We start from the raw sequence: 72089 nt of genomic DNA on the forward strand, positions 1-72089 counted from the left end.
AGAGGTTGTTGGATAAACTCTAGTACACACATTATCTTAATGGATATATGCTCTCCATATTATCAAGAAGTTTTATTTACTTCTAATTTTGTAAAAGATTTTGTTTATATGAGAGAGAGCATGCACAAATGGGGGGCAGGGGGGAGGGAAAAGCAGATTCCCCGCTGAGCAAGGAGCCCGGTGCCGGGCTTCATCCCAGGCCCCTGAGATCATGACCTAAGCTGAAAGCAGACACTTAACTGACTGAGCCACTCAGGTGCCCCTCAAGAAATTTTAAATGCATGATGTTCTACACTTTTTTCCATGCTATATAAGCAAGCATAAATAAAAATTTAAAAGATACATACATACACAGAAAATTTAAATGTTATTTCTTAGATGTGGAACTGAATTTTCAAACTTACATCTGATAGTCAAGAGACTACTGAAAAATAGTCTTCCAAATATTTAAATTATATATATACTATAATATAAAAACATATATACATTTGAAATTGGCTCACATGATTACAGAGACTGATAAGACCCAAGGGTTGCAGTCAGCAAGCTGAGATCCAAGGGAGCTGACAGTGTAGTTCAGGCTGAAAGTTGGCAGGCTCAAGACCTTTGAAGGAGCTGATACTTTGTTTCCATCCTGAAAGAAGAAAAATAACCAATGTCCCAGCTTAAGAGAGTTAGACAAGAAGACATTCCTTTTTGTTTGGGGGAGGATCAGCCTTTTGATCTATCAGACCTTCATTTGATCAGTTGAGGCCCACCCATATTAGGGAAGGAAATCTGTTATATGTAGTCCATTGACTTTAATGTTAGTTATCCAAAAACAAACATAATTGTGTTTGTCCAAATAATCTGCATACAGGCCCTGTCAAGTTGACACATAAAATTAAGCATCACACAGAGATTCCATTTGAAAAGTAAGTAGCTGCATGCATATTGATAGATAAAGATCATTGACATAAAGTTACAGCTGACATACCAAATCACAAGAAACCATAGATTTTTGTCAGTATTTTTCCTGGAAAACAAGGCAAGCTGACCCATGTTCTAAAATTGTGTTTGTGGGCATCGGGGTGGCTCATTCAGTTAAATGTCCGACTCTTGGTTTCAGCTCGGGTCTTGATTTTGCAGTTATGGGATCAAGCCCCACATTGGGCTCTGGGCTAGGTGCAGAGTCTGTTTCAGATTCTGTCTCCCTCTTGCTGCCCCTCCTCCCACTCACAAACACTCCTGCTTCTCTCTAAAGTAAATAAATCAATCTTTTAGGGTGCCTCAGTGGCTCAGTGGGTTAAGCCTCTGCCTTTAGCTCAGGTCATGATCTCAGGGTCCTGGGATCGAGTCCCACATCAGACTCTCTGCTCTGCAGGGAGCCTGCTTCCTCCTCTCTCTCTCTCTTTGCCTGCCTGTCTGCCTACTTGTGATCTCTGTCAAATAAATAAGTAAAATCTTACATAAATAAATAAATAAATTTTTTTAAAAAGTAAAATAAATAGGATTGTGTTTCAATCTATGTATAAGCACTGACCCCTAGTCTTGAGATTCTAGACTCCCTTCAGTGCTCATATTAAGCCTTCTAGGTAAGGTTTACAGAGACATAGTGACTATCCATTCATCCCATTTATTACCAACTTTCTCTGTAGGTTTATCCCTTTTAAGCTACCAGAGCAAACTGTCAAAGACCTGTAAGTGAGCAGAAGAGGTCACTGGGGGGACCCTGTAGGGATGACCTTGTTCCACAGGGGTGTCTGTGTTTGAGGGACTAAGCTGTTTTACAACTACATAAGGATAGAGGAAAACTAATAGTAATGTAAATGCTTCAAGTCCAGAGCAATGTAAATTATTCCTGTTCATAATAATGAGCTAAGTTTTGTTTGATAGAGTATAAATCTCTGTAAATTAAATTCTCATTTGAACCAACTTCAGTATATTTCTGGTTCCCTCATTAATTAACAAATTATATAAAAACTTTGACATCTGTTCATTTTATATTGTATAAAATATTTATATTTGCATTGTGTCTTGAACTTCTTTGTTAAATTCACTGTTCTTGTAATTACTTCCTCAAAAATCTGTTTTAGCCAGTGGATTACAAGCTCAGTGAAGGTAAGGACCACATTTGTCTTGTTTATTGCTGTATCCCCAGGGCTTACTGTCAGGAATTTAGTAGGGCTTAGAAAATATCCTCATGGTTCCCTGAATTAGTAAATGCAAATGAATCAAAGATATTTCTGAGCAATCAAATGAGTCCCGGGGGAGAAAGTTTCAGTAGTATTAAGAAAGCATTGAATGGCCTCATTAAATCAGAACATGCAAAGTGTTTACATGCAAAATTTGTAATGAAAAAGCCACTATTTAAAGAGTTCTTTGAACAGCATTGCTGGGAAACTGCACTGTTTTGGAGAGGAGTCCAGTAGTGTCAATAAGGCACAGACTACACTACCGTTATAACCTGGACCAGAGACATCTTTGAATAATAATGCAGGATCCCCCCTCTTTAACTTCTTGTACATAGGGATTTACCCACACATTTCTTATTTATTTTCCATATTATTTTTTAATTTTCATTTTTAAGCATGATTTTTGTTATTTTTTCATTAAAATTTCTCATTGCTATTGAATATTTTGCAAGGAATTAAGGAAGTCAAACCCATGAGATATTTGAGCTTTTTACACTTCATCCAGTCAGACTTAGATCTTTTGCAAAAGGATGCAATTTGTTCAGTACTACATAGGTGATTTTGTAAAGGTTGGTGGAAACTGAAAATATATCTTTCCTGATAGACTTGGCATTCTTGTTATTATTAGTATCTAAACTCCTAATGCATAACTTTCAATAAACATGTTTTAAAAAGGCTACCATTTCTTTGCTCAATAACACTGGTAATGAAATTTATTATTTTGTGTCTAACTGTAGTGTTTGTATGTTAGAGAGATAGGGAGATGAGATTAAAAAGACTTGCTATGGATGTGTATGCATTTCTTCCATAGTAGACAGCAAAAACAAGAACAATAGGGAAGAAAAGAACTTTGAAAATCAATTTGTAATTCTGATTAGGCATTAGAAAACCAACATTCACAGACCATTAAACTTACATTAAGATGTTAAAATATCCAAAGATCTTTCCAGTATTGTATCTCTTTACAATTCCTGCTTTAAAGCCACAAACATGTTACCTGTTGAGAGGTTGTTTTGCCTTGCACCAGTATATTCAGTAACCATGAGAATCTTAGCTTCTTTTTTTAGCATAATTCCTGAGTACTTCCTTTAATTTTTTTTCCTCCTATCCCCAAACATTTTTGATGAGTTAATTATCATTTCCAAGTAACAAATCTCTCCCTCCAATAAATGATATTGAGTAAATTAAATCTCTATGATTACCATCTAGATTTGTCTAATTAGTAATTAATATGTTTAAAATTCTAATAAGATGGAAATGGTCAAAGAAAGTAGAGATAACCTCATCTGCTGTCATAGTTTCTTTTATCTATTTATAAATTCATAACCTGCAGAGACCTAGAAAAAAGACTGCTTACCTAAGCATACTTTTTAAATGGAAACTCCTAAGGCACTCTGCATCACAATGGGTGTCCTTATGGGTGCATCAAGACATGGGTTTGAATTCTGATCCCACTCCTTAACCAAGGCCATATAATGATTAACTTAAGTGACCTTTTCTATAGAAATAGAATTGGAAGGTTGACTGGGGAAACATGTATAAAGCACATTGCACAGTACCTGACCTCCTTTCAATATTGCAGAATCGAGGAACTTTGTTAATACTATCAATTATTGAAAGAAGTTGCTATTGTGACCAAACCCGAGTTCAGCTGTCTGTTGTTCAGAAGACTAATACTCAAGAGATGAGTGTTGATTGGAAAGTAATATGAGCTTTATTCAGGAGGCTGGCCACCTAAGGAGGGAGCAGACTCTTGTCCAAAGGCCAACTCCAAGGTTAGTTAATCAGTAAAAGGAGTGCGGGGTCTCTAACATTTTTTGATTACGTTTAGACTCAGTGGTGCTAGCTATAGATGTTGTCTTGGGTGCTCAGGGGTTAGGCAAGGTGGTCTGGTTCTTGTTTTGTGTTTTCTTAAATGCTCTGTTCTTTCTAGAAAAGAATGTGTGATCTATAAATACACAAAGGAAGATTAATTAATTGATCACGTGGGCTAAGGACATTTACCAAAGTTAAAGACTACTAGGTTAGCAGCAGAGGCTGAGGTAGGTTTACTATGTCTGTCTTCTCAACTGAAAGAAATCATTACTTCAGCCAAAACTAAATAAAACGTGATGTGGGAAACAAAGGCAGAAGAAAAAGTACTAAATTTCTTTACTACCTATATAGCCCATTGACAAGTCCTTGAAAGAGGCAGAATGACATATAAAACTACCTTTTTGCAACAAAGATGTCTCAAGAATTCTTTCTTGGCTGTCAGCTTTGAACCCTAATGTCTTTCCTCCATCAAAAAGGACATCCATGAAAAAATTCATACAGTATTTGCTTTCTCTGACTGAATTATTTCGTTTGGCTTTATACTCCCTAGATTCATCTATGTTGCTATGTTGCTGAACATGGCAAGACATCATTTGTATTGATGACTGAGTAATGTTTTGTTGTATATAGTCCATATCTTCTGTATCCATTCATCCATCGATGGACACTTGGGCTATTTCCATAATTTGGCTATTGTAAATAATATTTCAATAAATAAACCCAGGGGTGTATCTAAAAAAAAAAATGGATACCCAGAAAGACAACAGAGAGGGAAACAAAGGAAATCAAAACATAAAATGAAAACCTGATGAATAAAATAACAAATTGGGGCAAAAATAAGGTGAGGAAGGAAAAGAGAAAAAAAAAAAACAAGTAATATCTTGTGTGGAACTGAATTGGTATAGTTATTCATTTGCTATTTGATTTGCTGGCACTTATATTGCAATACAACTGGCATTTGAGAGAACTGGGCAGTTCTCATAACAACAGAATTGGTGGCCTGGAAAAGTGAGACAATTTTAATATTTATGGGCTGGTGTCTTCAGACAAGGCACTTGATCACTCTGGGTTACTTTGTTCATTTGAGGGTTTTATAGCAAATGCATACTTAGCTTCTTTCCAGCTTGAACATTTCTATAGTCTATGATTATTTGGTTTAATTTACTGTGTTCAATTTTATCTGAGCCATTGGTCAAGTAGTCCAAATTTTTACTCTTTAAGTGAGTATTTTGTCCCCAATTCTGTAACACTTGTTCCATATCCCCTTTTATCCTGTTGTTAAAAGAAATACTCTTGATTGTTTTGTCAGTGTTGGGAAGGAAGAATTTCCTTTACTCTTCAAGATCCTTCTAGCTGGACTAAGAAATTGACATGAGACAGATAACAGGTTAATCAAATTTAATAATGTACAGATGGGGAATCCATACAGACGTGGAATTCCAAAGACAGGCAAAGTGATGCTTATATGAGCTAAAAAGAAGGATAGGAGTCTGAAGATTCAAAGGGGGAAAAGATAATTATCAGGAAGGTGAGAGAAGGTGTTTGGAAAACAAGGATTGCCCTGTTATGCAGATAAGTTTCTTAAAGAGAAATCTCTGTTAATAGTTCTCTGGTACAAATAGGCAGTCAAGAGGAGGTAAAGAGCCTTTTCTGAACCTTCTGGGTTGGGATTGTTTTTAACTCAAAATAATATTTTTGCCAAAGTGGGCCATCTTAGGGCAGCCTGCTTTTGGCCCTCATGAAGAAGAGACATGTATGCTTATAGAATATCTTCAGAGTAAAATAGTGTTTAGTCATGAAATTCTTCTGTATTAACTTAGATAAACAATGTTGTAATTAGCCATACCTCACAATCAAATGGAGGATAAATATCATAACTAATGCTGAAGTAAGTCCATGAAGTAATTATCTGTGTGAAATCATACCAGCAGCCCCTCCCACTCCCTGCGTTGTTCTTTAGAAAACAAAGTTAGAGTTTTGTATCTGTGAACCTCAGAATTCTAATATGGAAAGAAAAAATTAGCAAACTAGTACATTTTGTGGGTCTATTTACGCTTTTGAGATAGATTAAATAGTAGAAATCACATAAGGTAGCTAGTGCTGCCTTACACCATTATTCCCAAGCTATGATGTGCAGACAGGTCACCTCAGGGACTGTTAAAATCATGCAGATTCTGATTCAGTAGGTCTTGGATAGGGCCTGTGATCCTGAATTTCTTTCTTTCTTTCTTTCTTTTTTTTAAGATTTTATTTATTTATTTGATAGAGATCCTAAGTAGGCAGAGAGGCAGGTGGTAGGGGGTGGGGGGGAGAAGCAGGCTCCCCGCTGAGCAGAGAGCCTGATGCAGGGCTTGATCCCAGGACTGTGAGATCATGACCTGAGCTGAAGGCAGAGGCTTTAACCCACTGAGCCACCCAGCCACCCTGGATCCTGAATTTCTAACAAGCTCTTAGGCAATGCGATTGCTGGGGTCTGAGGACCAGGTATAGAGTGATGGAGGCCTAGATTCTATCATCTCAGCCTTGCCTGAAGTCTCAATACATACATGTTAAGGTGAAATATACCCAACTGCTCCAGTCTTTTGCTTGAGATGTGCCCATGGGATGGTTGTTTGGTCTTACAGTTTCCTTCTTTGAAAGAGGATGAAATTTTACTTGTTTCGGTAAACAGTTAAAATACCCAACGGAAAAGTGATACAAAATAAAATGTTGGTTCCCAACCATCTTAGGAGCTTCCCAGGTAAAATCTGAAAACAGCCCCTGTATGTGAAGGGCAGGAAGAGACCAAAGAAAGAGGTGCATCGGCCACTCTAGCTTGGTAGGTGGCAGTTGTAATAAGCAAAGTGAAATTATATCCTAGGCTTATCTTGGGTGGTAGTGAGACAAATGGGTCCCTATACCACCAAATCTTAAAAGTTTAAGCACCTCGCTGTCTCAGGGCTGTGACCTTGGAGCAGCCTCCAGGAGTGGGAATGGCAAGTGGAACCCACATTCCTAAGACAGGAGAGGATGAGGAACCTCCAAGTGCTTAGGAACAGCTCTTGGGTTAATGAGTGGTCAGTAACCTCCTCCAATATCAAACAGTCTATTAGAAGGAAGCTGCTGGATTCCAGTGATTCCAAGGATGTTTTCTGCTTAAGAATAGAAGAACCTTCTGAGATTGTACACATAAGTAAAGGGAAACATGAGAAGGATAAGTTTAAAAAATTTTTCAAGTTGCTTGAAGGCCTTCAAGAGGTGTAGATTTGGGTTTGCCTAGTCAACATCTATGTAAGAGTGGAGACTCAAGCGATGTCATCAATAATCATCTCAAAAATGTGATCATATGATTAGAATTTCAAATAACCATGTGTGTCTATCTTTCCCATTAAGGAGAGAGAGAAAATCAGTAATCTGGGCTTGGTGTCCTATAGTTCTGGGCTAGAATCCTGTTTCCTTAACTTACCAGTCATATTACATAGCATCTCTGAAATTTGATATTCTCAATCATAGAGTGAGGAGTGGTGGTAATTAATAGCACTGATCTCATAGTGTTATTGTGAGCATTAAATGAAATTGTGCACATAAAAGGTTTTGTACTCTCATCATATAGGAACTGCTTTAAAAGGAAATCTAACTGTAGAATGTGAACATACACTCACGCAAAGAAAATAACAAAAAGTCAACAACAACAACAACAAAACTGAACCTCCTAAAAGCAAAGCTGCTTTCTTTGTTTTCTCCAAGATCTTAGTTTAAGAACAATGTATGTCAAGTATTCATAAGGCAGTTACTATGAGATGCTGCGAATTTTTTTCTTTTCCTTGAAATCTGTTTTATACCTGCTGTATATTGTGCTGGCCACAGGGATGCACTGTGCTTCTTTCAAAATCTCTTTGAAAGCATTATCAGTTTGGCTGATGGAACATTTGAACCAGAGTATGAACTGAGGAAGAACAGCCCAGGAAAACAGTGAATATATAGTAGAAAACACTTGGGACTTAAGAGACAGAGAGACCTGAATGAAAATTCTGGTTCTAGCAAGTATCAAAACCTCAACAGGTTGCATCTGTAAAATGGAGATGATAAACCTCACTTCAAAGTGAAGTTATGAAAATGAAAGGGCTGGTGGACAGAAAAATACAAAGGACATTCCAGATATCTGTCCTGGTAGAAAATTGTTTTGGAAAGCTCCTCATTTTTGCAGTTTTATATGATGAGAATTTCACTTTAGCTTTTCCTGATCCTCATTTCTCAGAGAAATGTAGAATTCTATGACCTAGAAGCTCCAAGAGATTGATGTAGTAACTAAAGGAGTTTTCTGTTCACTGCCAGGAAACCAAAATAGCAGCCATGTTCACAACCACTTGAATTAATTGAGATTTTATAATAGGATCACTTCAAATTTGTGATTCACAAGTAGGTACATCCTTTAATCTTGCTTCTGGGCTGGTGTTGGGCAGTAGCATATAGTGCTTGGCAGCCTATAAAGCGTCCTCCCTAAGGTCTGTGCTTTTCAATATTGGTTTCTCAGCCTGGTAGATTGCACTGGATCAGGCCATAAGACTTTTCAACACAGAAAGGTGAAACCTCAGATTTCAGATATAGTCAAGATTATGTCCTTAGAATGTTCTCTAAGCTTTGGAAAGAAACACATTTTTAGTAGCACAAGATGATAGCATGAGACTAGTCAATATTCAGGGATTCAAAAAAAGACATGCTGATCAAGACATATGATGTGGCACATTTTTCTCCTCAAACCTGGGAAACAGTTTTGACATTTCTCTTTTTGTCATAATATAATGTACTTTCAGTACTGTAGCGGAATCCTCTCAGGGTGAAGTCATTTATCACAAGACTAAATGCATGAACTGTCTTGCTTCACTCTGATCCTCAGACTGGAACTTCTGTTGGACTCTCAAATGTGTAATTAACGTTTGTTTCTAACATTCTAAAGATAACTCCTCTCTCCAGTTCTGACTCCAGGTTGGCAATATAAATTCCATGAATTTCCATCATAAAATAAGGAAAGTTTTGTGAAATAGCTGGTAGCTTTTTGCTGTATTTAAAAAGTACATGTACGTAGTTTAAGATCACCTGGCTCTTAATTTTAAAAGATATGATTTTGTGCCTATTAGCCATAAAAACACTAATAATAGCTATCATTTTTGAGCGATTATGTGTGAGATACTCTAATAAATGTTTCATACATAATTTTATTTAATTTTTGCTAGAATCCTGTCAGGCAAATGCTTTTCACCTTTTTTTTTTAGGTTAGGATACTAAGAAAACTTAAAATCATACTCAAAGCCCAGGAATGTCTGATAAAAATATATATGGCTCTTTAGGAAGTTTTTCTGAGTCTAGTATAATTAGATAAATTAGAAATGCAATTCAGTGCAGAAACATGTAAAATAAAATAAGAGTATTTCCACTTTGGGATATATGAAGTAGATGTCCTTTTTCAAATTTCTCTTTCTAACTAAAACCCCGGATATTATATGTGATACACATAAGACAACTCTGAAAGTTGGAAGGACGAAAGCAGACCATCTAGGCACTTTGGGACCCAAGGAATGACATCATAGTGAGTTCCTTAGATTTTCTTTTACTTCATATTTCCCAAACTTAAAACTGAAAAAGCTGGCAATCTGCGAATGCCAACAGAGAGGGGAAAGGTTCCAACAAAAGCCTATTTTCTCTAACTAAAAGAAAAAGGCAGGCTGGGCTTTACATGAAAAATAAATTCACACTACAATAATTTTATTTTATCCAAAAATCTCAGAAAAAAACTGTTGCCCACTCCTGCCCCTACCATTGCAGGCCAATGGGGGAGCCTAGTAGGGGATACTCCCTACTAGGGGAGCCTAGTAACACTTACCTGGCTTTAGTTAGGCACATGGAGTGGTGTTAGAGAAGGCCAAGTCAGAAGCTACAAATTTCATTCCTAGCATGAATAATGAGACCATCCCTCCTTCCCCTCAGTGAGACCACATGGAAAGCCTGGACTTAATCTCCACTCTGCAGTAATGTGGTACTTTTCCTCCCACTCTCCATATTGGGGTGGTGTCAAGACCTATAAAATAATTAGAAAATTTCACCACTGCCCCATAATAACAAGGGCATGTCCCCACCCTTGGTATGAATGAAAGCTGTACAGGGAAAAATAACAAGGCATACTTACACTACCCAGGTAAAGAGGTATCCTTGGAGGCCTAGTGAGAAAATAGAAAGTCCATTTGCATCAGCTATAAAGAGGAGCTCCTTTCTTCGGTATAAGCAGAGGCCAAGTGGCAAAACTAGATGGCTGTATCCACCTGTTAGTAATGAAGCCCTGTCACTCCTTCCATTTCCAGAGGAATGTCAGAAGAAGCCTCCTGAAAGAGAAATTCAATTATGAGCCAGAGTTATGGCTCATAATTATGAGAGTTATGATAATAACTATATGATAATAACATATTATAATATGAGAGTTATGAGTTTCATAACACAATAACCCCAATTTCCAGGTTCCAATCAAAAATCTCCTGTATTACTAAGAACCAGAAAGATCTCAAACTGAATGGGAAAAAAGACAATTAATAGATACCAACAATAAGATGACAGAATGGTAAAATTATTTGACAAATGCTTTAAAGTAGCTGTAATAAAATGCTTCAGTGAGTAGTGAATACCCTTAAAATAAAAAAAACAGAAAGTCACAGCAAGAAATAAGCATTCTTCTTAAATAGAAGATATAAAGAACCAAGTGGAAATTTACAAAAATAAAAAAAAATTCAATAACTGAGATAAAATATTCAATGAACTGTCCAAGGGGGGGGGGGGGAATCATTCAATTTGACAGAAACTACACAATCTGGACAACAAAAAGAAAATACACACACACACACACAAACACACACATATGATCAGGGCCTCAGAGACCTGTGGGAATATAATAAAAGCTCTAATCATGTCATTGGAGTCCAAGCAGAAGAAGAGGAAGAGAGTGGGGCTGAAAAAGTATTTGAAGAAATAATGGTGAAAAACATCTAAATGTGTCAAAACAAAAACAAAACCATAAACCCATAGATTTAAGAACCTGAGAGAAACCCAGACAGGATAAATCCAAAGAAATCCATCCCAAGACACATATGGTCAAACTTCTGATATATAAAGATAACAAATCTTGAAAGTAGACAAAGAGAAATAATGCCTTATTGATAAGGGGAAAAATAATTCAAATCACATTGATTTATCTCAGGAGAGATTATGTGCCAAGAATAAATGCCACAATACTTTTTCAAATTCTATAAGAAAAGAATTTTCACCCTAAAATCTTATTATCAGGCTGTTTCCTTCAGGAATGAAAGAAAATAAAGACACTCTCAGAGGACGGTAGAAGCCACCTTGTGTGATTTTGACTGTTTAGCCCGCCTCAAAAACATAGATATATCCACAATATGTACTAGTTTGCTTTTTTTTCCTCATCATATTAGAACTCTGAGGTTCACAGATACAAGATTCTAGTTTTGTTTTCTAAAGAACAATACATCAGGAAAATAATTTCTGGTAAGATACCACACAGATAATTATTTCATGGACTTACTTCAGCTTTACTTATGACATTTATCTTCCATGTGATCTTGAGGTATGGCTAAGTACAATATTATTTACCTCATGATATCACACTATTGGATGATAGAACCACTTTCATGTCCTCATTCTAAGAGCAAAGCTCCTCCCACCACATTTTAATTTTTGATATGGCTGAAGAAGAAGGAGCTTTCTTCTATGTTTCCCTCACCTTTATCTTCCCCATCATCTTGAACACATCCCTTACACAGTGTTCAGTAAATGGGAGTTAGAGAGAATGAGATAATTTTCTTCATGTAGGGCACCTCTCTTCCTTACCATGGTCTTACTACCTCATAGTTGAGATTGTAAAACTTGGCAATTTCTATTCACAGCTTTGAATGATTTAGAATTCTGTTTTGCATTTCAGTTTTGTCTGAACCCATATGGCAAAGTCAGAACTCCAAACAAATCTGATAAATTCCATCTTGTGTAGCCATTCCCTGTGGCTTGGTAAAGCACTGCAAGTTTTTCATTACTTAATTCTTCTTTATTCCATGACCATCTGTATCTCCATCTTCAGACTTGGATAGGCCTCACAATTGTCTCTGAAACTCAGTATAAAAGAGCTCCAGTATGTTCGTTTGTTAAGTTTGAGTTTTTAAGAGACCAAGACAAAAAATAAACCAACTTAAAAACAGAGTTTGTTGTACCAGAGTAGAATAGTATTTCAACACAGATACGTTCACCTGTACAAGATGGCTCTCACAGAGTCCACAATTGAATTGATAGATTATCACTGAGTAACTTGCATAAATATTTACTTAATATTTATCAAGTACCAAGGACTTAACATATACTGTTGTGTTAAATTCCCCAGACAATCCTTTGAACCAAACAGTAATGTTATCCCCACTTAATCTTTCAGCTTAGTTTGTCTATAAAAGTGCTGGTCACCCAAAAACAGAGTTATTCTTTTCCACAAAGTGTAGGCTGTACATATGAACACACAGACTAAAATACAGGGGTAGGCTTCAGAGAAGATTTTTATATCTAAGCTGTGTCTTGAAGAATGAGTGGGATTTGAACAGGCAGAGCATGATAGAAAGGATATTTTGGGATGTCAGACCAATCTGTACAGAAGAATCCAGTGGGACTTAGAAGCGAATGATTACTCAGACAGCAACATGGCAAAATCTGTGACTAGAGAGCAATGTGGGAAGGTGTCTGATGATAGGAAAGTCACTTTGCGTTTCTTATGAGTGGCTTGATTAAGTCAACCACCTGGACTCTGTTCTCTAGGTGATAAGGAGCCAAGATGGGGAATGCTCTGACCCTCTGGCAGCAGTGTGAATGATTCATTGAAAAGGAATCAGGGACAGGAACATGAGGTAGGTCTTCTCAGACTAAATGGTTGAGGGCAAACATGAGCTTCGAGCTCATTAATATGCTTTGCTTTCTATTAGACTTTATGTTCTGTGGCTCATTAATTCCCTGTTGATATAGCCTCAGGCTGTGTTTCCTTCTCACTGAGTTCGTGGAGTAAAGATTTTCCTCTCGGCCTTAAAACCGTATCAGCTTCTAGCCTCACTGGGCTGTGCAGCATTTGCTGATTCTTTGGTGTGGGCACCTCTGACCCGTAAGTGAGTTCCATTTCAAACTTTAACTCAAGCACTAGGGGGGAATAAATCAAATGTGATGAGATTTGGCTGAGATAGTCACAACATCTATTTCTTGAAACTTTTTAAACTGAAGTACAGTTTCCTTGTTTGTATCACTGATCTTTCTCCAGAGGGTGGAAAGTGTGGTAGTTTGGGGCATTTATCATTCAGCATGTTTGTTTGATGAGAAGGGATAGGCGAGGCCAAAGCAAAGGCTTAGGTAATTTTTTTCTTTTTTTTAATAAATTGAAAATGCTTATATAATATATATGCCTCTTGCTATACATAAACACATAAAATAAAAATAAATCTAAAACGAATGGATGAAGAAACTGGAACAAATGGAAAATGAGACAGAAATGAGAGGGAAAGGGGCTGATTTGATTAAATGTAGGATTGTTGATTTGGGTTCAGGTCATGATCTCGGGTGATGGGATCAAGCCCCACATCAGGCTCCATGGTCCATGGGGAATCTGCTTCTCTCTTTGTCTCTCTACCCTCCCCTGCTCATTCTCTCTCTCTCCCTCTAAAATAAATAAATCTTTTTTTTTATTTTTTATTTTTTAAGATTTTATTTATTTATTTTACAGAGAGAAATCACAAGTAGATGGAGAGGCAGGCAGAGAGAGAGGAGGAAGCAGGCTCCCTGCTGAGCAGAGAGCCCGATGCGGGGCTCGATCCCAGGACCCTGAGATCATGACCTGAGCCGAAGGCAGCGGCTTAACCCACTGAGCCACCCAGGCGCCCCAATAAATCTTTTGTAAAAAATGAAAGCAACAAGGGTACCCAAAACGTTGATCTTAAAAACCTGGACCGTGTAAGTAGCAGGCCATAAATTGGGTTTTGACTTTTCTTTAACCAAACCAGGAATCGTGAAACTTGCCAGTGTCCATTAAGGGAAGAAGGAAAAAGTAAGCAAACCCCAAAACCTTGTATTCAAGAAGCATGCCATTTGTGCTCTGAGTTCTCTAATATTCAGTGGTATCCAGGGGAGTATTACAGTTTATAGTGAAAACAATTCTTCAAAAATATCCTTATTGTATGGTTGCCACTTCGGAGAATCTTTCTCAATTTTACCCATTAGTATATGATTGAAATACATTTCAGTAACAAATGCTAGGAGGTTGGTGTTGAAGAAAGCATACAGTAAGGCTGTTCAAATATGAAGTTTTCTAATCATCTTACATAATAATAGTTTTTAAAGCAGGTATCTTTCACCTCAGATAATAATGGTCTCTGGAGAATCTTTCTAAGTGTATGGTTGGGGCCAATTCCAGATCCATTAGGACATTTCATCTTGGACCAGCTTCTTTTTGGGGTACCACTAAAGAAAACTGGATACAAAACACACAGCTAAGGAAGTAAATGAACTTATATAATTTGTGATATAGTAATAGTAAATACATCCATTTCGTATTGGGAGACTTTGCCAAAATTATTGACTGAGATTTCACGATAATTAATTATAATTTTTGACTTGTTAACTGGAGGTTTTTGACTTCTCAAGGAAACACTTAATTGATTTATTTCTGAGACGAAACCGAGTACAAAGTATTTCTTGGAATAAAAGACAAGGTGTTGAAAAAATATGGTCCCTGAGAATCTTGAGTGCTTCATATATTGCGAGCTGGGGAGAAATGGAACACTTCAGAGACAGAAGTCTGCTTCGCAACCTTGCAAGTGGCTGTTTCAACTAAGGAAACAGGGAAATTGGATCCCATCCAATGGTAGGCTAAAAAATTAGAGAGAGAGTTGTATTTCTTGCTTTCTCTGCTGAGCATTTTCAGCATCTTTGCTGCACACCCTCACAAAGTTATTTACCACAGGTGTGCTGGTAATTATGATATATTATAAACATTTACGTTGTATAATGGTCCTCAACGTCTTCCACCTGTGACCTGGTCCCTGCATACCAAGCAGTCATGCAAAGCAGGTAGAAAAACAGGCTGCCAACCTAAGATTTGTTTTTCTCTTTTCAAATGTGCCTTTCTCTTAGGGCATGAATGTTTAGCTAGGGATTTTTCCCCCTCGGTTTTCTAAATGGCTACGGTTAAATGCATTTTTTTAAACCTTAAAATATTAACAGTTTTAAATAAAAAGCTCTCCAGATGACATGCAAACTTTGTCGTTGTCTTAAACGAAGTTAAGTTAAAACAAAGTTACATTTATTTTCTAAATGACCCAGATCTTATTTCATTAATAATTAGACCATGATGAAATGATTCTTATCAGTGGGTATTAATGATGCAAAAGCACGCTTTGCTTGTGCTAAGTGGTCACATATGTCAGTGTCTTATGAACTCTCGCCTTTGCTTCATAAGAATGATACAATCTTCTACCACATTATGGTCCAACTGCTGTTTAGCAGTTTTGCTCGCTGGTACCAATGTTTTTGCATTTACTATCATTCTCCCAGCCCATCCCCCATTATAACCCCATTATAATGAACTTCTTTTTTTCTTAAAGCATATCTAATATAATAGGAGCAGTGGTGGTAACAGTCAGGACCCACAGCACCTCACCAGGGCCTAATGTAGTCCAGGAACTGTATGAGAAACTTTACGGCTAGTGCTTCCTTTTCCTTCTCCATTGCTTATGAGCTAATAACAGCTCTCTTATTAACCCAGGTCAGGAATTTTTAAGATCAGAGAGCTGAGACAAGGAGAACATTTGATTTGTTTGCAATTACTCCAAGAGGAAGTTAGTAGGAAGTACAAGCTCCTATTTCACTACTTAAGTCCCAAGGAGCAGCACTTTTGAAAGAAAGAGATAAGAGATTTTACCTCCCTGCTCTGTGCGACTGAGGATATTAGAGATCTAACCTCCAACGAGGTAAGATTGAATGTGCTAAAATCCTGTGAATAAGAAGTTAGATTTTTTTTTTTCTTGAGAGATCATTAAGTTGCCAGAAAATTAGGAGAGAACACAAATTAACACAGCTCAAGAATCCAAACATTTCAAGATAATAATGTGGTGTGCACACAGGGGGAGGAAAGAAAAAAAAAAAAAACCTGAAAGAAACAATAAAATATTCTTTGGAAGGAAATCCATGAGAGCATCTGTCAGGTAGATAAACTAAACCAAATATATCTAAACAAAGAAACTCAAATCCCACACTCACAGGAAATTCCATAGACATATGAAGTGTACATCTACAACAACATAGAACAGTAAACTTCGGATTTTTTTTTTCAGAGCATCATCCTTGTCTTTAACTTAGTCCTCTTTACGAACCTCTCCTGAAATTCACACTAAGTGTTGGAAGAGGGCCAGGCATATGGTGAGCGAGAAAGATGAAGGGGCCAGAAAGTCACGATGAGACTGCTGTCCTATGTGCTGAAGACACTATTAAAAAGCTTCAGGGATCAAGAAAGGTAGTTGGTTTGGGAAAAGGAGGCTCGGTTATTGGCCTGTTGATTTTGGGGGCCAGCAATTCATCTAGAAGGCACTATTCAGTAGGCAGTGGGTTATCCTATTCTTGGGATCCAAGGGAAGAACAGAGTTGGACCAGACGACTCAGGAGATCCTTTCATATGAGAGATCTGAGAAGGAGGTTAGTCAGTCAGTTGAAGGGAGGAGACAAGAACCCTAATGCCATATCACAGAAACCATGGAAGGAAAAAATTTCAGCAAGGATGGGGGTTGGAGTGTCAGGACTGCCAAATTATTCTATGAAAAAACTTAGCATGATTTTAGGCGAGAAGGTAAGCGGAACCCCAAGGTGCTAGGAGAACCTCAAGTGTGTGGAAGATTCTAGCCTCTCTTTCAAGTTTACAGTTTTGTGAGACCACTCTTTGAGAACAGTCTGTTGAATCCAATTCATTTTGCACCTAAACCCTCTGGTTTCTAATGTAGATGCTTGTCATTGATACTATTTTACCTTTTTGTCACTCTTTATAATTGCCACTAGGGGCCTCTGTCTCAATTTCCACTTTAACTTCTGTCCACAGTTTTCCTGGTTATTCCTCACCTTGAACTTCTCACAGTTAAAAATGTCCCCTGCACCCGTCTATCCTGTGCCACCCTCACGGGCAAGATTCCACAGGGCACAGGTGTAGACTGGACACTGAAAAGGCCCTATCAGGAGTATACACAAAACAGGAAACAGCATACACACAGCATACACACAAACAGCATACACACAACAGGAAAACGCCACATGATTATTTTGTTAATCAAACTTTTAAGCATCAGAGCCTAAAGGAAACATTTTTACTGTAAAGATTTTAAGTATTTATATTTTAAGTATTTATATGTAAATCAAGCCCTTCTCCCATTTTATAGTTGGTTACAGAAAACCTGTTGCCTTTGAATATTATATTCTTACTTTGTGTTGTAGATAAAAACAAAAATGCTTAGATAAAAGAGGACAAAGTTAGCGTCTGGAAAGGGAGATATGTGAGAACAAAATATACAGTATGTCTGCTGTCTTAGCTCCAGCGGCTCTAACAAAATACATAGACTGGATAGTTTAAACCAGAGATGTTTATTTCTTACAGTTCTAGACACTGGGAAGCCAAAAACCAAAGTTACAGTGGATCTGAGGTTTGGGGAAAGCCCTTTCTCTAGCTTGCAGGTAGCTGCCTTCTTGCTCTGTCCTCACACGCCCTTTCCTCAGAGTACTAATCCCATCATGTGGGTCATGTCCTCATGACTTCATCAACCTGATTATATCTGAAATGCTTTACCTCCAAATACCATCACATGGCAGTTAGTGCTTCAGTGTATGCATGTGGCAGGGGGGTAGGGGGAACCCAAACTTTTAGTCTGTGAAATTCAGTGAGATGAATCTCTCCCACTTCTCACTTTCCTCTTTCTCTCTGCCTCCCTGGTTGACTTTGGTTTTGGTTTGTTTTGTTGTTTTATAAACTGTCACTGTGCTACATGCAGATTGATGCTCCAGGCAATTGCAATTAAATCAGGGAAAAGATATGCATTCACCAAGGTTAACACAAGCAGCAGCTCTATCAGGATGAAACACAGATAAATACATCCAGGACCTCAAAATAAATATAGTCACTTCAATCATGGTCTCCTTAGTTTTTCCCCCCCAGTAAACCTAGAGAACATGCACAATCAAAACCTAAATAAATAAGTTCCCAAATCAATATGTATGTCACTAAAATTTTCAAGCTACAAATGTAACCTGTCATTTCAAGTTATGGGCTATTGTTTTCAAAACAAGTTATTGTAGTATTAAAGGCAAATGCTAATACAGTAAAGCCTCCTTCTTTGTAAACTCTAGACACATGTATAAACTTAGTGATCTAATTAACAGATAAATACCTATAATGAGTTCAGCTGCCTTAATCTGTGTTTGAATACATGTCTCCTTTCAAATTTGATTTTCAGATATAACTTTTAGTAAATTTCATTTGGTGCTTTCTAAAGAGACCTATTCACCTTACATTTAAGAAGATGTGTGTATTAGAAAGACATTAAGGATGGTCATTCAAGTATAATAGGAAATATAAACTTTGTATTAATGGATTCTTTTGACATGGCATTACATTTATCATCATCCTTTTTCCATGGTTCTTTAAATAGCCTCCTATTTCACTTGGGTGATTTCAGTCTCTATAAGGAACTGTCCATATTCCTGTCAGTTATCATCCTTAAAAATGCTGGTTATTTTCTCAAAAATGTTTTATGTGTTCTTATTTCCTACCTATTTTGTTCTCAGTTCTTTCGTCTAATTGCTAAAACCCTCCATGCTGAGTCATCGTTTTTTTCCTGACTAAATCATTTTATGGGAATCAACGGCAACAAAGCCTGGACTGCACAACACACCTGATGACGTCATCTTTGGCCAGGCGCCTATAGCTTGGGGCAGGATTTGCCCTGCCTACATCTCTGTTAGTTTTCCACTCTTTCTTCCAGACTGAAGTCAGACCTGTCCTCTCTGTGATGCCTGCCTCTGGTGCTCCCAGTAGGGTTTACTCTTTCCTTTACACTGCCCACAGTACTGTGTGTGTTTATACTTTTTGAAATAGCATGTATCTCATACCCGTGCCTTAGTTTTAGTCATTTATGTGGACATCTCTTGATCTAAATCTTTAGCCTCTTAAAGGGGCAACATCCCACTCATTTCCATACATAAACTAGAATTCCTTCACATAATCTAGAATCCTGTTTGGTACCTGGTAGATATACATTGATTAACTTATCTTTTTATCTACCCATCTAGCCATTCATTTAGTCATATCTCCCACATGTGATATCCATGGTAATGTGGGCACAGCAAATGAACATAAATAAGGTAGTCCCTGCCTTGACATCACAGATAGCCTAGTGCAGGAGACAAAGTAACAGGGAGTTGTAATGAAATGTGCAGTGGGTGTTAGGCATAATTGGAACTTCAGCAGGAGGAGAACATCATAGTCTAGGGGTCCTAAAACTCCTCCTGTGAGGAAGTGATTTTTAATTTTAACCTGGAAAGATTAGATAATATTCACCACTCTAGGAAGTGACAGGAGGCAGAATATGAGGTATTTGAATAAGCTGTTCCCTCTAAAGAAAGGAAGAGAATTTGGAAATCGGAAAAGATGGAAGAAGTTGTTTGTGGTTATTTTCTGAAACAGATAATGGGAGGAAAGAATGTAAAAGAAGACACTAAATTAAGAGAAGTTTAACGGAGTAAAGTCTCTTAAGGAGGTAGGGAAACCATTTAAATGTGAAATTCCAAAATACAGAAATAAGTAGCAGGATTTTAAAAATATTTTATGATATTCCGACCTCTCCAAAAGAAGGTTTAAAGAGGATGCTAAACAATAGTCAAGTTGTAAGAAAATAGGGAAAATAAGAAGTACTTCTTTCTAAAACATCTTTGGTAAGAGGCCAAATAAGTTTGTAATTACCCAACAACAGTATGTCTGTGTGTTTAATTGGTTACTTTTAGTAAACTCTGAATGTCTGCTCATGCTGAATTCTCCATCTCACCTGCAAGACCCAGCCTTAGCCGGTGTCCAACAAGTGATTGCTGAATGAGAGTGAATACATACAATTTTGTATATCTTCCAAAATACGTAGATATGGCCACATTGCCAACATGTTATGGAGCTACTTTAACCATCACATATTTCTGTTGTACATTTCTGCTTTGTTAGCTTCCAGCCTCATAGTAATACTGTGAGATCAGCCCTAAGAATGCCATTAGGCTACAAAGCATCCCCCTGCATCAAATGCTGAAGTCTCCCTTCTATACTATTTCTTCCCAGTGCCCATAACTTTCAGACTTTCCTGATAGAAGGATTCTTGACTTTCTCCCCTACCAATCAGACTTAATTTATTCTCTTAAAAATTATGTTCTTAAAAATTAGGGGCTCCTGTGAGGCTCAGTGAGTTGAGCCTCTGCCTTTGGCTCAGGTCATGATCTCAGGGTCCTGGGATCGAGTCCTGCATCAGGCTCTCTGCTCAGCAGGGAGCCTGCTTCCCCCCCCCCTCTCTGATTGCTGCTCTGCCTACTTGTGTTCTCTCTCTGTCAAAATAAATAAATAAAAATCTTTTTAAAAATTACAAAAAAAATTATGTTCAAATCGAAACCAGTTCTTACTAAATGCTACCATCTTTTCCTTCCTAATGTTTCTTTTTTTGTTTTCTGTGTGTTCAGTTTGTTTTTGAAAGAGTCTCAAACATCAACTGCTTCACCTTTCCCTCTCACGCTTAAATCCCCTGCGTGGTAATGCCAACTAGTGGTCATTTTATTCTGTTTAAACCAGTTAGTTATAGAACAGATGGTATCCAATCCCCCAATAATTTTGTACAGAATTAATGATCAAGATAGTCTTCATTTTAATGAACTGAAGTTGATCTCTTTGTAACCTTTGTAAAAATTGTTCTCCATTATACTTTCTGGAAAAGTAAAAATTAGTCCCTTTTTTACATCATAGAATTCCAGGATTTTAAAGCAACCCACAGAGCATCATATCTTACTCTAAAGACAGTGTGGTCCAGAAGACCAGAAGACCAGAAGGTTAGGTGTCCCAAGTCTTTGAGATTTTTATATACTTATTTCAACCCCTATCCCTTCTTCCATAGAGGTCTAAATCAACTACCAGTGGTTCTGAGATTTTATGCCTATGCCTTTGAACTTGTGCTCTTGAATAGAGTCACTTTTATCCAAATGTCATTAATCAAGACAGGGAATTGAACACTTCCCTCAATTCCTTGAGTCCATTTAACCCCAGTGATTTGCTGAAGAGTGGTGATTCCGAGAATAGAGTGGTATGTAAGAGTGGTTTACTTTCTAGCAGGGTGTGTACTTCAGACTGAACATTTAATATTCTTGTTCTCATCTTGTCTTTAACTACTGCAAGGTATTTCTCACTGACTAACCTTCTTTCATGTCTTTCTCAACCTTTTTGTCTTCTCACTGACTCATCTTCTTATTCTACTACCTTCTCTCTTTTCCCTCCTCACTGAAATTATGGGCAGATTCTCTCCCCTCCCATTTCCTTCTCTTCTTTCTCTTCCTCTCCCCATCCTCCTCCTCATCTCTCACTTACCTCACCGTTAGTTCTGCCTTACGAATGTAGGTATAAGACTCAGAGAAGTTAAGAGAGTTGTGTGGAACCACCTGGTCAGCAAGTAATAGAACAAGGATTCACATGGTCTGTTGGCTTAGTTTGGAATAAGCATTACACTGTTTTCAACAATTGCTCAGGTGGCAGGTTCAAGACGATAAGCCTTATCAGGGCAGGCATTGCCCTGCATTGGTGTAGTAATAGCAAATGCTCATATAGCGTTCGTTATGTGCTGGGTATATAAACTCACTGTATCTACTCATGTGTTTAATTTCCACGCATCTCTAAGAATTTGTTTTTATGATTATTCCAGTTTTATAAGTGAGCGATGGACATACGTAAAGACGGAATGACTAGCTCTAGTCCTCAAGCTGGTAGACAGTGAGCGAGGATTCTATTTCAGGTATTTTTGACTGCTAATCTCACGCTCTTTACTGTCCTGGACTACCAGACAAAGCCAGCTGTTCACAGTGTTTTTGACTAACTCATTCATGATAAGCCTGCTAACATACAGATGTTGTGTTAAGATGCATACAGACCATTAGCTTATTTGACTTTTATGTCAGAGACCATGTTAGACAAACAATGAAAAATATGTGCTTTCTCTGTTCTTAGGGTTATAGTCCAGTGAAGGAGGTTTACACAAACAAGTAGGTTCACTCATGTTTAGTATGTGGACTTCTCATTAGACGCTATGGGGACTCGTATATGTGGAGACTTTGTGGGTACCCAGAGATGAGAATGATGAATGCTAATTCACAAAACCTAATGTAATATTTGGGGCAAAGAAAAGTTGGAGTCCAACCTTGAAAGACAGTATGCATTATCAGGACAACTAGAAGTGGGAGCTTGATGAATGTGAGGTCTTGAATATTCTATAAAACCTAAGCTGCATGATCTGAGGCCTGAAAGAATGAAATCAATAGAAGGCAGCTCTTTTAAGCTACTTTGAACTTAATTCAATAAAAATTCCCATGATGTATTTATATAAGGAGCAGTAATTTTAACCTTGTATGTGTACTTCTATTTTTGTTTAATTTGACCTTCCTAAAGTTAATGTGGTTAAATCTGACCCGCGATGCCTGCCAGATATATAGTAAAAGAGTAGTAGATTAAATATTTTTTATCAATTTGGAAAAGTAATCAATGTGTCATGGATGCCCTTAATAATGAATTGAATAAAAGGCACACCTTTTAATACTGAAGTGAACAAGGGCGAGCTAAAAGCCATATGCTCTATCACTGGCGTCATTTTTTTTGAATTAAAGCTTTACTAATATTTGATGTACAGATTCCAAAAAGAACATATTTTTAAAATAATTATATATTTTACTTGTGAATAACAAAACGTGGGAAGGAAATGTTGTACCTATCACTTGTTCCATTGTCTTTAATTTTAAAACGAGCTGATGTATTCTTCTGGAGATAGAAGCCTGTTAAGCCATACCTACTTGTACACAGCACAGAGGTGTGGTCAGGCATTATGTAGTATGTACTACAGTGTCATTTTTCTTTATATGTCAAATATTTGGTTTGCAACTTTTTATTTGGGTATAACTTCAAGCCTACAGGAAAGTTGGAAACCGTGCATTCAGATTCACCAGTTGCTTGTTTTGCCCTTTGTGTGTGAAGGCATATATAAAATATATGTTACACATGTAAAACTAAGCTGCATCATCTAATTTTATACACCCATGCAATTAAAAAAATATTTGAGAGAAGGTTATAGATATGATGCCTCTTTTCCTATAAATTCTTCAGTGTGTAATTCCCAAGAGCAGAGGCATGCTGTTACATATACACAGTATAGTGCTCAAAATTATGAAAATTTACAATGCTACCATACCACTGTATGGTCTACAGTCCATAGTTAAATTTTGTTCATTTTCTCAGTAATGTTTTGTGTAGGTATTTCATTCTTAATCCAGGATCTGGTCCAGGGTTGCATATCATATTTAGCTTTCACGTGTCTTTTCTTCTTATTGTAGAACAACTTTTCAATACTTTTTTGCATTTATTGACCCTAAATTTAGAAGAGTACTAGATAGTAGGGGGTGTCCTAAATTTGGGTTTGTCTGATTTCTCTTAATAATCACATTCATGAACTCAGAGTGCTTGAAAAAATACTGCAGAATAGTGCTGCATTCTTCTCAGTGTATCATATCATAAAGAATATGATGCCAATTAGTCCCATTATGGGTGACATTAACTTTGATTCCTTGGAGTGTCAGTGAGTTTTTTCTACTATAAAGTTATTGCTCTCACCTCATAATTAATAAGTCATTCACAGAGAGAAATTTTTAAATGATTTAGCTATTCTCTTTTTTATCAAACTGTTATTCCATAGTTTTAGAACATTGGTGATTTTCCAAATCCAACATTCCCTCTATATTTATGAATTCACATTCATATATGAGGCTCTTTATCTTCCATTTTTGTTTCTTTATTTATCTGTATTATTGTGCATTTATGAATCTGTTTATATTCTATAAGTCTGTTACTCATTTTATTTTGATGTTCAAATTGTCTTAACTTTAGCCAGTGAAGTCTCTTCAGACTGGCTACTATGTGGACATTTTGGACATACCCTTATCTTTCTTAATACAGTTCCTTATTTTCTGGAACATCAAGAGGACCAAGTCTCTTCTTAATTCTCTTTGACCCAATGCTGGATTCAATCTTTCCCTCAAGTCACCTTGACTCATTTGAGAGAATACTTACATTTAAAAGGCAGGATAGGAATGCTTTGTGTGTTTGTTGCTAAGGATATGTCGTTACTTCTAACCCCTTTAAGTGGAAAAACAAGGAAAGAGAGTGTGTGTGTGTGTGTGTGTGTGTGTGTGTGTGTGTAAGAGAGAGAGAGAGAGAAATCAAAAGGGAAATGAAACATTTCACAGATTCCTCTGGTAAAATGCTGAAGTCATGGGTATGTATCTCTTCAAAATACGTGGGTGTTTATCTCTTCAAAAAAAGAAACTCAAGAATTTTAATTGGTGTTTAAACAAATAGTGTTCTGATTGGTCTCCAGAATATCTTTTGGTTGGTAGCAAAGGCTGTTTCTGATACCCAGTCTCATAACAATATGGACTGATACTTTTTTTTTTTAAGATTTTATTTATTTATTTATTTGACAGAGAAAGATCACAAGTAGGCAGAGAGGCAGGCAGAGAGAGAGAGGGTGGGGGAAGCAGAGAGCCCGAAGAGGGACAAGGTTCCCAGAACCCCGGGATCATGACATGAGCCAAAGGCAGAGGCTTTAACCCACTGAGCCACTCAGGCGCCCCTGGACTGATACTTCTTTCTAGAGATTTGGCCATACCCAGTAGAGGCAAATGAAATGAGAATGGTGAGGTTTCTAGGAGAGAACATATCTTAAAAAGGGTGATTTTAAGAATAAGTCTAGGAATATTGGAATATTTAGGCTTTGACTTTAAATAGTGCCCCTGTGCATATAAACTGATTTAGGAAATAGACCTGAGAGTTTTGAGTCTCATTTTTCTTTTGTTATCAGCTCTTTTGCTACTTTTTTTTCACCTAAGAAAGATGCCCACCGCCATTTCATTTATAAATAACTAAAACTTTGTTGTCTAAAAAGGCCTTTCTTTGTAAAGCACCCTTAACCTTGTTCACTCCATTCTGATGACATATAGTAAGGTTTAAAGTCCTACAAATCCCCTTTTAGCTCAAATATCCTCTGATAAAATCACATGCTTTTGCTCTAGGAAATTATAACGTATAAAGAGCTAAGACCCTCTGGGGCACTTGGGTGGTGCAGTGGGTTAAGCAGCTGACTCTTGGGTTTAGCTCAGGTTGTGATCTTGGCAACTGTGAGATTGAGCCCAGGATCAGGCCCTGCCCTCAGCAGGGAGTCTGCTTGAGATTCTCACTCTCTCCCTTTTCCTCTGCCCCCCTCCCAAACAAATAAATAAATAAATCATAAATAGACAGACAGATAGATAGATAGGAAGGACCCTCTGAGATATCCTGGTTGGTACATGGTTGTATTAGGCTGAAACTTAGCTCTCCTAATTTTGAATTGTGTGTAAGTACTCCCACAACTGTCCCTCTTATTTTATGTAATGAGTTCCTCCCCTGAGTATAAATGGTACAAATTCTTCCTCAACAAAATGTTTCACACAAAAACCTCAAGGTGGAAGAGCAACAGGTCCTCCCTGATTATACATATATATGACTTAATTTCTATGATACCAAGTTTGAAAGGAGGAAAGCGTTCAGGAGAGCACCTGTGTGCTGCCAGCTTGTTGTGGTTTTTAATTCATTATTTATCAATTAGTATAGTCTGGTGCTGTACTGGGGCACTGGAGAGAAAGTAATAAGATACAGGGCCATTCTGCATGGAACTCAAAGACTAGTGAAGCCTATGATAAATATTATTTTGTAGACATAAAATATGACATAATGAAAAAAAGTGAATAATTAAAGAAGGAGTCACAGAAGCAAGGCTGTTTGGCCAGCGTTTTGAAGGATGAATAGATTTGTCACAGGTAGAGAAGAGTATAATATGTCTTTACAAGCTAATGTGGACACTGCGGTGTTATGCCCGACTCCCCCTTAGGACTGAGGCATTTATTCTCACATCTGTTTGGAGCAATGGGTTGTTGATAACTCCTGGCTGAATATCTTTCTATGACTTGCTTTCAGACGTAGCGAGATGCCTTCTTTGAGGTTATGGTTCCCTGTCAGAGTCAGCCTATGTTCAATGACTCAGTACTGACTGAGATTAGCTAAGGCTTCTCTTGGAAAGGCTTCACATCTTTAACTACCCAGGTCTATGTCTCTTAATTCATTTTGTTCCAGAAAGCCCACCCCAATAAATCTGTAGTTCAAATAAAGTTCTCTTTACCTAACAACATGGAGAAAGGGACTGTTTTGTTCAAAGTACCAAGGGGATTCAGGAGTGTGGTTGAACAGGTGCAATACCCTGAGATCATGACCTGAGCCGAAGGCAGCGGCTTAACCCACTGAGCCACCCAGGCGCCCAAATAGGTGCAATACATGGGTTTGGTGAGATTGGAGGAAGAGAATGATAATGTGACGAAAGAAGAGTAGAACCTAGTGGCACTGCTGAGGGATTCCAAGCTAATCTCATGGATACCAGGAGATTACCGAAGTGTGTCATGTGGTCACGACAGAAGAAGATCAGTCAAGTGGCCAGCCATTGGCATGAACACAGATGATGATGGATCCCACTTCTATTTCCTCTTCCATCATTGGAATTTTCCGTACTGAATCTTGTCTCTTCTTGTTGAGAGAAAAAAAATTCTTTTAAAAGATGTTATTGTAGCATGTGAAAAGGAGTGAGGTCATAGTTTCTCCTGTAAACTTTCAGAAATTATCTGAGAAACTTTCAAAAATTATCTGAGATTCATCCTGTAAGGGAAAACGTTCATACCACAAGAGGGAGATGTACTGTGGAGGAATTTTGAGGAAGACAATAAAAGTAGTATATGGAAAGATTTTCAGATCATATTTAAATACTTCTTACCGTCGAGTCTCAGGTAAAATATCATTGAAGACTTTTTTGTTTTTATCAGATACAATATTGTCTTCATCAGTGATATTTTACCTGATATTTGAGGGGTTAGGAATATCTGAATATGATATGAAGTCTTTGCATATGCTTTTATCATTTACTGTTTCCCTTCTTCCTGTCTGAATTTTGTGGTTACAAGGTGCTACCACAGAAAAATCTCTAGATGTGGGACCACAAGACCTGAATTCTAGTCCCACTTCTTTGTTTTTCCACTAATTTGTATCCAGTATGTATCTTTGTATCTAATTTGTACCTAATACGTAGAACTATTGCTAGTTTTACATTTTAAGGAGCACAGCTATATTATTTGTCTCTTGATTTGGGGAAGAATCACTTAGTTTTCTGAGCTTCAGGGTTTGGTTTTTTTTTTATAAGAAAAGTGGGGAAATTAATCCTTCTTGTTGTACATCTGAGGATCAAAGTCTTTTACGAAGTGTAAGACATAATATGGCTGGGAACCAGAACAGTAAAGTCCTGGACAAATCAAGTAACTCATTTCACAAAGTGTTGGATGACTGAGTTTTAAAGCTTCAAGCTCTTAATATACTATTCAGCACCCTGAAAACATAAAGTCGAGAGAGGGGGAAAAGTAAGGAAAGAACTACTGCTTCTTGGACGAGGACCTGAATGCCCATTAAAATGCATCTAGCAGAGGACATAAAACCAATGAGAAGGAGCAATTTACTTTTACTGCTGGGGCAGGAGTCATGCAACTATTTTTACTAACTATGGCTGTTCCCCAGTCTATCGGAGTTCCTAAAATATTTATGATCGCTCTGTCTGTATAAGGCGCTGTCTGTTGCAAGCAGAAAAGCTAACCTGTGGTGGAATGTGTTTGTTGTCATTTTCTTGTCTGATAAGGAAAGCAGTGAAAATAGAGAGGGGCTGAGCAAAATCCTCATATAACACATCAAGAAAAGAAAAAATGAGGAAGCTGTGGCACCATGCCAGGAGTAAGAGCTTTGCCAATTTGGCACTTTGCCTACCTCGACTGGGGGATTACCCTGTAGTGTATTAAAGTATCAGCTTTTTAATTTACCATATTATTTTCCAGATGTTTTTGGTAGAAAGGGACTTCTCGGCAAACACTTGAGTGCTTGTCAGAGAATTACACATTTAATATTACACTACTCATTATTTTAATTAATGACAGGAAGAACTTGCTTGAAGACAATTCTTAGTCACACAAAAAAGGATGTTAATATTTTATGAGAGGAGGAAATTATCTTTAACATTGATGAATTAGAATGTTCAGAAATTATAATAGGAATATTACTGAAAAAATGAGCCAGTGGTAGTGCCATTTAATATAACACACTAATTTTGATAGAAAACTGATATGGAGGCATCATGATGTAATATTAAGAATAGCATATAGGAAATTGACATGCACCATGCATGAAAGTTCTCTAAATAATAGTTCAGTTAGAATTTGGAATAGATTTATATATAGTGATGGATGCAGGACACATAAATCCTATCCTCTGGTCTATGAGCAATATTATATATCAACACTATCACTGTCATTTACTGAATGCGCCCTGTGTGTCCAGCATTTTGTTATCACTTTTCATATATGTAAGTACTCAGAGCAGCTGTTTATTCTTGCTGAAGAGAGTGAGGCTCAGAGAATTTAAATGATTGGTTCAAGTTCATTGAGTAAATAAGTGGCCAATCCATTCTACAGTCTAAGTTTTGAACTATGTTATAATTACCTTTCTAAGTCTCCTAGAAAAAAAATAAATTAAAAAAGCTTACGTCTCCAGCTTTCAAATGAATTGGCTGCTCTAGGAATTCTATTGGATCTTGTTCAACTGTAAAACTCTGAGGTTTGATTTTCACAATGTATTTATTAGTTCCTGTTACATGCTGGACTCCTTGCCGAACACGGTGCTTCCTGATCAGTTTCCTTCCAGTGTACTTATTAAATTTATCCTTCAGATCCTGTGTAATGTTCTCCTTGTTCAACCCTTTGGGTTCTAGCTGTGTAGAAAGTACCTTTCTTCCAAAAATATCTGGAAAATGATATGATAACTTTTATAGACACTGCACTGACTCAAACAAGGTGATCATGATGAAACATATGTAACTTGAGATATGTGCAGTTCTTTTTATAGTAGCTTAAACGTGTGAGATGCTAATTTGCCCACTGATACTCCTCTGAGGTTACCACAGAATGATCAGTTATTTTGATACTCCTTTGTTCTTTCTAACTGGGCACCTATTTAGTAGCTCTCCCAACAGAGCTGTTTTTCTTATATTTTAAAGATTTACAATTTGGTATTATTTGTTGGTGAGGTGGATCTTGAGAAATGTGACAATTAGTGTTAACCGTACCAGTCAACAAAACAAAAAGACAACCTACTGAACAGGTGAAGATATCTGCAAATGGTATATCTGATAAGGGGTTACTGTTCAAAATACATAAAGAACTTATAAAACACAACCCCAGAACAATAAATAATCCTATTGAAAAATGGGCAGAAGACCTGAACAGACATTCTTCTTTTCTTTTTTTAATTTTTTTATTTAGTTTCTTTTCAATGTAACAGAATTCATTGTTTTTGTACCACACCCTGTGCTCCATGCCATACGTGCCCTCCATAATACCCACCACCTGGCTCCCCCAACCTCCTACCACCCGCCCTTTCAAAACCCTCAGATAGTTTTTCAGAGTCCATAGTCTCTCATGGTTCATCTCCCTTTCCAATTTCCCTCAACTCCCTTCTCCTCTCCATCTCCCTATGTCCTCCATGCTATTTGTTATGCTCCACAAATAAGTGAAACCATATGATAATTGACTCTCTCTGCTTGACTTATTTCACTCAGCATAATCTCTTCCAGTCCCATCCATGTTGCTACAAAGTTGGGTATTCATCCTTTCTGATGGAGGCATAATACTTCATAGTGTATATGGACCACATCTTCCTTATCCATTCGTCCGTTGAAGGGCATCTTGGTTCTTTCCACAGTTAGTGGCCATTGCTGCTATAAACATTGGGGTACAGATGGTCCTTCTTTTCACGACATCTGTATCTTTGGGGTAAATACCCAGTAGTGCAATGGCAGGGTCATAGGGAAGCTCTATTTTTAATTTCTTCTTTAATTTCCACACTGTTTTCCAAAGTAGCTGCACCAACTTGCATTCCCACCAACAGTTTAAGAAGGTTCCCCTTTCTCCACATCCTCTCCAGCACACGTTGTTTCCTAGTCTTGCTAATTTTGTCCATTCTAACTGGTGTAAGGTTGTATCTCAATGTGGTTTTAATTTGAATCTCCCTGAACAGACATTCTTCTGAAGAAGATGTACTGATAGCCAAAAGACACATGAAAAGATGCTCTACATCACTATCCCTCAGGGGAATGCAAATCAGAACCACAAGGAGGTATCACCTTATACCTGTCAGAATGGCTTGAATGAAAAAGACAAGAAATAACAAGCGTTGGTGGGAGTGTAGAGAAAAAGAAACATTTGTACACTATTGGTTAGAATGCAAATTGATGCAGTCACTGTGGAAAACAGTATGGAGACAAACCATAAGTGACTCTTAATCTTACAAAACAAACTGAGGGTTGCTGGGCGGAGGGGGGTTGGGAGAAGGGGGTGGGATTTTGGGCATTGGGGAGGGTATGTGCTTTGGTGAGTGCTGTGAAGTGTGTAAACCTGGTGATTCACAGACCTGACCCCTGGGGATTAAAATATATGTTTATAAAAAATAAATAAATAAATAAAAACAGTATGGAGGTTCCTCAAAAAATTAAAAATAGAAAGACCATATGATACAGTAATTCCACTACTGGGTATTTACCCAAAGAAACTAAAAACATTAATTTGAAAACGTATATGCACCCCTCTGTTTATTGCTGCATTATTTGTAATAGCAAAGATTTAGAAACAACCCATGTCCACCTGTAGATGAATGAATAAAGAAGAGGTAGTATATATACAATGAAATAATACTTACCCATAAAAAAGAATGAGATCACGCCATTTGCCACAACATGGGTGGACCTAAAGGATATAATGCTAAGTGAAGTAAGTCAGACAGAGAAAGACAAATACCATATGATTTCACTCATAGATGGAATTTAAGAAGCATTAAATTTCACCCATGGGGTGCCTGGGTGGCTCAGTTGGTTAAATTCCACCCATGAGTGGGAGATACCCGTACACACAACCCTAAAATACAGAGAACAAATAGGTGGTTGCCCCAGGGGATGTGGGAGTGGGTGGGAATGGATGAAATAAATAAAGGGGATTGACGGGTACAAAGTTTCAATTACAAAATAAACAGGTCAGAGAGATGAAAAGAATAATGCAGGGAGAAGTGTCACTAAGATTGTAACAATGTAGTTTGGTGACAGTAGTGACTATACTTATCCCAGGGAATACTTAAGAATGTAAAGAATTGTTGAATCATTATATTGTACACCTGAAACTAATATAACACTGTATGCTAATTATACTTTAATAAAAAGAACAGTATCTCTTATTAGAGTATCGTGGTACCATAGGAGAAAGCAGAGGGAGCAATGAAGATATCAGGGGTCCTAGAAGCCTTTATTAAGAGGCATTTATTTTAAAAATAATAAAAATAAATAAATCTTTACAACCGTGGTATTCCTTTATCAATGAGGTGCATCTTGGTAATAAGTGTTAATAGTACTAATGTTGGAAGATTATTTCTTTTCATAATAAGTCAATACAAAAGGAAGAGTAAGACCTCCAAGGTCACTCTAATACACTGTCCTAATACTTTCTCAACTAGAAGAGAGAAACAATGGAGCTATAGCTAACATGCATGTTAGCGGACACAGTAACAGAATTTATTTTTCATAGATGTCAGAATCAGCCATCATGTGTTTTGCACGAGAAAAGGGTTACAATTGTGGCTCTACTTAAATATCAAAATCAATGTGACTACTTCTGCAGTCTTATAATGTTGAACCCATCCACCCAGTAGTCCTCGCCACGTGAGTTTTCCTTAGGGTGTGATCATGGGCTCTCATACTCACACTACCCCTGGCTCCTCTCAATCCAAACCAACATTATTAGAGCACACTGAGATTCACCTTTGTGCCCTCCTGCCACCTCCACAGTCACAGCCTCGGCCGGTCCTGAAGTTGTACTTGTATTCCTGGGTCTCCCTCGCCCAGCACAGTTCATTTTGCCACCTGACCCCCAGCGCTGGCTTGGATATCACTTTTCCTATCCTAATTACTTTGCCCTTTAGAATGATTTTTTTTTCTTTTAAAAATAATTATTTCAGCATTTGGAAAGAAGAACATGGAGTATATCTGATGGTTTAAAGGATTTATAAGCAATAAAAGTTTACTTTTGAAACAGTAAAAGAACTGTGTGAGCATTAAGTAGCCTTATTTCCTCAGCTGTAGAGGGAAAGCCCAAGGCAAATGCTGCTTTTATCATTTCATAAGAATGCACACATATATTCTAAATAAATACCTGAAGTCAGATATTATTGTATTTAAGGGATATCTGGTACTTACTTTCAGGACATAAGTACCAATGTGTAGCTGTTACAAAAATGACTTAATTGTTCATATTAACATGCCTAAATCCATTAGCTGTCAAGTTCTAGGGTATCAATTCTTCTGCCAAGACACTAGCCACACTCAAGTCAAGGAAAGATTATTTCTATCCATCCTCTGAAGAAACTAAACTTCTCAAGAGAGGCTATTTACAGTCCCAGGAGTGTTTTACCTCAGTCAGAAATATATAAGGACACTGGGTATAACAGACACCAGTCTCAATGCCAGCAAATTGGATAACCTAGAAGAAATGGATACATTCTTAGAAACATACAACATACCAAGACGAAATCATGAACAGAAAATCTGAACAGACCAATACCAAGTAAGGAGGTTTAATCAGAATTCAAAAGACCTCCCAAGAAAGAAAAGCCCAGGACTAGATGGTTTCACTGGTGAATTCTATGAAACTTTAAAAGAAGAATTAATGTCAGTCCTTCTCAAGTATCATGGCTAATCAACAGGGAAATCCCGTCACAACCACAATGAGGTATCCCCTCACACCTGTTAGAATGGCTATCATTAAAAAAAAAAAAAAAAAAAAAGACAAGAGATAAGTGATGGCAAGGATGTGGACAAAAGAAGACAATTTGCACAAGATTAGGGACAATATAAATTGATGTATCCACTATGGGAATGATGGTTCCTCAAAAAAATTAAAAATGGAATTACTAAATGATCCAGTGTAAGTTCTAATAGTTCCTCATGGTACTTAAAAAAATCAAAAGTAGAATTACTCTATGATCCAGCAATTTCATTTCTGGGTTTATAGCTAAAGAAAATGAAAACAGGATCTTGAAGAGATATCTGTACTCTCCTGTTGTAGCATTATCTTAGAATTATTCACAATCACCAAGATAGGGAAAATAATTTAAGTGTCTTGTGAATGGATGAGTAGATAAATTAAGATATATGGTGTGTGTGTGTGTGTGTGTGTGTATGTGTGTGTGTATTATTCAGACATGAGAAAGGATATCCTGCCATTTACAACAGCACAGGTAGACCTTGAGAGTATTAAGCTAAGTCACAGAGAAAAGCAAATACTGTATAATCTTACTTATACATGAACCTTAAAAAAGCCAAGCTCAAAGAAACAGAGAGTAGAATGGCCTGTAGTTACCAGGGCCTGTGGACCAGGGGAAATGGAAAGACATCAAAGAATACAAACTTCCACTTGTAACACAAACAACATGTTGAGAGCTCATGTAGAGATTGGTGATTATAATTAATGTTACAGTATGATGCATTTAAAAACTGTTCATCTTTCTGACCCTTTCTCAAGGCCCTCCATGCCCCAAAGTATCATCTTACTTCAACATCCACTCAAATTCAAGGACCTTATCTTCTACAGCAGATCCAGGTATGCAAGAAGTTCCTCAGGTATAGTTCCTTCAATACAGCCAGGCAAGTGCAGCTCTTCTCAACCTACAGAAATGAAGAAACAAGGTATTGGCACCCCTCTACACAGTAATAGATCTGATAGAGGATCACTGCTATAGAGATCAAAATGTTGGATTTTCCTTATTAGGTCTCAGGGACTAGAGCTAATGCCTCCTGTGCCTTCACTCAGCCCTCCAAGATTTGGTTCTGATCTCTCAGTCACCCTTCCCATTTCATGAAAGTTCTATGTGTTTGCAGCTGAGTAGTTCTCTCTGCCTACTTCTTGTCACTGTAATTGGAGGTATCTAAAGGTGTCCTTTTGTTCTGTACTCTTAACTCATTCCGTCAAAGCACTGGACTTTGAAACACTTGGCGAACCCTCTGTGAATCTTTCTAGGATCTACTCCTTTAGAAAAAAAAAACAAACCCCACATAAATGTCTGTGAGGTAATCCTTTGCCTTTTCCTTCTGTTGGGATTGCTGAGGACAATGTCCTTAAGCATTCTGGAAGTTCTTTTGTTTCATTCAGGAGATACACACCTTCCATTCCTGTAGGGGGTATTTTTCCTACTAGTACTCTGAGATACCAACTTCCATCTTGATGGAAGGTCTTAAAGGAAAGATATGACAATCATACCCTCAGCTTTGGCTTCGGGTCATGTTTTTTATCTGTAGAGATTGGGGAGTTTCAGAATCATCAACTTCGGCCTCCTTTTTATTTTATTGTTCCCTTTTGATTTTATCGGTCTTCTCTCACTTTTCATGTAGAGCATCAGGAAGAAACCATATGGCACACTCACTGTGTTGGGAAATCTCTTCAAATTGCCTGCTTCATTAGGTACATTTTCCACATTCCACAGAACTGCAGGCGGTGGTGTTGCTAAAATATTCTGCACTTGTACCGTTTCCAGTAATATTTACCTCACTCTCCCAAACCCTCGCTGGAGGTGTCCAGTAACTTCTTTAAGACACAAAGCTTTCACTAAAGCTCTTCTCAAATTCCAACCCCCAGTTCTAAAGCCACACCTACATTTTAGATTTTTGCAACAGCCAAGCTCCACTTCTAGGTACCAGAATCTGGATTAGGTAACTCTTACGGCATAACAAATTATCCCAGAATGTAGCAGCTTAAAAAAAAAATTATTTACAGTTTCTGTCAATCTGGAATCTATTAGCAGCTTAGTAGCTAACTCGGGGTCTCCCATAAGTTTGCAGTTAAGCTGTTGGCTCTGTTGGGGATGGGGAATCAATTTCTAAACTCACTCAAATGGTTGTTGGCATGGGCTCTTCCATAGAGCTGCACAACATGGCAAGTTAACTAAGGAGACAGAGTGTGAAGGAGAGAGTGCTTATGACACAAGACATGGTCTTGGAAGTGATAGAGCTCACTTCTTCCTTATGATGTTGAGCACACAGACCAATCCTGTCACAGTGTGGGGGACAGCATGAGCATGCCAGGGCCAGGGGCAGTGAACACTGGGGACAACCTTGGGGGCTAGCTACCTAAAGTAGGTCTCAGTCATAGGCAGAGCTTGGGTCGTGAGAGAGATGGTATGGAGAGATGAGTGGAATTAGGAGATTGAAAGTTTACCAAAATTAAATGGATGCTTGTCTGATGCCAGGTGCAGCCTTCACTGCATTAAGGCTGGGAGGCTGAACAGGTTCCAAAGGTTCAAGAAGGGGGCATGTACATATCAAGTGAATCTAATTTTTATGTAATAAATAGCTAATATGAACACTAAGAACAATCAAATAGAAGACTGCACATAATTTTTAATATTCAATATATGGAATATTTTTATGTAGAATACCCTATTATCTAGTGAGGTGACACCAATATCACCAGACTTCAGCTGATAATCCTGATAGCCCCACTTACCTTTTTACTTAGTTCCACTTATTTCACCATCATGAATCTGCTAACTAAGATACTAGAATGTATCTGAGAAAATATCTAATTGTCTTCTTACAGATGAGGATACTGATAATTTGCTCTAAAATGTCCCTGTCAGTAGAGATTTCCTCATGTTTTGTCCTATGTACCCAGAATTAGGAAAGGATGAGACGTAGACAAGTCAATCTACATTTTTCTTTAAAAAAAAATAATAAAAAGGTAGATTGGGAATGGGTAGCTGTGGGGAAGAGGTGGGCAATGGATTTCAAGCTTTCTGTAAGTACGCTAATTCAAAAAACTCTTTCTCTTCTGTGATTACCCAGAACAATCTGGTATATACTATTTTTTCCCCTTGGTGTGCTATATCCTACATCTCTCTATTCATGGATATACCCTTTTCCAGGACATAAAACTGAAATATACACTTAAAAGGAATTAAAATGTATTAATAATATAGACCAATAAAAAATTTATTGAGGTATACTTGTTACAATGGGTCCTAAACAACTATTTTGATGGCTCAGTCATCAAATTTCTGTATTTGAGAACCCAAAGGATATTGACTCTCCTATTGGTGTACATGATATGGGATTGCACAGAAGATGGAAGTGAATTATTTAAGAATTTGCATATTTACACGTTTTATGTTCTAAAGTAATTCCCTGACCAACTCTCTTTTTTGGGGTTTGCAAGTTATGGTAGTCCAGTTGTCTGGTTCACACAAATGCTAAATGTTTGTCATGATACTTTATTACTAAATAAATCTAAGAACTTTTCAGAGTCCCACTTTCATTTAGCTATTTGAGAAGTTAAGAAAAAGGAATTAATTACTAAATGAAGGGAGGCAGCATAAGCAAGCTCTATATTTTCTTTCAAGAGAGAAAACACTCTTGGCAAGGGGCTGAAGAATGATTTATTATCCAACTTGGTGTGATGTCACAGAGTGAGTAGTATGGAGAAATCTACAAATAAATACTTGTATCAAAATTATTGAGGATCATTCGTACTTTGAAAGTTGTTTTTCTGAGATTATTAATTTCTTCTTTAATATATATCTCTTTTATCATTTCTTAAAGTAAGGGCTCTTTTCAAAATACTTCTGATGCCTTGACACCAGAACACATATTGAATAGGGCTCATAGTGTCTTATTCTTGGGGTATTATAATTATCTGGCATATAAGCGTGTACATTTTTCTGTCACTGAGGAAGTCTCAATGGGAATAATTAATAGAAAAATTATTCCACTTTAGTAAGAACATTTTTTTTTCTTTCTTTCAGTAGAGGACTTTTTTTCTGATTAATAATTCTCTCTGTACAAAAATATTTCCTAATATAATCACAGTTTTTTTTCTTATTTTTCTTAACCTCAGACAACTAAGGGAAAGTGATTATGTTGACTGGATTTCAGGGTCTATTATAATTATGTGCTTAACTGCTGTGAATGATAATATAAACCCTTTCTATTGTAGTGTTGAGGAATCATTTTTAGTTCTGATAAAATATTACTCATTTTTTTTAAAGATTTTATTTATTTATTTGACAGAGAGAAATCACAAGTAGATGGAGAGGCAGGCAGAGAGAGAGAGAGGGAAGCAGGCTCCCTGCTGAGCAGAGAGCCTGATGCGGGACTCGATCCCAGGACCCTGAGATCATGACCTGAGCTGAAGGCAGCGGCTTAACCCACTGAGCCACCCAGGCGCCCCTAAAATATTACTCATTTTAACACACACGGTGCTTTACATTTGTTAACTGTCACGGTCCTCATTTTTTCTGCAGGTGTTACTATTGTTGTTGCACAATAAGTATGGAGATTCTCTTTGTCACTTGCTTGATTAAAATAATGGAAAACATACAGTGCAAAGAATATTCCACTGCAATTCACTCATTAGCCAAGCTTTCTTTTATGACCATCCCTCTTCCAGTAGCTTCACAAAGAATATTAGTCTGTGTGCTCAGAGGTGATTTACAAAACTCATTAAAGATATGGAAATTATTTTAGCAACCATCTAAATTGAATTTAGGAGTGGTAATAAATCCGATGTATGATTTCAAACAATACACGTATCTTGTAAAATAAAGCCTTTCAATAAATATGGAAAAATAAGACAGGGTTTTCTAAGACAGACAAAATTTTAAATGTTTTTCATGATGTATTTTAAATTGGGACCAAAAAAAGTAATGATCCTCTCACTTAGGAAAGAGAATGTGGAATGTATCTAAGGTTTTTATTTTTTTTTATATTTTTAAATTTTTTTTAAAGATTTTATTTATTTGTTTGACAGAGATCACAAATAGGCAGAGAGGCAGGCAGAGAGAGAGGAGGGGGAAGTAGGCTCCCCACTGAGCAGAGAGCCCGATGTGGGGCTTGATCCCAGGACCCTGGAATCATGATCTAAGCCAAAGGCAGAGGCTTTAACCCACTGAGCCATCCAGGCACCCCAACATCTGGGTTTTTTAGTCAGTGGACCATTTCTGCCCTTTTTTAGCTCCTGAATACTCTATACATCAGGGGAAAATGAATCTAGTCATACTTCTGTTTGTACCATTAAATGACTAGCTGTTACTCCAAATAAGAAAATGAAACAAAACCCAGTTATCTAAGTGACTCACTAAATTCTGTTTACATCCCCACCTTCTCTGTCGCTGTGTATGTTGTTAAATCCCATAACAACAGTCATACTGCACTTTTGGTCACACAAAAGGCATAATCCCTGTGATCTTGCATTGTCCTGTGTGCTCCAATATCTATCCTGGTGCTCCAGTATTCTTTTGCATTTCTTGATCTCACTTGGCAAACTCCTAATCATGTTCCCTCTTGCTTATTCAGAGTTTTCCCAGTATAAGTAGAATCTAAACTGGATGCGTCTTGTCTACTTGCTGTCGTAGTCTCTTGTCCTTCCACAGACCATGTCACATTTTACTGCCTTTTCCTATTCCCTGATCAAACCTCTTGACCGCAATGAAAGCATTGTGAAAGCAAGTACTGTGTTTAATTGTTAGACATTGCATTCCTTACACAAGAATGGTATATAACATACAGAAAAAGAAAACAAAATCAATATTATTGGTTGCCTGGAAGAGTGAGGAAAAGAGTCAATGAATTAAAGAGTTTCACCTCAGTTTTCTGTTTTTAAATACTTGGATAAGATTTTTTGGGAAAGTCAGCCAGTTGCCTATTTCTAATGTCTCAGGTTCTCTCTTACTCTCTTCCTGTTCTCCACTTCCTCCTCAGGAACCCAATCTTGAAATTATTCAGTGGTGAAATGTGACACTTTTGTCAGTATAGTCAAGCCATTATGTTTTGGCCAATTTGCTACTAGAAGAAACGCTGCATGAAATTTCAGTGAAGGTTCAAGATTCAAGTTGGAGGAGGAGGGAGGAACCTTGCTTGCCTCTCTACTTTTCTCCTCCTCTATTCTATGTAAGAATGATGGGAATTCGTGATTGGAATTCCAGCATCCATCTTCAACCGTAGTGACCTTAACAACAGAAATGACTGTCAGATGACGGAGCAGAAAGGTAGCATAGCTTGAGTCCTTGGTATCACCAGGAAGCCAGCAAAGCAGCCCTGGACTGGCTCTGCTCAGACTCGTTTTACCTGAGAGAAAAGCAGACTTTTAATTCCCTTCAGTTCATTTGATTTTGTAATGTTCAATTTTATGCTACTGAAATTTCATCCGAACTTAGCATTATTAGTTAAAATCTCTTGAAGTAACCCATGTGAAGTTATTAATATGATGCTATTAAACATCATTAAATATAGTGAAATGAAAGTGGGAAAGATGTTGGTTTTTTTTTTCTCAAGAATAAACTATCAATCAACTTCAAGAGGAAGAAAAATAAATCTTTATAGCAAAGTATATAGCACATGGTCCATGGAACTCATCTTTGAGAAATTACTCTGTACCCTCAACCTTACCAAGATGTGGCTAAAATAAATTTTTTAAAAATTTTCTAAGAAGGTAACAGATCAGTGTGATTTTCCAGAATTATGTCCTGCATATATATCTTAACATCAACATATACATAAAGACAGACCAGGCTGCTTTGGGTGTGATAGTCATTGGGCACATGAGGGAGACATTGCAAAAACACGAAGCCCCAGTGTTCCAACTTTTGAAGTCCCATTTATATTAGTTAATAAATTATTGTATTGAATATGCAAGATGCATATTTTTTCTTAGTTCCTTCAAGTGCTTATTGATGAATACTTAGTTATTTTTATTAACACATCTGTCCTTGATTCCAGAGATCACTCTTTTCATCATAAGTTGAAAAAATGTTTTGCTTCTACAAGGTGATTAAGTTCTAGAGATCTACTGTGCAACATTGTGCTTGGAGTTAATGTTATTATAATTGTATACTTAAAATTTGCTGAGTGTAGAACTCATGTTAAGTATTCTTAATGCAATTTTTTAAATATTAAAAAATACTTATTTTCAGGTGCCTGGGTGGCTCAGTCAGTTAAGCATCTGCCTTTGGCTCAAGTTATGATCTCGGGCTCCTGGGATTGAGCCCCAAATCAGGGGGCTCTCTGCTCAGCAGGGAATCTGCTTCTCCCTGTTAACTCTCCTTCTGTGCTCTCACTCTCTCTCAAATAAATAAAATCTTAAATCTATCTATATATATATATTTTTTCTAATGGCTTCATGCATTTTTATGTCAGATGAGTAGATCATAAGTAATTACCTTGATCTGATTTACATGCAGGTTGGGCTTAAGTTTTTATTCATATGTTTAAGCTTAAAACACTTCCTCTTTTTCTTCTTAAATATGCAAAATATGAGCATCCCATAAAGTACCACCATAGACTGTTCCCTGTTCTTCCAGAGCAGAATGAGTGTTTTAATGACATTTATATTTCAACTAACACAGTGCCCAGCTTGTTGTGGTACTGAAAAATGCAGCAACAGGATAGCAGAGTACTTTAAAAATTTATTTTCTTATAAATTTGTTACAACAGATTAAGCTCTAAATTGATATCTTGTTTCTGATCATTCAGGCTTTTCCAAAGAATTCTTAATAGATTTTCCTTCACCTCTCAAATTATCATCCTCAGTCAGTATTGATTAAGTATCTTTTTTAGCCCTGTTTCCTTGTACATACTGTGTAAAACAAGTTCAGTCAGCACTGTTTCTTCTCTTAAGGAGCCTTACATATGAGAGACACACCAATGGTCCTTTTCTTTCTTTTAAGGTGCTTTTATTAAGGAACAGGAATAGGACCCATGGGCAGAAAGAGCTTCCCCCCGGTCAACTCTTAAAGGACCTAGGGCAGCATATGGTATCCCATTTTTTATCCCAGAGAAAGGATATTTGTGAAGCTGAAGGGAGAGGGGGCCAAAGATTGAGTAGGGGAATTCGCGACTTCCTTGGCTTTGGGTCTTTGTGTGATTCTGACTGCAAAAGTAAATGCCTCTGTGAAGAACCACAGAATATAATATTGTTGTTTGGTTTGAAGAAAAGTTAAACTCCAGGTCAGACTCTAAAATTTGTGATACTGCTTTGGAAATAGCTGAGTATGTAGAGGGCGTTAGCTAAAGATGTGATCTCATTTTGTCTCTTCGGGGGCTCGGTTATGATTGTAATGATAATTGCTTAAGGTCCTGTACTCAGAAAACTCTTTTTTCTAGGTCAGCTTTAATTAAACATTTGTGTGGATAGGAGTAAAATGCAGCAGTGAATGGGAACCAGGAGTTAAAATGCTTTTCATACTTCTTTTTTAAGAAATTGAACATCCTAAAGGTCTTAACAATGAAAATATTTTAAAGATAATAATAGTGATAATGATGTTCACTACAATTGATACTATTACCACCAGTTTTTTAAGCACATACTGGGCAGGTACTATCTGAAACACTTTGTAACTATCATGTAATTTTAACAGTAACTCTTCAACATAAATGTCTTCAAGCCAGCTTAGCTACAAAAATTCCTCTAGCAATTTTTCCCTAGATATGTTTTTTCTTCACTATAAACCTCAATTAGGCAAGGAAGGTTTGTGATCGTGATAGATATGGTGATGCCCTGAATTTTTCTTTCCTGTCAGCAGAGAATTTTTATCCCCTGCCAGAAGTTTGTTTTGTTGCTGGCTGACAATTTGATCTCAGAGGAGAGAATGAAATAACAAACAATATGTATCATATATTTTATAGAATTACTCTTCATGGTAGTAAACCATGAAAATTCAATATCAATTCTTGAAGTTTTTACAAGCCCACTTAAAGTAAAAAATAACAAATACAAAAAAAGCTGCAATTAAGTTTTTAAGTATTCATTTACACAATTATTCTATCTACATTTCTTCATAATAAATTGGTTTCTTGTATCTCTACTTGCAGATTATTGGAAACTTGGGGTTAGTATCATTTCTCAGTTTTATTTAAGTTTATTGAATTCAATAAATACTTGAAATAATAGTGCTCATTCTTGCTCATTCATTAATATAATAATATAGTTTATATTTGAAAACAAGCTCCCTCTAAAGGACAAATTGATGGAAAACAATGCCGCCTATATAAATAAGAATCAAAGCTGCTAAGTTACAAAATGTCAGGCTATTATAGCCAGTAGAGTAAGAGGGTATTTACTGGTTAAAAAAATATATCAGAGGGGCGCCTGGGTGACTCAGTGGGTTAATTAAAGCCTCTGCCTTCAGCTCAGGTCATGATCCCAGGGTTCTGGGATGGAGCCCTGCATCGGGCTCTCTCCTCAGCAGGGAGCCTGCTTCCTTTTCTCTCTCTCTCTTTCTGCCTGCCTCTCTGCCTACTTGTGATCTCTGTCAAATAAATAAATAAAATCTTAAAATAAATAAATAAATATCAGAAATTGCCACTTTGATACATAGTAGTTGTTCACAGAACCCATTCAAACATATTTGCTAGCCTTCAAAAAGTATTATTACACTAAAGTCTAGAGCAAAAATACTACCATATATTCAGTGCAGAATAGCTGATACTCAATACAGTTCTTTATATATATTAATTTATTTAATCCTTTTATAAATCAAATAATTTAAAGCATATTTTCTGCTTACATTAATTTTTCTAAATTCTTTGGTGTTAACTGTATTCGTTTAAACTGTTCCTTTATGAGGTTGCTCTAAAGATTTAAGTATAACATGTTCCTTTGGCCTTACTAAAAACAAACTAAAAGCATCTGGATGGTGACCAAATTAAACAGATAGGATATTCATTTTGCTTTATGATGTATGAACACTTTGCACTCTACACCAAGAAGGATGTTACTTAAAATGGAGTGTATATTGTTGTCATTGTTACTCTCAGATACAGCTAACTTAAGATCCTAAACTTCTAATGCTAATGAAAGTGCGATTAAAATTATTTTATATGATTTTGAAATGGTGCCATCAAAACAGAAATTTATGTTGAAAGTTTCAAATCCATGCATATTGCTTTCCACCTAGCATATCCAATGATTAAAACAAACCAATCAGTGGCATTTAAAACATGTTTGTATAAATGGCATAATTTTATTGAGCTGGCATCTTAGTAATGTAGTTGAAATTTTAAAGAGGATGATAATTTTTAAAAATTTGTGCAAATATATTTGACTGTTTGGAAGATCTCGAGTTTGCCATAGACAGATTACACAATCAGCAATAATTTCTTCTCCTTTCTCTGTACCCATGGCCCCTGGAATGTGATTTTGAGTCTCCTCCTATGAAGAGTAGGTTTGCATGTACTTCCTGTTCCTTGGATCTGTGCTAGCTTTGTGATTTGCTCTGGCAAACACCATGTGTCAGAGGCAGTGTTTTGGTACGTGCTTTCCTTGGGAACCCAACCATTGCTGTATAAATGAGCTGAAGCTGGTCTGTGTGATGGTTAGAGAGAAGGAACCTGTCCACCCCATTAGCCTAGCTGACTGCATCCAGTCAACAGGCATGTGAGTAAAGCTCTTCTAGACACATCAGTCCCCAGCTGACCTACCACTGAGTGCTGACTCAGGAGCCTGGCCAAAATCAACCCCGAGGGCAAGAATAACTACTTATTCTTTAAAGTCACAGATTTTGAAAAAAAAAAATCTTCTTTTAACAAGAGCTGACTTATATAAAATTTATATAAGAGAAGACTAACTCACTTACAGGATAACAAAAGATTACAAAGAAGTAGTACAGTAGCCATGGGGTGCCTGGGTGGCTCAGTGATTTAAGCCTCTGCCTTTGGCTCAGGTCACGATCTCAGGGTCCTGGGAACGAGCCCCATCGGGCTCTCTGCTCAGCGGGCAGAGGCTCTCCCCTCTCTTTCTCTGCTTGCCTCTCTGCCTACTTGTGATCTCTGTCTGTCAAACAAATAAAATCTTAAAAGAAAACAAAACAAAACAAAAAGCAAAGAAGTAATACAGCAGCTGAAAACTTATAAGCCTCCCGTATGGAGCCTGTGTTATTTCCAACAGTTGAGTTTGATGGTCCTACTGGAAGTATTCAAGAGATAAACACCATTGTTCTCATCCATAAGGGGAGAAACCACCAAAGATGGAAGCTTAGACTAAGTTCACATTCACTGGAGTCCTGTGCAACTGGCTAAGAAAGGCAGTTAAGCCATGGTTTTGCTTATGGCTATAAAGATGATAAAGAACAAGGAATAGCTGTCTTGTTACCCAGTTCCACTGGATAAGGGCAAGCATCCGCCCTTCTAAACTTTGGGCTCTTAATGTGTATTGATTTAACTGGCAATCTACTGAGATAGAGAAGACTTTGAAAACTGCCTTAAACATCTAGGTAACATCGTGAACTCCGTAGGAGCTGTCATAGGACAATGGGCCTCCCGCTCGGAGAAAAAAAGAGCATGAAGGGGAAGGAACATCATTTATCAATAAACAAGTGCAGAGGCAAAGATGGGAAGTTTCAAGGGAAGGTATTTATCATGAGATATTGTTCTATTAAGCTGGCTTTATTTTGGTTATGTCAAGTGATTGATGTGCAATAGATGTAATCATTTTGTCGAAAAGATGTTAGCCCCGCAAAGTGTCAACTGTTCACTGTACCATTATTAAACAACTGCATTCTGATTGACTTCTGAGCAAGAGACTTTCAAGCTTCTGTTAATCAGAAATAGGCAACCCAAAAGCAAAGTCAAAGGGAGTGACAAAAGTACTTGATAGACTTTTAAAGTGTTAAGAGAAAGAACCACATTACATTAAATACAAATTATCGTTAAAGCAAAGGCAAAAAAAAAAAATCACATAAGGCAATAAGTGGAAAATCATACACTCTAACTTTTTTTGATTATTGACTTGCTATCATTATCTCTCTTGGGGAAGATAATTAATCTTGGGAAATTGTTGATAGCTTTAAAATTAAATGTCTTTGAAAAAACAGTGGTAAATTTCATATTTTAAAAACAACAAAAAAAGCCATTCTGACTTTGGACCTAATTCAAACTGAATATTCTTGGGTTGCTGATGTTTAAAATACAAAACCAAACCAAAAAACTTTGACATTCGGGTGAGTCTCCCATGACAGAGACCAGATTTTGAAAAACGTTTCTCTGATTTAGAAAATGTAATTAACACTTATTTTATGAGCATACACTGAGTATCACACACTATTTTAGGCGGGATATAATGGTGAATAAAATTGTGACATCACAGGATTTAATTTCCTTTCTTCCTGAATTTAACCAAATTGACTTTGGAAACAGTTGATAAGTCCCACTTTTTAAGACCCTACTAAATGTACTCCTGGGTGTCAACCCTAGGTGTGGCTGCGTACTTCAGGGGTGTAAGCCACGGAATTTGTGAAACATATGCTATGAAGTTAGATATATACACAGCGTTGGTGTATGGCCTCATCATTTCCTAGCTTGTGATTTTTAGCAAGACATAAAATCTTTTGTTCTGCCTTCTTCATTACTAAAGTGAGGATTATCATCCTTCTTGTATAAGACCATTAAGAAAATCAGGGTTACTTGCTCTAAGCTTTAAAGAAAATCTCTATGAGGTGTCTAGGTAACTATCATGTAATAGTTGCTCAACAAATTAAAGTTAATATAAAGTATTGAGGAAGAAGGTGTTTAGATTTTGGGGTGTTTATTTGGGATTCTTAATTTTGTTTTTCCTTTGGAAATGCAATAATAGGACTTGACCAGTTAATGGAAGGCATAGAAGGTTTTCAGACTCATTCCTCTATGTATAACCATGTAGAAAGGAGAGTTGTAGACCTAGAAAGATCTCTAACTGGTGAGGGAAATGCTGTCAAAGGGGAAGAAATTACTTCTTTGACTTTGTTTCAGTCACTTGATGTGCTTTGATTTTCATTCTCTTTGTTCTGAAGGTACAGGGTTTGGTCTACGGTGGGGAAAGTGAGTTACTTGCCTCAGGGACAAAACTCAAGGGGACACTAAACATTTACCTTTCAAGGTAAATCATATTTTAATACAGTATATTTTAAATTAAAATTAATGTTGGGAAATCCACAGTTAACGTACTGTGAATTTTTTTAAGAGACAGAATCAATATTATGTAATTTTCCTTTTGTCTCAGGCAACATACACACCACATAGTACACATTAAGTTTATAGCCCACTGGGTCTTCACAGACCACACAGTCCTTGAAACTAATGTTCAGTTCAAAAAACAGAACATGGTCAGTATCTCCAGAGCCGCCTCATATTCCTGCCCAGTTAGTAATCTCTCAGGGTTGCCAAAATCTTCACTTTTAACACCGTCAATCAGCTTCACTTATTTTTGTAATTTATATAATTGGAATCAAACAGTATGTTCTTTTTTTGCCTGGCTTCTGCCCAGCGTGATGTCTGTGAGATTTGTGTGTATTTTTGCACAGTTATAGGACATGTGTTCTCACTGCTGGACCGTGTTCCACTGTGTGACTAGAACATGCTTTATTCATTTTACTACCGATGGGCATTTGGGGAGTTTCCTGTACCAACTTAAAAACACAAAAAGAAGGTGGGTACAGCAACACAACAAACAAACAAAGCAGATCAAGCAAACAAAACTGAAACCTATAACCATTTATAGGCATTTGCTTCCTTTGTCCTCTTTGGTTTTTTTGTTTTTGTTTTTGTTTTTGTTTTTGTTTGTAATAGCACCTCAGTTTTCCTTTGGGAAGCTTCTCCTATAATCCATATTGTGCTGGGGGAGATCTTCATAACAGTGCTTTCCCCCGCTTCCCAACCTGGGTGAGTTTATGACCCACATTGAAACAACCCCTGAAGGAGTGCGCTTGTCACGAAGAGTCCCGGATGGTGTATGGCATTGTTGAATCACTGTAATTGCACACCTGAAACTAAAATCACACTGTATGTTAACTAATATTAAAATAAAAACTTAAAAAATAATAAGATGACAAAAGGCGAAAACAAATCCAATTCCTGGAATTAACTTTTCAGCATAGTGATATTCAGCAAATGTTAACACAAAAAAAGAGATTGTGCACAACTACCTGCTACTAATATATTGTTTTAAATTAACATATAATGTATTATTTGCTTCAGGGGTACAGGTCTGTGAATCATCAGGCTTACACACTTCACAGCATTCTCTGTAACACATACCCTCCCCAATGTCCATAACCCAGCCACCCTATCCCGACCCCCAACACCCCAGCTACCCTCAGTTTGTTTTGTGAGATTGAGTCTCTTATGGTTTGTCTCCCTCCCAATCCCATCTTGTTTTATTTTCTCCTTCCCTACCCCCCAGACCCCCCACTCAGCCTCTCAAATTCCTCATATCAGAGAGATCATAGGATACTTGTCTTTCTCTGATTGACTTATTTCGCTCAGCATAATACCCTCTAGTTCCATCCATGTCATTGCAAATGGCAAGATTTCGGATTTTTTATGGCTGTGTGGTATTCCATTGTAGATATATACCACCTCTTCTTTATCCATTCATCTGTTGATGGACATCTAGGTTCTTTCCATAGTTTGGCTATTGTGGACATTGCTGCTATAAACATTAGGGTGCACATGCCCCTTTGGATCACTACATTTGTATCTTTAGGGTAAATACCCAGTAGTGCAATTGCTGGGTCATAGGGTAGCTCTATTTTCAACTTTTTGAGGAACCTCCATGCTGTTTTCCAGAGTAGTTGCACCAACCTGTAGTCCCACCAACAGTGTAGGAGGGTTCTCTTTTCTCAGCACCCTCTCCAACATCTGTCATTTCCTGACCTGTTAATTTTGCTACTGATATCTTTCAGTATGCCAAGATTCTTCTCCCAGATAGCCAGTCGTTCACACTTGCTTTTGATATGTGAGCTCCCCAGTGCCCTTTCAATCAATTGCTTGAAAAGATTAAGCTACCCGAGTTACGTTTCTGTTGCTTGTGTCCAAAGAATCTCAACAGCGAGAAAGGAATTAGAGCGTTTCACATGGGAAGAAAAAGACAGCTAACCTGAATAAATATAAAAGGTAGGAAATGTAAAATTGTGTTACTTGTATGTAGGAAGAGTTTTAAAAATTCCTTTAGTATGAATAACAGTAAGAATTAAAAATATCTGAAAAATCTAATGAGGATTTATGCTTTAAATGGAATTTTAATCATCATGGCTGACATCCTGTCTCTGCAGGCTTTGGAAAGTGTAATGATCCTGACTTTTGGAAATGTCTATGCAGATGTTTTATCACACGTTTTTCACTGTATTTCCATAAGTATCAGCAGGGTGAGAGTCTTACATGAGCAACTCATTGAGTAGCATCCTGAAACTGTCCTGTCTGGAAGGATTACAGTATCTGATAATGGAGGCGGACCTTCCTGTGGCTTTTCCAGGTTGGAAGCCTGTCTGAAACATGTTTGGGCATGACTTTAAGGAAACACAAAGCCCAAAAAGTTTATTGCTAGCAGCACAGAATATAATCTGTCACATTTCATTTCCTGTTCCTGAAGACTTGGAAACATTCCTGGGGCTTTAAGGACAAACACAATAGCTCATCATGGATTGTTGCAAAAGGACTTGTCAATCCAAGGAGACTCACTGCTGCTTGTCTCTTTGGGATACCTGGGAAAGTCACTATGTTATTATTGTGAAAGGTAAATGTTCCTGTATTTTTTTTTCTGCCTTTATGTTTTTAAGCCTTTAGACAACTCCTATATCCATGGTAGCTGAACTTTTCCTATGTTATCATGTCTTCTGAGTAGTTGTCAACCACGGGGACACGTATAAAAGTCATGAAAATAGTCACTGTGAATCTTGTCTACTTCATCTCTGTTCTTTTTGTGTAGAAGAAAAGGCTACTTGATATAAACCATATGTGCCAGCATGGCATTTTGGAATAAATAGCTCTACATTCAAGGGTAGATATTTTGTAGTCAAATTTAGGATGAGTTTTACATGTAGAAGTAAAATAAATGGAATGTAGTATCTATTTTTTTTATCCTTAAAGCAGGTTGAATAATGTTGAAGCATCTGTCAGCTTTCTTAAATAATTTCAAAGCTAGTCTTTGCTTGCAAGGGAAGTGTAGGATGCTGGCTGATTTCTAATACCAGCACTTAATTTTAGTTCTACAAATAAATCATGAACAATAGCTCCTTAGAAATTTGGACTTTGTAGATGCAGAATAACTTTATGTTTCTAGATTGCTTAAATTTTACCTATTCATCAAATCTGTAGGCCATATGTCCAAGGAAGTTTCCTATGATTGTTGATTAGTAAACTCAATATTTCAATTGAGCTTGAGTCCAATTTCAATCAGAAATAGCAAGCCTGAGTTCAAATACGAGTTTGGTAGTTGTGTGACCTCGAACACGTTACTCTCTTTAATCACCTACATACTTCCTGACACTGGGGCTAAAAATACCTACCTCGTTCCGTAGATGTGAGAATCAAATGAGATAATATATGTAAAGTGACTGGAAAATGTGTGAGGCTTTACATGCTTTTGTGCTCTCTCTCTCCAGCCTTAGAACCTTTGCATATACTCTTCTCTCAATCTAGAATGCCCTCTGTCCCTTTCTACCTTTCACCTTCAGAACTCCTGTTTATTCCAGTTGCTTCTTAAATGCCCTGAGCCTCCAGATGAAGTCTGGTTTTCATATCATGCACATTCAGGACCTTTTTAGTAATATTTCTCATAGACATTGATTACAACATTATATGAATTTATTGCATTTAGCCTTGGAAACTATAAACTCTGTAATGATAGATCCTATGTCTATTTTGTTCCCATTAGATCATAAACAGATTTCAGCATTTGGCACATGTTGGAGGTAGAATCCTCTCTCTTGTGATCACTGTCCTTCCTTAAAGGCCAATATCCCTTCCAAGACGGTAATGGTGGTGTTTGGTAGCAAGGATTTGGGACAACTAAATAACCCCTGGATGGAAGTAGTTTGCCCGAACCATGGATTGTGCTCCAAACTTAGCCTACTCGGTCCTCTGCTTTAGACTGTTGGGTAGAATTTTTCCTGTTGTTTTGGGGGAGATATTTTTTGGCTGCAATTATTTATTAATGTGATTAAAACAGTCATAAATTTTTTGAGGTTTCTGCAAAACATCATTTTTAGTCCAGCCATATCAGTGATTGCCATCCACAATCTAGACTTTTTACCTCATGATCACCTATCTTGTTGGACATATATATTGTGTGTGTGTGTGTGTGTATATATATATATATATATATATATATATATATATAATATATGCTATATATCATATATATTATATATGCTTATATATGTTACATATGTACTATGTAACATAGTAGGGGATAGAAATTAATTATCAAATGATTATACTATCAGTGCATGTATACCTGTTTTTAAAGAGTTAAATAATTCTTTTGCGGGGGGGTAGGAGGAGGGAGAGGCAGAGAGAGAGAGAGAGAAGGAATCTTAAGCAGTCTCCATGCCCAGTGCAGAACCTGATCTCATGAACCTGAGACCACGACCTGAACCAAAATCTAGAGTCCGATGCTTCACTGACTGAGCCACCTGGCTGCTCCAAGAGTTGAGCAATTCATAAAGTATCTAAGTAGATGTTTCTAATGTATGATAATAGCTATAGAGTTAGTACAGAGTTAACATTGGCCATTAGCACAACGACAAGTCACTAATCGACCCCAGGCCTATGTAATTCCAAAGGTTCCTCATTAGTTCCCCAGTGTGCAACAATACTGATTGAAGTTAGTTACTTTTACAACTTCTCCCTTGCATGCAGCATGGAAAAGATGGTTAGGTGAGGGGAAGCCCTGTTATTTCTAAGTCCATGATTATAGGACTTTGCTGCTAGCACAGGACCTAATAATTAAACGTTTAATCATGAGCAGTGACCGTGAATATGAAAGATGAATATCAGGGCTAATTTGGCCAACAAAGTAGGCAAAGTCTCTGTTTTCCTGAAATTTACTTTCTGTTGGGGGAGCACACTTGTATATTTATCATTTTAACTACATCTGTTTTTAAAAGAACAAAAAAAAGGTCTGTCTGTCAGAGCACACAGAGAGACCATGGATATCAGCTGGTCCTTGACAGAAGGAAAGACTTTCCTGGCGAAGGAGACACTTTAGATGAGACTCAAGTGCCTTGAAGAACACGGAGGAACTTTCTTGGCCCTCTTCCTCTTTCATAAGATGCAGGATGGGAAAGAGGCCTGTTGAGATGACCAGATCAGCTGATGCAACAGAATGAAAGGAAAGAGTTTCACAAAAGAGGTATGAAATCATGGACTGCCTCTAAGCCTCACTTGCCTTATCTACAGACTGGAGTGAATGGTGATCACCTACATATTTGATAAAGCTGTCAGAAAACAACGGACACTCAATATAAGGTTACATGTCTATTTTAATCTGATATATAAAATGCCAGGCAGTCAAATTCTATAATATCACACACACATGCATGAGCTAGCTGTACAGTGAGAGAACAATGGGTAATACAGTTGTGCAAATGAAAAATGAATCCGTGTGGAGCCACTGCTCTGGGCCAGTAGAACTGAGTTTAAATTTTTTACAGGGAGGCACCCAGATAAGAGGAATCTTAACAGTTGTTCCACAACTCACAAGCTGATACTATAACAAGACTTTGAGCAGGGTTTATGTCAGACCCAATTTGAGCTATTGAGTACATACCAATACGAATGCCAGCATTCATTAGATTTGGGGAGACAGATGGTCTGGACTGAGACAACCAATTAATGTAAAATGTGTTCTTTGTTGGCACTTACCACAAAGGAAGATCTTTTTTTGAAGTACCTTGTTCTTAAAGTTTATTCTATTTTCAGACTAATGTTCCTTTATGTAGAAAGTAAAAGTACTTAAGACATTTATAGGGGAAATTTTGGCTAATTTTTAGGACATTTATAGAAAGCTAGTACGTATGAATTAGAAATTTTTTTTAAATTTTTAAGAATATGAAATAAGATACTTGTAATATTCTGATATTCCATTAATCACATTTTTCACCTGGTAAAAAAAAAAGTATAAGGAAATTACTTTCCCAAAGATTGCTCATTGCAGTCATTTAATGCCTTCCTAAAAGTCTTTGATTCAATTGTATAGGTGTCACTGGATATAAGAATTGCTCTGGGTTGTTTGCAGAAGAGAAAAAAATGCAAATGTATCCTTTATTTACAACACCTATCTTTTTAGGTCCTGCCTATGTGATCAAACCATGGAAAATATTTTTATAGCTGAAAATGTTCTAAGGAATCTTTGCCAAATTTCCTATTATTTAAGGGTTTTTGATGCTTGGGTCACACAGTGAGTGTCCCCTTACCCCTGACCCATGTCAAATCCATGCACAGGAGAGCATGTGTTTATCTGGAATGGCAAAGGATAGATAGGAGGTAGGACTAGGGCAATATCTTAGTGTCATGTATTTCACATTAGACCTTGAAAGCTAAAGTTCACAGATTGGATATTATCTTCTGAGCCAAAGTGAGGTGAGAAAGAGACTTTACTGGGTTGTAGAATGAAAATATTAAAATATATTTTAACATATTTATCATCTTTTAAAATCTATTTTTAAAACATCTTTTCAAATGTTTTATTTTCTGCATGTCTTATGATGTATAGATATATTAGTGTGGAAGACTTTATATATTATTTACAAATAAATACATGTACACTGGTGATATGTGCTTACATATATTACTGATGAGCAGCTGGTGAAAAAAGTGTCAAAATCTCTCCTCTGGGCACGAAAGCATTCTATTGCTTTTAGAAAACATTGAAGAAAAGAGAAGAGACAGAAGGAGAGAAAAGGAGGAATAAATAAACACATATGCATATCACACATCACACGCTCATGTATATATATATCAGATGCATGTAGACTGATAGCAATGACCATCATGGATCTGGAAACAGCTCCACATATGGCCCCACAGCATGTGAACTTCATAGACTCAAACCAGATTACTCTCTACAGTCAGCCTGATTTTACCACAAGAGGTGACATGAGCACTGTAAAAGGTCATATAAGCCTTGGATGTCATGTTGTTTTGTGATCTAGTGTATGTTGTGTTTGTATAAGTTTTGTAGTTGTTAATGTGCAACACTAGAACATTGTATCTCAGAAGTATAGTAGCAGTAAGAAGGTTGAAAGTGCTAATAAGAAGTGGCTCAGGGGCGCCTGGCTGGCTCAGTGGGTTAAAGCCTCTGCCTTCGGCTCAGGTCATGATCCCAGGGTTCTGGGATCCAGCCCCACATCGGGCTCTCTGCTCAGCGGGGAGCCTGCTTCCTCCTCTCTCTCTGCCTACCTCTCTGCCTGCTTGTGATCTCTGTCAAATAAATAAATAAAATTAAAAAAAAAAAGATGTTCTGCAACATAAATTTTTAAAAAAAGTGGCTCCAATTATTACGGAAATAAAAGAGGTGATGGTGATAAGTATAGTTATCAATTCAAAGTGGTGAGATTAATGTTACCTATGCTTATGGAACAAATGACTTAGCATAAAGAATAACTGTGAAGGAGAAATGGCAATTTGAGCAAAATATGAATATATCTATGCCTAAAGTATAAGAAAAAAATATTTTTGGGAAGTGAAGAATTTTTTTCTCTGAATTGTCTGACTTCAAAAAACACATCCATTTGTATATAAACAATATTAAGAAGCTAGATGTACTGTTGACATATATTTCCCAAGAAAATATAAATGTCGTGGACAGACCATGAAATTTCAATTCAAATGAGGAGCTATCTATCTGACTCCAAAGTCTGACACTAACAAGCTGTTAAATTTGGAAAAGCTCCTTAACCTCTCTGAGCTTAAGGTCCACCATCCATTAAGTGGGAATAATAAAACCCACCTAAAGAGTGTATTAAATGATTCATATGAAGTCCCCAGCTTGTGGGCATATGGGAATTCTTCAATGAGTGGAAGCTATTATTGGAAAATATCTTCTAATCTATAATCACAATAATCAATTACCATAATAAAAATATTAGGCAGAGGAATATTTCACCATTCCTGGCATTTAGTAAGGCATGTAGTGAATGTTAGTCTTCTTGCCTCCTTTTTACTTATTCTATTAATTCAAGTAAGAAATGCACAAAAAAAGTTTCATAGGGAAATAAAAAAATAATTATCAATAATTTGCTTATTCTTACATGATGAATGAATTTTATTCGTTTAATCTGTTGGGTTTTTTTTAGCATTCTCTTCTGAGCTCAGGAATGATAGTGTTTTGCCATAGCACATTTGATTAGTAGGAAGATACTGATGCGATCTTTTTCCTTTTTATTAGAATGGATTTTGCAAAGGTATATTAAAAACATGTTTAAACAGAGACAGAAATGTATACATAATGGGGATATATATAAGCTCATGGCTCTTAAGATGAGCAAAGATGACTAGAAAACAAAGTGAATAGGAGAGGATTTTTTTTTAGTCATAACAAGATTTCATGAATGTACCTAAGCTAAGAAAAAACTGGAAATACATAGTCCACGGTTAAAAATGTGCAGAAGGAGGTGCCGCAGTGGTTCAGCCATTTCGGTGTCTGCCTCGCATCAAGCCCCACGTTGGGGCCTTGCTCAGCGGGGAGTCTGCTTTTCTGTCTCCCTCTGTCCCTTCCTCCCATGCTCTCTCTCTCTCCAATAAATGAAATCTTTAAAAAATGAATACGGGTTGCAGAGGTCAGGGGGAAGTCAGGCATGCTGACGCTGGCTAGATGAAGGGGTTTGAAGGGCCATCTAAACTGATAATCTGACGCAGTTTCAATAGTTCACTAGCCCTGGAATGAAGGAATTACATCCACCAATCGTGAAAATCCCATGACCTGATTACTTCGTTCTTCATTTTATCATGATGCTGTTTTGAATTATCTGGAATGAAAATACTTTCGTTATTTCTTTTTATAGCTAAATAAGTATTCAGTGAAAAAGGAAGTTAATCAATTTCCTGGCACTAACTCTATGTACTATATGTGGGAATGTCTGCCTGAGCTTATATGTTCGTGGATATGTGCCTTTTTTGAGAAGCGTGTGGCTACAGCGAGGGGTGTGTAGGACTCTTTAAGCACGCGGAAGTGAATGGGGACACATAATGTCAAACATAATGACTTTTTCTAGGAGAGGGATACTGCCCTTTTGTTGATTGAAGAGTTTCAATATGCATTCCCCAGGAGTGTGTTTTGAAGGGGGTGGAGGTATAGAAGATGACTTAACACTAATTCATTTCTCCCGTACTCTATTGCTTAAAAGGTCATACGCAGACAAAGGTTATGAATATGCTCTCAAGATTATGCAATTTAAAAAATGACTGGAGTCGATGATAAGGGTAACTTCAATTCTACAAGAGAAATGGTTGGTAGAGGCCTTACTACCATGCAGCCGAGTCATGAAAACGTATGATTTTGTAATAGACGCACAGGTCGTCTGCAGCTCGAGTGTCCTTTATTCTTCACTTCTTGCCCTCTAAGACAAAAGTAATCATCTCTAAGATGTCTGACCAAAGCACTGACGTGCCCGGATTCTTGTCGTAAGATGAGGGGTTCTTGTTGTTCAGGCTTTATTCTAGAGAGTAGGACACAGTTGGTCCTAAAACCTTAGAACTGAAATTGAGGGTAGTAGATGAAAGTTACCTACTTCAAACAAAGGAAGGGCCTTTTTGAAACAGAGAATAAACTCAGGACTGGTTGAGAGGAAAGGATCAGAGAAACAGAACAGGAAGAAGGACATTTTAAATTATTTCCAGGAAGAAGGACATTTGAAAGCAGCCCATAAACCAGGCATGGAGTTTTAAAGATCACGGTTTCGAGGTGTTTCCTCTGAGGCAGTTAACAGAAGCCCTTCTGAAATTCTTGCCTTTCACCAACAGCCAATACCTAGCTCAGTAGTGTACTGTATATCCGGTGTGGAGTCGTCCTGGTGAATTTAGTGATGTCTTGTTAGGTAGTGTGATGGGATGAATTCTGAATTACAAAATTGGAGATAAACAAGATTTGTGAATTGGCCCAAGCAATTTAGAGATCTGCCATTCAAAGGGCAGACCAGCGGTGGCATCCCAACCTGGGAGCTTGTCAGAAATGCAGAATCTCAGGCCCTACCACAAGGTTGACGACTCCGAATCTCTAACAGGATCCCTGGGTGAATCGTATGCATATTAATAGTATGAACATGCATTCAGAGAAATCCCCCATTTTTTTTAAGTAATCTCTACATGTGGGGCTCAGGCTCTTGACCCTCAGATCAAGAATTGTGTATCCTACTGACTGAGCCAGCTGGGCACCCCTGAGAAATCCTCCCTCTTTTACTGAACAAGTTATGAGTGTCTAGCAAGACCTTAGGGATAGTGGCTTGGGTTACACCTTGAACCAACCCAGTGTCCAGTCACTTCCAGTCATACATTTCTGTCAACTGAAAGAGGGACAGAATCCTCTGGAATCTTGGCCTCTGCTTCGTTTGAATCTTCTGAAAGTGCCGGCGATCATCATTGCCTCGCAAATGAAAGCTGAGATTCAATAAACCAAAGTTAGACTCTTCGGAGGTCCTTGTTAAAAGTGTCCTATTTTATGCTCACACGTATCTGGGTTTGGATGATAAAGTATACGGACATCCTAAGTCATGTAATTGTTACTTTTATACTTGCTGGCTCAAAAATGGTTAGTTAATAAATGTATGATACTTCAAAAAAAATTAAACAAAAATACACCAAAAAGACTCTCAAGTTATTTATGTAGACCATACAGAACAATCTTGTTGGCAGGGATGGGTAACAGAAGATGAGCTAGAGAGAGAAGAAAGCTGCCCTCCCAGGAGCCAGCTGCCTTCACCTTTGTGCCCCTCCAGAAGGGCCATTCAGGACGTTTTCTAGGAGCGAGTGACAGTCCTCCACGCAAAAGGGCGTTCAAGCCTCTGACTCTTGTAAGACAGACACACGTTTCCGATTTTGAAATGTCATTTCTTTGCAGATTCTTCTCTTTTTGGCGTCAAAGGCTTTAAAGATGGTTGGGTCAGGTTTGATTCAGAGTTCAAGTTGAAGGTATTGTGTGTTCCCTGCCTTCCACATTCTCTGAGGGAAGAAAGATTTACCAGCTGTTTGGCCAAGAAGCTCAGTCTTTGATGACACAGGTGAGATTTCATTTCTCACCTTTTTTGTGTGTGTGGGTTAGAACCACTGCAGCGACCCCTGTGACACTTTTTTCATGGGTCGTCTAACCTCTCTAAAAAGCATTTCTGCTTGCTTAAGAGTAAGCATTGTCACATACCGTATCATCTCCTTTTCAAGGTTAGTAAGCCCTTTAGTAAAATCATTGTTTTTCCTACAAAAATAATCAACTCAAAATCAGAGGAAAAAAGAGGAGAAAGCTCCAATATTAGCCATCACCAGTAAAACTCACATCAAATGAGGGTATTTTAGATACCACAATAAGTATTTCTAATAGTCTTTTTTTGAGGTATTAAATACTTATGTCACACAAATGTCAAAATAGTGTTTGGAGAGATAGAAACATAGAGAAATGGTAGGCGTATTTCTGTAATTTAAAAAATTCTGGGGGTGCTTGAGTGGCTCGGTTGGTTAAGCATCCGACTCTTGATTTTAGCTTGTGTCATGATGTCGGGGTCTTGAGATCAAGCCCTGCGTAGGGCTCCACCCTCTGCTTGGCACTCTCCCTTCCCTCCTCAGACCACCCCCAGAATGCTCTCTCTGTCAAGTAAATAAATCTTTTTTTAAAAACTCTGTTTTCATACATAAATAATGAATCTTGGAACACCACATCAAAAACTAATGTTATTGTATGATGACTAACATAACACAGGAACACAATAAAAATTTTAAAAAAAGAACCACTCTGTTTTTCCCGACAAAGCCAGAAAAATAGTAACAAAGCAAACTGTGCAATGATAATATTACTCATATGGTTACTCATGTATTCACCCAAAATCATTGTTAGGAAAGATTTCCAACACAATGGAATGCCACCCTCATTCTGCCTTAAAATCAGCAAAGAGAATAAGATTAGTAGAGGAAAAGAATCAGATGACTACCCCGCTATATTCTTGACTTTTCTTTGATATCCATTATTAAATCTTGTAGATGTTTCCCATTTATTTAGACTCAACAATCTGTACCTCTCTAAGGCATTTGAAACTGATTGCAATAAAATCGCTTTTATACGCCTGGAAAGGGTATGCAGAGATTCAGAGAAAACTGGAAGATATCATTAATAGAAAGGTGGTCATTGTACTAAGAGGCAGAGCTGATGCATTTGCGCAGTATATTTTACTCCACGCTTCCTGGTGGCCAAGGCAAAGAGGAAGAGGCGGGGAGGGAAGTAGGAATGGAAGGAGAGAAGGTGCAGAGGCTCCTCTTCAGAAGGCGATAGACACACAAATTCTGTTGTATAAACAGAGCAGCAATGCTTACTGACTGATCACTGTCTCCATGTAGCCTCAGCCTACTCTTTAACATTGTTCTACGTAAGTAAAATTTATGTTAGGGCATGTGTATTGCCAGAAATGTGTCCTTGCCTTACATATTTCACTTTACGGTTTATTACTCACATTGGCTCTTAAATACAGGAGTTTTAACAGCTGTCTCTAGTTTCTATCAAGGTACCCTAAAAATCCTATAATAATATTTTCCACCTCATTTCCTCTTTTCTTTCCACTGCTTTGTGAGAAAGCACTGTGTCCGATAAGGGGAAGTGACAGCCTTGTCAAAGTCTCTAGCAAGCATTTGCATACTGTTATTTTATTCAGATGATTAGAGCAGCCACCAGAAACTGAAGGAATTTACTTTCCCTAAATAATACATTTTCACTGATTATGGTGTTTTATCCTATAATCTGTCACTCACAAACTACCTCTTTTGTAGCTTGGGGTTTTTTTGTTTTGTTTTGTTTTGGGGTTTTTTTTGGTTGTTAGTTTGGTGTTTTTTTGTGTTGTTGTTTTTTGGGGTTTTTTTTTTTTTGGTAGGGAAAATTGTTCTTTATTTTTTACTGTAAAACCTACTGTTAAGGAAACAAAATCAAGAGAGAACACTGGGTACCATCCTTATTTCTGATGAGAGATTGGATAATAGTCCTCAATGTGACTATATAGATAAACCCACTGAATACTTTTGTGTTTTTAATCCCAAAATATGAAAGTGCTTTACAAATCTTAAGTAGATATTGCAAAGGTCAGTGGTGCTTCTTCAAAAGAGTTTAATGGCTGCTTCAGAAAAATCTTACTTCTTTTCCACAGGTCACTTAATATTGCATTGTATGAAAAAAAAAATCCCTCACTCAAATGTTTCCATATTACTCACTCTCAAAAGGGTAAACTATCTTTTAATGCTTTATTTCTCAGGTTTATTCATTCAAAAGATGAAATTGGTAGATTCAGCCATTTTTCTCATCAGGTTTTGTGGTAATCAAACTTGAAGGCTATCAACCAGAAAGTTCTGAAAGAAATTATGCTAAGAGCTAGATTTTCTCCTCTAATAATAGTGTATTAGAATGTGTCCTTCAGGAAAAAGTAATTTTTGCAGGAGGGGACAGAGATCTTTACAAATATTCCAAAACATTTGCTTATAGTAATAGGTACCATTGGCAACTGTAGTTCCTATCTATTTGTCTAGTCACATGCAAAGAGCATCTTCTGAGATCAGACATATCTGTGTTTAGATTCTTAGCCTTTCCTTACTAGTTCTGTTTCCTTTAAGAGTTCCTGAAGTAACCGAAATTCTGAAAATGGAATTTCTCATCTGAAAAGTGATAAAAAGCTACCTAACATTATTTTTCTGCCATACGTAAGAGTCTGTGTCTTGGATCCTGGACACTGGAAGAGGTTCATTCCCTACCCAAGTACATAAAGGCATTTTCTCTTACTTATGTAGAATAAAGGAAACTAGAACAAATTTTTCCTGTACAAAAAGATCAGGCCTTAGTGATATGGATGACTATGTTGAGCAAAGCAGCTGACATCCTCAGCAATCACTCAGACCTTTCTGAATCAGCCCTTCATCATTTCCTTATAGCATATTTGGGACTTTGTTCCATGGCTAAGCATCTCTGTCTTTCTGTGTCTGTCTCTCTGTCTCTGCCTCTGACTGAAGACAGACTTGTAGAATACTCTCTTTTCCTGGATGGTGATACAGAGGTATGTATCTAGATTCAGCTAGTCCCGCTGTGAGTCCTAGTTTAGCACCGTACTAGAGATATGGCCTACAACAGCTCACTTAACAACTCTGAATATCATTTTCCTGATCTGTGAAACTGGATTTGTAAAAGTATCTACTGCATAAAGTAGTTGTGAAGATTGACTTTAAAAACTAATATTTGGGGACACCTGGGTGGCTCAGTGGGTTAAAGCCTCTGCCATCGGCTCGGGCCATGGTCCCAGGGTCCTGGAATCCAGCCCCACATTGGGCTTTTTGCTCAGCAGGGAGCCTGCTTCCCCCCCCCCCCCCCGCCTACCTCTCTGCCTACTTGTGATCTCTGTCTGCCAAATAAATAAATAAAATCTTAAAAAAAGAACCTAATATTTGTAAAATATAAAAGATGAAGTCCATGAGACTAGCCCTCTATAAAATGTCATGACCTTTAGCAACATTAGGCTTTTACTGCACCCTGTTGAATTCTGAAGTCATTTGTTTGTTTATTTATTTATTTATTTATTTATTACACACACACACACACACACACACAGAGGGAGCATGTGCATGCGCATACCAGTAAGGGGAGTTGCAGGCCAAGGGAGAGGGAGAAACAAGCTTCCCACCCAGCCAGGAGCCCCTTGTGGGTTCTATCCTAGGAAGCAGGGATCATGATCTGAGCCAAAGGTAGACACGTAACCAACTGAGCCACCCAGGTGTCCCAAATTCTGAAATCCTTTCAAGGCGGAACAAAATCTCTTTTTAGCTTCTACTGCCTCCTCCTACTGCATCTATGGCCTCCTCGTGTTCATAGATCACTACCGGGACCCAGAGTCTCTTCCCACCTCTCACTCCTCTGCCCCCCTTCCCAGGACGCATTCCTTCTTCATTGTCTCCGGCTTTCCTGTTATTCAGTCATTCCTGTACACAAGGATTTCCCTTTTGATGAAGTTGAAAGTCACTCGAGTCTTGCACATTAGCAGATGGGAGGACAGGAGAGAGAGAAATATCTTAGTTCCCCCTCTGCGTGAGGATCTCTGGTGAAAAACAACTACAGGGATTTCACTAACAAAAGAGCTGAAGTGTGAACATCATTCTTAGATCTGCATTATTATTTAGCACTGATGACTTGTCAATATCCATTTTCCCAACAGTCCTTGACTCTAGGGTGTAGTTTTGCCAGCAGTCTCTGATTCTTATCTTTCGATTTGGAGGAGGTTGAAATGGGTCCAATCAGTTACTCACTAAAGCCTCATCATGTTCCATGACCACAAAGAGGACGACAGGTTAAGAGTCCTGGGGTGATGAATAGAGCAGAATACACATTCATGACCAAATCTGTGTTTTCTCATTATTGTGAATATTTAAATGAAAGAATTTTGTAAACAGCTTTGAACAGTGTTGATCTCTACTTGATTGACGTGTTTCTATTTTCCTTATACAATATTCCAGTTGAGGGAAGACAACAGTTCCATGTATACTCACCACTTATCTCTTCTTATTAGCAGAGTCTACTAAACTATAAGTCTGCAATCAGTGTTTAATCATAATGAGTCTAACAAGGGTTTAACATTTTACATTCTGAGGGGATTAAATGATTGTCATTTTTGTGTTGCCTCTTCTATTCACCATATTCAAATTTCCACAAAAATGCTTGGCAAGATATTTTAGTGGAATTATGCCAGGTACCAAAACAAAATTTACTGACATCTTAAAACTAGGGGCAAAAGAACACTTACATTTCTTTAAAATTAACAAAGTGTAGCATTTCTGATGTTCTACGAAATAGAAACACTTTTATTTTACACCTACCTGTAATTATCGCTTGTTTTTCTGTGCCTGTGTGTATTCCATTTACATTACAATTGAATAAATAACAAAAGCAAGTCTTTCCCTTCTGCTTTCAGAGCTCTGTGGCATTGCAGGTAAATTTCAGAAACAGCTTTGTTTCTCTAGAGACAAGGCTTCCTCCTCTCCAGAATGCAGCCATTGGTTGTAGCACAGGTACATTGTGAGCTGACAGGAGATACAAAAATGGAAGGCTGAACTTAAAGTCAAATGTGTTTGTTTTATAATCACCAAAAGCAGTAGGAAAAAAAAAATGTTAAGACTTAGAAACAATTCTTACTTTGTAACTTTTTAAAATTTTTACTTTTTTTTTTTTAAGATTTTATTTCTTTATTTGACAGAGAGAGACACAGTGAAGGAGGAAACACAAGCAGGGGGAGTGGGAGAGGGAGAAGCAGGCTTCCCGATGAGCACGGAGCCCCATGTGGGGCTCCATCCCAGGACCCTGGGATCATGACCTGAGCTGCTGGAAGACGCTGAAAGACTAAGCCACGCAGGCATCACTGTAACTTTTTTGAAGAGGGGGAAAAGTAGTTAGCCCTTTCAGATTCTGTGCAATGTGGAGTATCTAGTGTTCTGGGTGTGGATGCGTTATTTCTCTCTCTTCTTGGCATCCCCTGACTATTGGTCCCAACATGCCACCGGCTTTTGCTCTTGCTTGGAGGCAAGCAGCATATTATTCATGTTGGTCATGATGAATACCTATTTCCTTACTGTTATATAGATATTAGATATTATCTTATAAAATAATGTGTCGTCACCAGAATCCCCATAGAATCTGTAGGTTTGTCTTTGTTTTACAAAGCAGTGGCCAAGGATTGTACTTTCCTGTGACCTTCGTTAAGGCTAATGAAAAATAAATCATTTGCAGAGATTGCGGTAGGAATTTAAGCCATACATTGGTCACTTTCCAGATTCACACGCGTGAATAAGAAGGGTACAATAAAATTAAGCATGATGAAGTTCAAGCTTGTTTCTAAACCCACAGAGATCTTCCAAAGTTGAGGTTTGAGAACTGAATTGAAGTGTAACAGTTGAGAAGCAGAAAACAGCCAATTATAAATCTACAGTCTCTAGTGGCAAGGTGTGTTGGAACCAGGTGATGGAATAAGGCGTGATATGGAAGAACAAGCCTGAGTTTTTTTTTGTTGTTGTTGTTGCTTTTTAAAGATTTTATTTATTTATTTGACAGACAGAGATCACAAGTAGGTAGAGAGGCAGGCAGAGAGAGAGGAAGGGAAGCAGGCTCCCCACTGAGCAGAAAGCCCAATGCGGGGCTCGATCCCAGGACCCTGGGATCATGACCTGAGCTGAAGGCAGAGGCTTAACCCACTGAGCCACCCGGGCGCCCCCAAGCCTGAGTTTTGAAGTTAAACGTAATTAGCTTTGAATCTCAGTTCTGTTCTTTCTTAGCTTTGACTTAATTAAGCCCATTACTCAAATTTTCTAATGTCTGTTTCTTTTGTGGTTCTTGCTGTTGAGGAATTAACATGTACCTCCCAAAACTTTTGAAGACTCAAACCAGAAAATATAAGTAAAATGCTTAGACACTATGTGTCTGACACATAGTGGGTATTCAAATACTTACTCCTTTCCCCGCTGCTTCTTTCAGAAAATCGCATGAATTCCTGCTGCCTGTTCTTTCTACGGCAATACTTTGTTAGTGCTAAATTAATCCTTCTCTATGTGAGTTTCTGACATGAAGGCTTTATCATTTCCCGTATTTCCTTTCATTGTGTTTGTGTGTGTGTGCACCCACACTCAGGGTCTAGCCTCCATTTAGTTGCTCTATTTCCAGAGAGTTCTGACGTAGGTTGTGGGGGCAACACGACAGTAAAGTTTCAATTAGCAAAGAAAAAATATGACAGAAAGATTTCTTTGCAACTCTTCAATGTCATCCATCAAAAAGTCACTGGTATGTTTTCAAAAGGAAATAGCCTCTTTTTTTTTTTTTCCTGTGTAAAATAAATTATAAGAGTTTGTTCCTTGAAAACTGCCAATGATGGGGAACTTCTCCCATTATTAGAGGTCCATAGAATTATCAGACTGCTCTAATTATTAAAAAGACAAAACCAAACCAAAACAAATCTAGAATCTTTGGAGTAGGCCAAGATTGTTGCATCAGAATGCAGAATTATTAGCACTTATAAAGAAGCACTAAGAGTAAGACAAGTACTTGAAGAACTGTCAGTTTACAGAAACATTTTTTTTTTAAAGGCAGCTCTCATACTTGGATCTTAGAATGAACAAAGATTTTTATTTATTTCCAAATTGAGTGTAACTTCGGATGACACATTTATGTTCTAATTCTGGCTTTACTAGCTGTAAAACCTTGGAACTTTTACTGACTTTCTTCTTGAGTCTGTTACTGCTTGCATAGAAGGTAAGATAAATGAAGTTGCATCAAAGGCCGTGGGAGATGCCCGATAAATTGTTCTATGTGTTCATGTTTACCTAGAGAACTGAGGTGATTATCTTCTTCAGTTCTGACAAAAGATCTAAATAGTAGATATTTTAATTCTTAATTTTTCTAGTTGGGAAATGAGAGAACTTAATTCCATCAAGGACACTGAAGTCGTCATTCGTGGAGTCAGGTTATAGAATCAAGTCCATCACCGTCTTTCATACCATAGAACTGGGAGGACATTGCGGAGTGAGAAGATGACAGGCACCGAAGTTTCTGAAGGGTCTACCTTCAGTTGTTTTGTTCGTTTGTTTGTTTGTCTGTTTCTTAGCCCTTCTGCAGGCAAGTGTGAGGTAAGGGGAAATCCAGACTTCAGGCAGAGAGCAATGCAGTAAAGCAGACTTTCCATATATTTGTGTACAATGAGAGGGGGAGAATATTGAACCTACAAAAAAGAATTGACATTCATCCCTCAAATGTATTCCTGCTGCTTTTCATTTTTCATTATAGCTTATTGAGATTATTTTGGATCTCAGCACTGATGTTGATTTAAAATCCACAGGTATGTGGTTTCCATAACTTGATCCAAGTCTTAGATCAAGACAGAGTCAAAGATGAGACCTCACAGTGAAATCTATTACAAAGCATTTACTGAATATGGTCTCAGTGAGCTCTAAGGCATGGTTTTCATATTTATGGTATATTTAGAAGTACAGTGATCTGGTTCACAGACTTGTAATGTAAACTTTTGACGGTTGAAATAAAAGTCTTGTGACATCTGTGCCATTTACTTATATGAAATTTCTTTCAAAGACAAAGGTGGTAACCAATATTCAGAAACAAAGAGGTCCAGGAAACATCTGCCTTATTTGTCAGTTTTATCCATGGTATCCATTACAGTATCTCAAACATGTATTGTTCAATTGATATCCATGAAAGGAATTATTTTTATTAAGCCAAAAATTAGTTGTTATTGTCAATACAGCATGATTTGTCCCTTCCTTCTGTTTGCATCTAAGTGCTTGCTAGAGGGACTTTCATCAAATATGCAATGCTGAACAACATGAAACTTAACTCATCCTAAAATTCCTAAAAAAAAAAAAAAAAAAAAAAAAATTGATTGAATGAAGTCTGTTTTAGGTCATATAGAGCTAGAACTTGATGCTTTCCTCTGTGTTCCTCTGTCTTTTGCTTCCATAAAACTAAATCTGTATTACGAGTCATGGCCTCAGGGACCTTCTTGGAGAGATAACCACTGGTATGTCAGTTGCTTAGGATATATTCTATGAATCAGTCCCTTAGATGTACCACTGGGGTATGTACTATTTCTGACCTAGTTTTACAGATAATAAAATTAAGTTCAAATAATTTGTGTTTATCAAATTCTTCTATTGCTAAGTGTTATTTCTCATGATTTTGTATTACTTGTAGACCTTGCAGGAGTTTTGAAAGATTTTAAAGGCTGAATGTGAGAAATAAGTGATTAAAAATAATCATTAGTCAATTTCTGGAATTAGTCAACTTTTCCTAAGCTTGGAAATGTCTAGTTAGTGGTCTTTGTGGGGGGTAGGGGGGTGGTTCAGGTAAAATAGAGATTGGGAAAATAAAATTTAGCCATGAATGAATCCAGCCCCTCTCCCCCAAAGAAAGAAATTATGAAAAACGAAATGGAAATGTTTAGTAGTTATCATAACAACTCCCAAGAGGAACTTCATCCTGGTATCGATATCCATATTTTACAATGAAAACAAGTATGTAAATAATTTCTCCATTATTTCTTTTGCTTTTATGAAATGAAATTGGCTTCTATAACTATATTTGTTTTTATTTTTTGGTCATGAAATTACTAGTTCATAAAAAAAATTTTCCAATGATCTGTATATTCACTTCTTTGAGAGAATCATGCTTTTGTACTGTTGTTCCCCATTATTCAATTTAAGGATAATCACTTGGAATTGTGTTTTTACTTTTATCAGGATGATCATGCTTTATGAGCTTATATCCATTATATTGATGTGCATTTATTTTTTTAAGGATTTTATTTACTTGAGAGAGAGAGCAAGTGAGAGAGAGAGCAAGAGAGAGTGCATGGGTGGGGTATGGGACAGAGAGAGAAGCAGACTCCGCACTGAGCAGGGACCTGGGTTAGGGGCTTGATCTGGGGACTCAGGGATTATGACTTGAGCCAAAAGTAGAGGCTTAACCAGCTAAGCCACACAGGCACCTGATACATTTAAATTTATGAAAATACTTCAAAATATTCTGACATGTGAAACTTTTAAAAAACACCGTCCCTAAAAAACAAAAAAACAAAAACACCGTCCCTAGAGGAATCCTTAAATTAAGTGTCACCCTGTGCTCACTGTAGTATTTGCTCGATAAATAGATAAATCGATGTAGAACTATATCTTTTTTTTTTTTTAATAGAAGTCACAGTCAGAGAAATGAATGCTGGGGAGATACTAGCAAAACAACAAGGTTAGCAAACGTTTCTCTTATTTAAATGAGCATGCAATGTGGAAAAGGGGTCACTTATGGATTAATTCATTGAGTGGAAAATCTTTCCAGTCGCTCATAGCTACTCTGAGTTCAATGAAAGTTTGCTTTGAAAGCATTTTAATTGAGTGCTACTAGTTAACTAGAATTGGCTTTATAACATAGATGGTTCTTTCTAACTATCAGATAACATGAGAGTTTTACAACAAAATGATCACTACCTTTATTATCTGTGACATTTTGTGATGCAGATGTTGCATTCTTATGCAAAATGTAATAGATAATTGTTATAAAATACTATGCTGAAATTAGGCTGATTATTCTATTTGATTTAAAATGTCATGTAGTAAAGGTTATTTTCACTCATTAAGATTGAATGCAAGTGGCCATATGTTAGAACAGTCTTTTGAATTGAAAGTATACTCAGCTGAAAATTGTCAACAAACTCAGAAATATCCAAAGAAAAATAGCATTCTTTTTTATTTGCCAAAGCATCTTCTCTCAATTACAGTGTCATTATGTTGTACTCATGGATGATACTTCATTATGACAAATCTGATCTTGAAAACAGTAAATCATTCTATATATAAATTTGATGGTGTTCTGATATTAAAAATGTGTAAAATTTGTCCATACTCCAGAAATGGAACATCAGCAAAGAGGATTATCGGTCTACTCAAATAATAATGTAACCGTTAAGAGGATAACATTTTCCAATTGCAATTACATGCCCTAATTTTAAAGGGGCTATCATTTACAATAATTTGGCAGATTTGGTCCATATTTCTTTCAGAAATTCATTTCTTCATTATGCCTCAAAACAATTTATGGTGCATTTATGTTGGTGAAGATAATTTGCTTATTTTATTGTGAATGGAAATCAGTAATTACATACAATCCCATTTTCTGCAGACATAAAGTTAATTCATGGTAGTAATTTTATACAGAATATTAGCTTGTGTTAGTTATGATGAAAATGTAACTGTGGTAAATGCCTCCATTATAACTGAATTTCCTTGGACCTGATGGGGAAAGAAATGTTGACTTAATACTAACAATTCCATAGATGATTTTCTGACAAGCCTGTGGAACACTCCGCTCTCCTTGCGGTGTTTGAACGGAGTCTGAAACCCACCTTCTCTGTTTCTAGGCTTTGTGACTTTGAAACGAACACCTTCAACATACGCATGATCACAATACTTATCTCATAAAGTTACTGAGAGGGTGAAGTAAGAAGACCCATGTGCAATTTTAGTTTGTTTCCCATATTTATGGATATATAACCAGGGTTTAAAAAGTGCCCAACAGGGCGCCTGGGTGGCTCAGTGGGTTAAGCCGCTGCCTTCGGCTCAGGTCATGATCTCAAGGTCCTGGGATCGAGTCCCCGCATCGGGCTCTCTGCTCAGCGGGGAGCCTGCTTCCTCCTCTCTCTCTGCCTACTTGTGATCCCTCTCTGTCAAATAAATAAATAAATAAAAATCTTAAAAAAAAAAAAAAAGTGCCCAACAATGAGTTAAAACTTTATCTCCACTCAATTCTCTGACTACAAAATATTTATATTTGAGGAAAGCATACAATGAAAGACAGAGAGAGAGGAAGGAAGGAAAGAAAGATGAAACAAGGAAGGGAAAGAAGAGGGAGAGGGAAGAAAGGGAGAAAGAAACTTGAAAAAGGAAAGAAGAAAATTAATGTTGACAGGAATAAGAGAAGGAGTACTTGAGTTTGTGCTTAGAACCTAATGTTAAAGATTTTATTTATTTGAGAGAGAGAAGGAGCACAAGCAGGGAAGCAGCAGAGGGAGAGGGAGAAGCAGGCTCTCTGCCGCGCTGGGAGCAGGGACACGGGGCTCAAGTCTAGGCACTCCCTTAACCGACTGAGCCACCCAGGAGCTCCCGCCGGAAACTAATATTACACTGTATGTTAACTAACTGGAATTTGAATTAAAAACTTAAAAACAAAAAAGAATACCCCACTGTTAATAGCTTTGGGGGGCGTCGATTGCCTTGGTTTTCCTGTTACATTCCCTATACCTTTGTGAATCACCGTTTTATAAAAATTTCTTGACATTGCACAAATTGAATGAGGGAGTTCTTCCCCCCGACCTTCTACTACCCTGACTGTTAAAGAGACTGATGAAGAAATGAGGCATTATGATTTAAGCTTCCCCTCAAGTTAGGGTCAGAACAGGAACCTGGGGCTGGGTTAAAACTAGGGTGTCTAAGACTCCACTACTTATGGTTAAAAAGAAGAATTCTAACTCATTAAATCTAAATTGAATTAGTATTTTATTGAGTATAATTTACGTAAGTATTCAGTCTGATGATTTTTGACAAACGCATACACTGTTGTAACCCACATTCCTAAAAAGATATGAGACATTTCTCTTATCCCCAAAAGTCCACTCCTGCTACTGCCTAGCTGGTCCTCCCACCAGACATGAGAGGCAATCACTTTGTTATTGGTTTTGCCTGTTGTAGAGCTTCATGTAAATTGAATCATACAGAATATACTCTTCTGTGTCTGACTCCTTTCATTCACAGTAGAATTCCTAAAATTCATCCATGTGTTGTGTTTATCAGTCTTTTTTTTTTATTGACAACTATTACTCCATGCTGTGAATATACCATTATTTTAAAATCCATTTCCTGTTTGTGGACTTTTGAATTAGTTCTACTTTTTGTCTATTCTGAATAAACTGACATGAACATTCACATATAAGGTTTTGATGGACATAGGTCTATTTCTCTTGGACTGAAGTTTTGGGATTATGTATGTATAACTTTGAAATGACAAAAAAGTTTTCCAGTTTACTTTATTATTTTACATTCATACAGAAATGTTTAAAAGTTGCATTTACTTCAGCTTTTTGCCAAACTTTGGTGTTACCAGTGTTTCAATTTTAGTTATTATAGTGAAAATAATAGAGGTGTGTCATCAGGGCACTAATTTGCATTTCTAATGATGTTGAGAGCTTTTCTGTGGACTTATTTGCCATTTGTATATCTTCTCTTGTGGGATCTTCTTTTCAAGTCTTTTGATGTCTCCCTTTTTGTCTATTGGTTTTTCTTTTCAAGTAATGGAAATCTTTGAATTCATGTAATTTGGATACCACTATATTTTGCCTAGTTTTTTACTTTGGTGTCTTTCTTATTCATTTTTTAATGGTACTTTTTTGAAAAGAAAAGGTAAATATTTACAAAGTATAGTTCTTCACTTATTTAAATAGTTGGGTTTTTTTCCTCTATGTCTACTAAACTGTTGCCTATTCCATTGTTCAAAAAGATATGCTCCTATGTCTCCTTTAAGATCTTTATATTTAGCTCAACAGATGTATGCAATTCTTTTATTTAAATTTAGATTTTTGTTATTAATTATTTTTATTAATATATAATACATTATTTGCCCCAGGGGTACAGATTTGTGAATCATCAGGCTTACACACTTCACAGCTCTCACCACATCACATACCCTCCCCAATGTCCATAACCCAACCACCCTCTCGACACCCCTCCCCAGCAATCATCAGTTTGTTTTGTGAGATTAAGAGTCTTTTATGGTTTGTCTCCATCCCTGATCCCATCCTGTTTCATATTTTCCTTCCCTATCCCCCAAAACTCCCACTCTGACTCTCAAATTCCTCATATCAGGGAGATCATACCATAAGTGTCTTTCTCTGATTGACTTATTTGGCTCAGCATAATACCCTCTAGTTCCATCCACGTCATTGCAAATGGCAAGATTTCATTTCTTTTGATGGCTGCATAGTATTCCATTGTGTATATATACCACCTCTTCTTTATCCATTCATCTATTGATGGACATCTAGTTTCTTTCCATAGTTTGGCTATTGTGTACATTGCTGCTATAAACATTCAGGTGCATGTGCCCCTTCAGATCACTACATTTGTATCTTTAGAATAAATACCCAGTAGTGCAATTGCTAGGTCATAGGGTAGCTATATTTTCAATTTTTGAGGAACAGCCGTGCCTTTTTCCAGAGTGGCTGGAAATGACACCCTCTACAACATCTGTCATTTCCTGACTTGTTAATTTTAGCCATTCTGACTGGTGTGAGGTGGTATCTTATTATGGTATCTTCTCCCATTCAGTCTGTTGTCTTTTGGTTTTGTTAACTATTTCCTTTGCTGTGAAAAACCTTTTGATCTTGATGAAGTCCCAATAGTTCGTTTTTGCCCTTGTTTCCCTTGCCTTGGCAATGTTCCTAGGAAGAAGTTACTGTGGCTGAGGTTGAAGAGCACAGCTACCTGTGCTCTCCTCAAGGATTTTGATGGATTCCTGTCTCACATTGATGTCTTTCATCCATTTTGAGTCTATTTTTGTGTGTGGTGTAAAGAAATGGTCCAGTTTCATTTTTCTGCATGTAGCTGTCCAATTTTCCTCAATACCATTTGATGAAGAGACTTTTTTCCATTGTACATTCTTTCTTGCTTTGCCAAAGATTAGTTGACCATAGAGTTGAGGGTTTATTTCTGGGCTCTCTATTCTGTTTCATTGATCTATGTGTCTGTTTTTTGTGCCAGTACCATACTGTCTTGATGTTGACAGCTTATAATAGAACTTGAAGTCTGGAATTGTGATGCCACCGATATTGGCTTTCTTTTTCAACATTCCTCTGGCTATTCGAGGTCTTTTCTGGTTTCATATAAATTTTAGGATTATTTTTTCCATTTCCTTGAAAAAAATGTATGGTATTTTGATAAGGATTGCATTAAATGTGTAGTTTGCTTTCAG

Source organism: Mustela nigripes, chromosome 17, assembly GCF_022355385.1.
Source record: "Mustela nigripes isolate SB6536 chromosome 17, MUSNIG.SB6536, whole genome shotgun sequence".
NCBI lineage: Eukaryota > Metazoa > Chordata > Mammalia > Carnivora > Mustelidae > Mustela > Mustela nigripes.